Source organism: Triticum urartu, chromosome 3A (assembly GCF_056163025.1).
Source record: "Triticum urartu cultivar PI428250 chromosome 3A, HENAU_Tu73, whole genome shotgun sequence".
NCBI lineage: Eukaryota > Viridiplantae > Streptophyta > Magnoliopsida > Poales > Poaceae > Triticum > Triticum urartu.
The window spans coordinates 469,941,488-470,013,576 of record NC_141875.1 but is presented as its reverse complement, the minus strand read 5'-3'; the positions used below and the strand labels follow the sequence as shown (position 1 = coordinate 470,013,576).

At 46.7% G+C, this 72,089-nt stretch overlaps 1 protein-coding gene and 2 pseudogenes across 3 annotated transcripts; 1 reads left to right on the top strand and 2 right to left on the bottom strand.

The window, feature by feature from the left end:
• Positions 1 to 24,482: 24,482 nt before the first annotated feature.
• On the bottom strand, positions 24,483 to 27,660 carry LOC125546879 (uncharacterized; annotated as a pseudogene). Its single transcript, XR_015619108.1, has 2 exons — positions 26,253 to 27,660; positions 24,483 to 26,020 (listed from the first exon to the last, which is right to left on the bottom strand). The product of XR_015619108.1 is annotated as an uncharacterized LOC125546879 (transcript).
• A 1,697-nt stretch (positions 27,661 to 29,357) lies between these two features.
• LOC147980118 (DNA sliding clamp PCNA-like) lies at positions 29,358 to 31,084 on the bottom strand. Its single transcript, XM_087547383.1, has 4 exons — positions 30,763 to 31,084; positions 30,518 to 30,683; positions 30,322 to 30,424; positions 29,358 to 29,639 (listed from the first exon to the last, which is right to left on the bottom strand). Exons 1-4 carry the CDS (start codon positions 31,082 to 31,084, stop codon positions 29,358 to 29,360), a joined length of 873 nt encoding a protein of 290 aa, XP_087403509.1.
• Positions 31,085 to 39,727: 8,643 nt separating this feature from the next.
• On the top strand, positions 39,728 to 44,474 carry LOC125546878 (methionine S-methyltransferase-like; annotated as a pseudogene). Its single transcript, XR_015599314.1, has 8 exons — positions 39,728 to 39,781; positions 39,828 to 40,172; positions 40,264 to 40,326; positions 42,783 to 43,247; positions 43,345 to 43,479; positions 43,565 to 43,886; positions 43,991 to 44,169; positions 44,457 to 44,474. The product of XR_015599314.1 is annotated as a methionine S-methyltransferase-like (transcript).
• The last annotated feature ends 27,615 nt before the right edge of the window (positions 44,475 to 72,089 follow it).

Below are 72,089 nucleotides of genomic sequence, written 5' to 3'. Positions count from 1 at the left end.
ACGCCTCGCCCTATTACCACGTCGAGCCTCCGCTGTCCCAGTCGAGTCTCAAGGGTCGCGAAACCACACCACTCAACCCCCACTGCAGAGTACCACCGATCATCACCGACCGATGACGAGTTTCACGCTTTTATCAGACCACTGGACTCTAGTCCAAATTGCATGTCACTCGATTTTCCCTCTTGCTGAATAGGCTTCGATTCCCTGGATCCTTACACCGTAGCCCCTCAATCCAGCTCCACCTTCAACATGACTCCATGGTAGATGATCAGTCTACCCACGCGCCCCGTCGACTTCAAGCTCTCATGTGTACGCCATCTTGAATCAACCCCGCGCCATAGTCTTGTTGAAGCCACACAAGCCCTCAGGCATGCACCACATGTTTCCACGCCCGAGAAGTCGGTCACAATCAGCATCACGCTCCTATGTTGTCGTCGCCGATCCCACCACCGTCTTCTGTTCCAACCGACTTACGTCGATCCGTCAGACTTTCCAGTCCGACCCAGCCGAAATTATCCGACTGCAAAACACGCTCCAGGCTCGCAAATCATCTTCTGTGAATTTTCATCCATCGCATGATAATTCCATCTTAACGGGCATGACTTTCCGCAATGCATTAAAGCATCCATGTTGTGCCAACACATTGTTTCACCTTTTTTCTGCCATAACCCAAGGTTTTCAGTTCCGTCGAACTTCTCTACCTCAAACCTGATACCCGATGGCGCCCTAGTTCTTTGTACAACTGACTTTGTGAAAAATAATCCGAGATTTGCACGTGATGCCCCAAGTACACGAACAGAACCTCCAGTCCTCCGCGTACTAGCAATTCCATCCAAAAAATCGCTCTTGGCCTTCACGTGGTGTGGCTCCCATGGCTCAACTCCAATGCTAAGCTAATTGCTTTAGCCCAGCCCTTGCTTTCCCGATGGATGTATCGAACCAATGATGAATTTTCTCTGCTCAATCAATGTTTTTCCTTCTGCCAATTAGATATGCAGCCTTGCGTCGTCCACGAGGACTCGGTCCTCTTTTTCTTTTCAAAACAAATCCATGAGTCGATTGGACCTGCAGCGGAGCCCTGTCGTGTAGCACGCCTAGCCAACTTTCTGCATGTCCGCCACACAATGCACCAGCTAGCCCCGCTGGGCCATCCCGCACGTGCATCGTCGCCTCTGCTTCAGCCGCCTGGCTTCTGCGCTGCGTCCGAGCGTCGCTTTGTGCCACGCGCACCTCCGCACCGCAATGCCTTGCAATGCGATCGAGCCGCACATGCTAGCTGCGTCACGATCCGATCTCCACAACCCATCGAGATTGCGAACGTCTGGCGTATTCCCAATCGATCTCAACCGCGCGCACCAATTGCACTACAGCAACTTCCTGTGCAGACGATACCGACCATGTGACGGCCCCGATTCAATCGTACACTAATCATGCACGCAAATGTGTACGATCAAGATCAGGGACTCACGGGAAGGTATCACAACACAACTCTAAAACATAAATATGTCATACAAGCATCATAATACAAGCCAGGGGCCTCGAGGGCTCGAATACAAGTGCTCGATCATAGACGAGTCAGCGGAAGCAAAAATATCTGAGTACAGACATAAGTTAAACAAGTTTGCCTTAAGAAGGCTAGCACAAACTGGGATACAATCAAAAGAGGCGCATGGCTCCTGCCTGGGATCCTCCTAAACTACTCCTGGTCGTCGTCAGCGGCCTGCACGTAGTAGTAGGCACCTCTAGTGTAGTAGGAGTCGTCGACGACGGTGGCATCTGGCTCCTGGACTCCAGCATCTGGTTGCGACAACCAGAAAGAAAGGAAAGGGGGGAAAGGGGGGAGAAAGCAACCGTGAGTACTCATCCAAAGTACTCGCAAGCAAGGAGCTACACTACATATGTATGGATATATGTGTAAAGGGCCATATCAGTGGACTGAAATGCAGAATGCCAGAATAAGAGGGGGATAGCTAGTCATGTCGAATACTACGCTTCTGGCAGCCTCCGTCTTGCAACATGTAGAAGAGAGTAGATTGAAGTCCTCCAAGTAGCATCGCATAGCATAATCCTACTCGGCGATCCCCTCCTCGTCGCCCTGTTAGAGAGCGATCACCGGGTTGTATCTGGCACTTGGAAGGGTGTGTTTTATTAAGTATCCGGTTCTAGTTGTCATAAGGTTAAGGTATAACTTCGGGTCGTCCTGTTACCGAAGATCACGGCTATTCGAATAGATTAACTTCCCTGCAGGGGTGCACCACATAACCCAACACGCTTGATCCCATTTGGCTGGACACACTTTCCTGGGTCATGCCCGGCCTCGGAAGATCAACACGTCGCAGCCCCACCTAGGCACAACAGAGAGGTCAGCACGCCGGTCTAATCCTAAGCACACATGGGTCTGGGCCCATCGCCCATAGCACACCTGCACGTTGTGTACGCGGCCGGAGAGAAGACCTAGCAACCTCCATTTGAAAGAAAGTTGTGTTGCTATAGGATCGAAAGTATGTCTAGAGGGGGGGTGATTAGACTACTTGACCAAATAAAAATCTAGCCTTTTCCCAATTTTAGTTCTTGGCAGATTTTAGCTATCTTAACACAAGTCAAACAATCTCCACACAATTCAAGCAAGCATGCAAAAGAGTATATGAGCAGCGGAAAGTAAAGCATGCAACTTGCAAGAATGTAAAGGGAAGGGTTTGGAGGATTCAAACGCAATTGGAGACACGGATGTTTTTGTCGTCGTTCCGATAGGTGGTGCTATAGTACATCCATGTTGATGGAGACTTCAACCCACGGAGGGTAACGGTTGCGCGAGTCCACGGAGGGCTCCACCCACGAAGGGTCCACGAAGAAGCAACCTTGTCTATTCCATCATGGCCGTCGCCCATGAAGGACTTGCCTCACTAGCGGTAGATCTTCACGAAGTAGGCGATCTCCTTGCCCTTACAAACTCCTTGGTTCAACTCCACAATCTTATCGGAGGCTCCCAAGTGACACCTAGCCAATCTAGGAGACACCACTCTCCAAGAAGTAACAAATGGTGTGTTGATGATGAACTCCTTGCTCTTGTGCTTCAAATGATAGTCTCCCCAACACTCAACTCTCTCTCACAGGGTTTGGATTTGGTGGAAAGAATATTTGAGTGGAAAGCAACTTGGGGAAGGCTAGAGATCAAGATTCATATGGTTGGAATGGAATATCTTGAGCTCAACACAAGTGTAGGTGGTTCTCTCTCAGAAAATGTGTATTGGAAGTGTAGGAATGTTCTGATGGCTCTCTCCACGAATGAAGAGTGGGTGGAGGGGTATATATAGCCTCCACACAAAATCAAACCGTTACACACGATTAGCCAAACTCGGTGGGACCGAATGGTTAAACTCAGTCGGACCGATTCAGCAAACCTAGTGAGCGTTAGGATTTTCGGTGGGACTGAGATGCAACTCGGTAGGACCGATATGGTTAGGGTTAGGGCATAACGTAATCTCGGTGTGACCGATTACACAAACTCGGTGGGACCGATTTTGGTAATAAGCTAACCAGAGAGTTGGTTAGGTAAACTCGGTGGGACCGATTCGCTCATCTCGATGAGACCGAAATGTTACAAAAGGGAAACAGAGAGTTTACATTGCAATCTCGGTGGGACCGATTGCTCATCTCGGTAAGACTGAAACATTACGAAGGGAAACAGAGAGATTACAATCCCATCTCGGTGAGACCGAGATCCCTATCGGTGAGACCGATTTGCCTAGGGTTTGTGGCAGTGGCTATGACATTTGAAACTCGGTGGCGCCGGATAGAAAGAATCGGTGGGGCCGAGTTTGACTTTTGGTTTAGGTCATATGTGGATGTGGGAAGGTAGTTGAGGGTTTTGGAGCATATCACTAAGCACTTTGAGCAAGCAAGCCATTAAGCAACACATCATCCCTCCTTGATAGTATTGGCTTTTCCTATAGACTCAATGTGATCTTGGATCACTAAAATATAAAATGTAGAGTCTTTGAGCTTCAAGCTTGAGCCAAACTTTTTGTCCTTAGAATTTTGAGGGATCCACTTTCCTCATCCATGCCATGCCATTCATTGAGCTTTTCCTGAAATATTAATCTTGAAATAATGTTAGCTCAATGAGCTATATGTTGTTAGGAATTACCAAAACCACCCAGGGATACTTGCACTTTCAGTTGCGCGGTCCAACCCGGCGCGCGCCGCTCAGTCGCTGACGTCACGAAGGCTTCGGCTGATACCACGACGTCGAGTGCCCATATCTTTCCTGCGTAGTTGGTTAGTGCGTATAGACCAAATGGCCAGACTCGGATCAAATACCAAGAACTCGTTAAGCGTGTTAATTGATGTAACCACGGACGCCGACCAGGGCCAGGCCCACCTCTCACCTAGGTAGTCTCAACCTGCCCTGTCGCTCCGCCACAAAGATCCACACAGAGGGCCGTTGGGACAAAGGTCCTTTCAGCCCCCAATCCGTGAATCACTCGGGGGCACTCCTCGAGCCGACCCGACTTTAGTCACCACATGTATCATGTATAAGTATATAGTATATACCCGTGATCACCTCCCGAGTGATCACGGCCTGATAATATAGCATGGCAGACAGACAAGAATGTAGGGCCACTGATGGAATACTAGCATCCTATACTAAGCATGTAGGATTGCAGGTAAAGATAACAACGGTAGTAGCAAGGACAGGCTATGCATCAGGATAGGAATAGCGGAAAGCAGTAACATGCTACACTACTCTAATGCAAGCAATAGAGAGTAGAATAGGCGATATCTGGTGATCAAGGGGGGGCTTGACTGGAAGCTCAGTCGAGAAGGAGGGGTCGTCAACACCGTAGTCGTACTGGGTAGCAGCGGCGTTGGTCTCGTAGTCTACCGGAGAGAAGAGGGGGAAGAAACAATGAATACAATGCAAACAGATGCATAACAATGCATGACAAAGCAAACAGCGGTGTTAGGTGTGCCCTAACGCGGTAAGAGGTGATACCGGCGAAGGGGGGAAACATCCGGGAAAGTATCCCCGGGGTCCCGCATTTTCGGACAGATGAACCGGAGGTGAAATGTTGCAGGTTCACTATGCTAGGGATGCGTGGCGGACGAACGAGCTGCGTATTCGGATTCGTCTCGTTGTTCTGAGCAACTTTCATGTAGAAAGTATTTTCATCTAAGCTACGATTATTTTATATTAATTTCAAAAGATTTAAATCAATGTTAGGATTTATTTAATTATTTTAATTCAACATTATCCAGAACAGTGTTTGCTAACGTCGGTAGTCAACAGGGGTGTTGACTGGTCAAACTGACGTGTGGGTCCCGCATGTCATTGACTGTCTAATTAAGTAACCGTTGTAAATTAGGTTAATTAGTTGTTAGGTTAATTAATCTTATTTATTTAATTTAAATAGAATTAATTAAGTTATTTATTTATTTATTTAATTGATTATTAGTATTTATTTTTATTTATTTATTTTATTTATTATTATTATTATTTTCAAAATCGTTCTAGGGCGCTGGGGCCCCCTTGTCATTTGCCCTAGGGGCCAACCGGGGCGGGTGCGGCTTAACGGGCAGCGGGCGCGGGCGTAACGGGTAACGGGCGCCCGTAGCCTGCCCGGGGCGGGACGGGGCCGTGGCCATGGCGGGGGTTGCCGCAGCGGGGCACGAGGGCCACGGCGGGCGGAGGTGGGGCGAGCGGCGAGCGCCGTGCGGGGCCGCCGTGGAGCAGCAGCAACGCAGCAGCCGACCACAGCAGGGGCGCGAGCACGCGAGGTGACACGTCGGGCGGGGCGGGGTCGCGGTGACTGGGCGGAGCAGCGGCGAGGAGGGCAAGGCCAGGCGCGGCCAGTGGGGGAGGAAGGGGGACCGGCGCGTGGCCCGCGGCCGCGGCCGGAGCAGCGAGGCGACGGGGCGAGGGGAGCAGGGGCATGGGCGAAGCACGGTGGCAGCAGCGACGCTCGTCCCCGAGTGACGTGCAGGGAGCGAGCGGAGAGCCGAAGTGCGCGGGACGCGGGGTGAGCGTGCGCGGGGCGCCGGTGCGTGAGCGTGTGCACGTGAGGGAGAGAGGAGGAGAGGGGAAGCTCACGGGGGTCGTAGGGATTTTGGCAGCGGGGTGTGGGGAGGTAGACGGGGACGACGACGTCGAGGTGACAGTCCGGCGAGGTGGCCGTCGACGAGGCAGGCCGCGGTAGTGGCGTTCCGTGCTGCTGCGGCGATTCGATCCCCCCGATCCAATCGGGGGGCAGAGGAGGGGAGAGGGGGAGGCGCCCGGAGGGAGTCGAGGCGACGGCAGCAGGGCGGCACCGGTAACGGGCGCCGTCGTCGAGGTCGCGGGGCGGCGCGGGATCGGGGCGATCCCGATCCATATCGGGGAGGAGTGGGCGATGTGGGGGGCGAGTGGGTGCGTGGGTAGGTTAGGTCACGGGGGTAGTGGGGTTAGGGATACTAGAGGTGGGGGGCCAAACAGGCCAGGCGCGGGGTGGGCCGGCTGGCTGTCGGCCAGATGGGCCAAACGGCCCCAGGAGAGGGGGGGTTCCTTTTATTTTCTTTGGTTCTCTTTTATTATTTTTCTTTTCTATTTTAATTTTAATTCCACATTATTTTTACTTAGTAAAATATGACTATAGCTCCTAAAGTAACGTTTCAAAATAACCCTCAGCCATAAAAGGTTTTAACCCAAAATAAAATAGTTTAGTGTATTATAAAATACCAAAGGCATTGAAAAAATGTTTTTGCTACTGTTTAAATCTTTTTAGTGCATTTATTCATTATATAAAAATGTGGATTCTACATCATAATCATCTATGCATTAACTGGCACAACCCGAACATTTTGTTTTTAATATTTGAAAACTTTTGATGTTTGCCCTTATTTCGAATTTGATTTTGAATCGGTTTCGAACTAACGCGAGATTAGCAATAGTACTCGAGGTGACGTGGCATCATTAGCAGAGGTTTACTGTAGCTTGATTATCCGGGCGTCACAATTTTCCTCCACTACAAGAAATCTCGTCCCGAGATTTAAGAGGTAGTGAAAGGGGGGGTTTGGTAACGAATCTAGCGGGTCTTCTCATCCTGGCTTGCTCTTCTCGAAGAGGTTGACCCCTTACATTGATGTCTTCATTTCTTTGCTTCAGGTCATCATGATGAAGACGACAACCTTTCTTCGGAAATGTCATCGTACTTATGAAAGGACAAGGGGTAACTTCGGAAGAACGGACCTTACAAGGTTGACTATCTGGTAGATAACTCGGGAATGTGGTAGAAAGTAACTCTCGAATAGATACTTAATAAAATATCGAGAGTAAAGTAAGAAGGTACCATGAGAAGTTTCCAATGGGCAAGCAATCGTTCGATGGCCTAATCAGAAGGTGAAAGGGGTTCAGAGCAACGAGAACAAGTATTGCGTCTGATACCAGAATAGATCACTTGTCAGGTGGCCCGTGAATTACATATGAAGTCAAGCGCGAGGAATAACTTTGGCAACAGGGTGTACAAGAGAGTCAGGTTTCGATCCTGTGGAGCTGTGGGTTATGGGCCCACCATGTGGGTTAAAAGTAGGAAGGGCAGTGACGTCTTGCATGATCATGTAAGCAAGACATGCCAAAGGATAGCCTGTCAGTTATGTCGGCAACAACATCGGTACCAAGGGCGAGGGACGAAGAGAACAATTTCCTGCTCGTTGAACGAGGCGGACCAATAGGCAAAGTTCTCGTCCATTGGTGGTTATCGGAATGCCATCAATAAAAGCAACAGGGTCTTACTGACACGGTTGTACACCAAGATGTTTTCATAAGCAGAAGAATATTACTGCTTAGATCATATAGATCACCAGAAAGGTTAAACAAAACAATGGAAAGGAAAATGTGTTTTAACACATATTTCAGGGGTTTTTATCCTTCCCAAGGACAAGCAGAGCATGATATCCATGACAAGATATAACATAGAAAACCCTTTAGGAAAGGGGGGAAGAGATTTCATGACATTACCCATACAACAGTGTTTGGATAATTGATAAAGAGAATTTTGCATTGTGTTTCATATGTTGTTATTGAAAATCGGAGTACCACAAACATGCTTTGAGATAGCATTGGCAGGGTCTTCAAGCAAAGGTCGGACTTTGGATACACAAATGATTCATCAGGAGCAACTTATAAAATAAGTCTTACAATTTCCTCCAGGAAGAATGGTTATCCTTGCAAAAGGAATTATAATGATAGGTCCTCCATCCAGGGGTGCTAGGCATGACATCATATTACTGGGTCATCAAAGGAGCAACATCATAACTCCTAGAAAGTTATCCCTACCATCATATCCGACCAAGATTCAGATCCGATTGGTGTCATGATACCTCAGACTCAGGATGTCTGAGAAGAAAAGGTACAACACAAATCGATGAAATGACATTGCAATATTCTCAGAAAATGAACTATGGGAGCGGGTTCCTGAAACAATAGTTCATCATTAAACAAAGGAGGGGATGAGGAGGTGGCTGATGGGCTCAGCGACAATTCATCAAGAATTCCAAACGGATGGATTTACGCAATAATGTGAAAAATAAGATGACACTTGTCAATTCAAATGATATAATGTTGTATGCTCTATGAAAACATACACCATCAATCATTAGTTGAAAGGTGTGCCCGAAGTATGACCTTAGGCAGCAAGACCAATGTTAGAGTGACGATTCAATAACCAACAGTCTAAGAACGAGCCGTCGATCGTTAACTTCAAAGCAATAGGGTTGCTAGAAGTACAGAACTCAAACAACATCGTTAGCATATTGGTATCCTGGTTAAAACAACACGGGGACCAAGGAAGAATGGTGATGGTGAGAAGTGTCATCATATCGAGAATTTCTAAGAGGTGGAGCAATCCTCACAACATCCTTGACGCAAAAGATGGTAATACTCCAAGGTAGAACATAACATAAGTTGGATAGCAAGGAACTCAAGGTATAACACGAAACACGGACAAGTTTGTGTTGAACGGAAGGCAATAAAGTGGTCGATGATAACACAAATCATCGAGGGCAAGGATGGTACTTCTCATCATGAATGCAATTGATATCCTGGAAGAGCTTAGAATGTTGATGATGATCACGACAAATTTTGTCGAGAGGCTCCACGATGAAGCAATCGAACAACAATTGCATCAGGCAAAAGGACTGATGCAGGGATAGATAATTGGAACCACAGATACGACACCAACTCGGAATCAAGCTTGCTGTTTGAGGTGAAACGATAAGACAAGGAAGATCGACGTAAGCTTAGCTCATCGTCGAAAGTGGTGCTCTGGGAATAAGGACCAGGTAGCACAGTTAAAATCAGCTCGATACTGATATAGCCGATCAAGCTAGAAATGACGTGATCGAGTACAAACTCATAAGTAAAGAAGATTACTAATAGTTTGTTTAATCGCGATGAGGACTCGATTCAGTTATCGGTGTCCTTGAGTGTTTAATGACTCAGAGCCCGTGAAAAAAAATGGAATCAGTGAGAATGTAGTACTTGATGGAGAACTCATAAGATGTTATGCAGTTCCAAGATAATCTCGAGATACCATGGGGTAATACTCGATGACAGATCAAAGTAGAGGTTGGGGTAGGGTATTGCTCTGCAGAAGACAAGTGCTTAAACTTACATGAGAAATGGTATTTAAAGGAGAACATGGTCGGAACCACGATTGCAAAAAGGCCGGATCCCAGATATAAGAACTTATACCAAGGGAATAATTAATTTAAGAGAAGCTTTAATGATAAGATCTAATTCGTGTCCATGGGCATGAACACAAAGTTCAAGGTCGACTCCCACTTCTATAATGCATAACCTTTCATTCACTTCTCGTCTTTGAAGAAGTTGTAGTGCTAAAATTTTATCTGACGGTGTACCAGAAGAGTATGACTCGTGAAACTTTCGGGTTCACACGATTTTAGAAAAAGTATAGGTTCAACCCATCGGGGCATCTTAGAAACTATACCACAAGCTTCAAGAGTAAATATCACCAGCTCGAAAGTAGAGCATGGTTGACAAAAGTAGAAGATACAATTTACCAAAGGCATTATGTATCAGGTAAAGACTCACAAGAATTTTGATTGTGAAGGACACTGTCTGATAATAACCCGGCAATGGGTATGGCGGTCCACAACGGGGCTAATGTGAGTATCAGTACTCAATCAGAGGAAGAAACAATGCGAAGGCATTGGATTATAGAAGCAGCTGACTAATTCAAAGCTCACATGTAAAGGAATTGTAATTTCCAAGTCAAAGGGTCAGAAGCAAACGCTCTGATAAGGATGGATAAGTTGAGTAAGCTTAGGGGTAAAATCGACAACAATTTGATTGGTCGAGATCCAACTCATGTTTTAAAATGACGTATGAGCCGAAAGGACGAATACTAGGATATGACTGAGGATTTTGAGCATTCGCAACATATTGAATCAATGGACTCAAAATGATAGTGACAAAGGCTGCCGATAAGATTACGAGACTTATGGGATTAACCATAATGCAAGCAAGCAAGAATTTCAAGAGCAATAGGCTACTCAGGAGTTTCGGAAGACCGAATAGTATTTCAAAGACTTTTGTGAACCACATAAATAACTGGGAATAAGCAGATGCTCGATAAGTGCGAGGAATTATCCGTAGGGGTATTTCTGCGACAAGGAACTACAAGGCAGTAGCACAAGGTATTCTCGGGGTATCTTGTAATAACAAGATCGTCTGGGAATAAAAGAAAGAACGACAGGTGTAAGCAATTACCATAGGGGTATTTTGGTGGTAGGGAATTGCAAAAGCAACGGCACAAGGCCTTGACAGAATATCGGAGAGTATCTTCGAAATCTTTTGGTGTAGCCGGCGATCATCTGGACTGAAGGGGCTCTCCGGAAGAAAGTATTTTCGAGAACCTAAAGTTAGATTTTAGTAAATTCATTAAACCCAAATAGGAGAGAGTTCAGAGTCCCAGAGTATAGGTCGAGGAATAAAAGATCCTAATACCACCCAATAGCGACGTGGGCCCGTAAGCCACACAGCCATGTTAGTAAAAGTTTACCATTGACTAGACTCAACTTCAGCCAAGGAGTTGGAAAGGGGGATTCCTACAGGCAGTCGGCTCTGATACCAACTTGTGACGCCCCCGATTCAATTGTACACTAATCATGCATGCAAATGTGTACGATCAAGATCAGGGACTCACGGGAACATATCACAACACAACTCTAAAACATAAATAAGTCATACAAGCATCATAATACAAGACAGGGGCCTTGAGGGCTCGAATACAAGTGCTCGATCATAGACGAGTCATCAGAAGCAACAATATCTGAGTACAGACATAAGTTAAACAAGTTTGCCTTAAGAAGGCTAGCACAAACTGGGATACAATCAAAAGAGGCGCAAGCCTCCTACCTGGGATCCTCCTAAACTACTCCTGGTTGTCATCAGCGGCCTGCACGTAGTAGTAGGCACCTGATGTGTAGTAGGAGTCATCGTCGACGGTGGCGTCTGACTCCTGGACTCCAGCATCTGGTTGCGACAACCAGAAAGAAAGGAAAGGGGGGAAAGGGGGGGAGAAAGCAACCGTGAGTACTCATCCAAAGTACTCGCAAGCAAGGAGCTACACTACATATGCATGGATATATGTGTAAAGGGCCATATCAGTGGACTGAACTGCAGAATGCCGGAATAAGAGGGGGATAGCTAGTCATGTCGAAGACTATGCTTTTGGCAGCCTTCGTCTTGCAACATGTAGAAGAGAGTAGATTGAAGTCCTCCAAGTAGCATCGCATAGCATAATCCTACCCGGCGATCCCCTCCTCGTCGCCCTGTTAGAGAGCGATCACCGGGTTGTATCTGGCACTTGGAAGGGTGTGTTTTATTAAGTATCTGGTTCTAGTTGTCATAAGGTCAAGGTACAACTCTGGCTCGTCATGTTACCGAAGATCACGGCTATTCGAATAGATTAACTTCCCTGCAGGGGTGCACCACATAACCCAACATGCTTCATCCCATTTGGCCGGACACACTTTCCTGGTTCATGCCCGGCCTCGGAAGATCAACATGTCACAGCCCCACCTAGGCACAACAGAGAGTTCAGCACGCCGGTCTAATCCTAAGCGCACATGGGTTTGGGCCCATCGCCCATAGCACACATGCACGTTGCGTACGCGGCCGGAGAGCAGACCTAGCAACCTCCATTTCAAAGGAAGTTGCATTGCGCGGTCCAACCCGACGCGCGCCGCTCAGTTGCTGACATCACGAAGGCTTCGGCTGATACCACGACGTCGAGTGCCCATATCTTTCCTGCGTAGTTGGTTAGTGCGTATAGACCAAATGGCCAGACTCAGATCAAATACCAAGAACTCGTTAAGCGTGTTAATTGATGTAACCACGGACGCCGACCAGGGCCAGGCCCACCTCTCACCTAGGTAGTCTCAACCTGCCCTGTCGCTCCGCCACAAAGATCCACACAGAGGGCCGTTGGGACAAAGGTCCTTTCAGCCCCCAATTCGTGAATCACTCGCGGGCACTCCTCGAGCCGACCCGACTTTAGTCACCACATGTATCATGTATAAGTATATAGTATATACCCGTGATCACCTCCCGAGTGATCACGGCCCGATAGTATAGCATGGCAGACAGACAAGAATGTAGGGCCACTGATGGAATACTAGCATCCTATACTAAGCATGTAGGATTGCAGGTAAAGGTAACAACAGTAGGCGCAAGGACGGGCTATGCATCAGGATAGGAATAACGGAAAGCAGTAACATGCTACACTACTCTAATGCAAGCAGTAGAGAGTAGAATAGGCGATATCTGGTGATCAAGGGGGGGCTTGCCTGGAAGCTCAGCCGAGAAGGAGGGGTCGTCAACACCGTAGTCGTACTGGGTAGTAGCGGCGTCGGTCTCGTAGTCTACCGGAGACAAGAGGGGGAAGAAACAATGGATACAATGCAAACAGATGCATAACGATGCATGACAAAGCAAACAACGGTGTTAGGTGTGCCCTAACGCGGTAAGAGGTGATACCGGCGAAGGGGGGAAACATCCGGGAAAGTATCCCCGGGGTCCCGCATTTTCAGACAGATCAACCGGAGGTGAAATGTTGCAGGTTCACTATGCTAGGGACGCGTGGCGAACGAACAGGCTGCGTTTTCGGATTCGTCTCGTCATTCTGAGCAACTTTCATGTAGAAAGTATTTTCATCTGAGCTACGGTTTATTTTATATTAATTTTAAAAGATTTAAATCGATTTTAGGATTTATTTAATTATTTAAATTCAACATTATCCAGAACATTGTTTGCTGACGTCATCATGACGTCAGCATGGCGTCAGCAGGCAACAGGGGTGTTGACTGGTCAAACTGACGTGTGGGTCCCGCATGTCATTGATTGTCTAATTAAGTAAAAGTTGTTAATTAGGTTAATTAGTTGTTAGGTTAATTAATCTTAATTATTTAATTTAAACAGAATTAATTAAGCTAATTATTTAGTTAATTAATTGATTATTAAGTATTTAATTTTATTTATTTATTTTATTATTATTTAAAATCGTTCTGGGGTGCTGGGGCCCCCTTGTAATTTGCCCTAGGGGCCAACCGGGGCGGGTGCGGCTTAACGGGCAGCGGGCGCCCGTAGCCTGCCCGGGGCGGGGCATGGCCACGGTGGGGGTTGCCGCAGCGGGGCACGAGGGCCACGGCGGGCGGAGGCGGGGCGAGCGGCGAGCGCCGTGCGGGGCCGTCATGGAGCAGCAGCAACGCAGCAGCCGACCATAGCACGGGCGCGAGCGCGCGAGGTGACACACCGGTCGCGGCGGGGTCGCGATGACCGGGCGGAGCAGCAGCGAGGAGAGCAAGGCCAGGCGCGACCAGTGGGGGAGGAAGGGGGACCGGTGCGTGGCCCGCGGCCGCGGCCGGAGCAGCGACGCAACGGGGCGAGAGGAGCAGGGGCGTGGGCGAAGCACGGTGGCAGCGGCGGGGCTCGGCCCCGAGTGACATGCAGGGAGCGAGCGGAGAGACGGAGTGCGCGGGACGCGGGGTGAGCGCGTTCGGGGCACGGCCACGGTGGGCGTGCACGGGGCGCCGGTGCATGAGCGTGTGCATGCGAGGGAGAGAGGAGGAGAGGGGAAGCTCACGGGGGTCGTAGGGATTTTGGCAGCGGGGCGTGGGGAGGTAGACGGGGACGACAGCGTCGAGGAGGCAGTCCGGCGAGGTGGCTGTCGGTGTCAAAACCGGCGGATCTCGGGTAGGGGGTCCCGAACTGTGCGTCTAGGCCGGATGGTAACAGGAGGCAAGGGACACGAAGTTTTACCCAGGTTCGGGCCCTCTCGATGGAGGTAAAACCCTACGTCCTGCTTGATTAATATTGATGATATGGGTAGTACAAGAGTGTATCTATCACGAGATCAGAGAGGCTAAACCCTAGAAGCTAGCCTATGGTATGATTGTAGTTGTGTATGTTGTCCTACGGACTAAAACCCTCCGGTTTATATAGACACCGGATAGGGTTAGGGTTACATAGAGTCGGTTACAATGGTAGGAGATCTACATATCCGTATCGCCAAGCTTGCCTTCCACGCCAAGGAAAGTCCCTTCCGGACACGGGACGAAGTCTTCAATCTTGTATCTTCATAGTCCAGGAGTCCGGCTGAAGGTATAGTCCGGCCATCCGGACACCCCCTAATCCAGGACTCCCTCAGTAGCCCCTGAACCAGGCTTCAATGACGACGAGTCCGGCGCGCAGATTGTCTTCGGCATTGCAAGGCGGGTTCCTCCTCCAAGTACTTCATAGAAGATTTTGAACACAAAGATAGTGTCCGGCTCTGCAAAATAAGTTTCCACATATTGCCATAGAGAGAATAATATTTACACAAATCTAATCTGCTGACGTATTCCATAGTGTGACACACCACGGCCAAGCCTTTATCCGAGTCGTTTCATTATCCCACCTCAGCGCGTCATGCGAGGCGGTTTCCTTGGCACGTCTTGTTAAAGCAGAGATCGTGTCTTCTTATTCCGGGATTCTCATCAATACGGGCGTGGGTAACCCAACCGCACCATTGATTACGGCGCTTGGGAGATAAGCGAGTTTTACCAGGCTGGTGGGGACACGTAGTTGCGTCCACCCATATAAGGGGATAAGGATCCACCTTTTCACCTACGCATTCTTCCTCCCTTGCTTATCCATTCTCGCGCACTCGAGCTCCAGCGCCCAAGTCCGCACTCCCCATCTCAACCTTCTCCAGCTATGTCCGGAGCGGGAGGCAAGTGGATGGTCTCCTCCATCACGGAGGGGCACATCAAAAGACTAAGGAAGGCCGGATACTTGTCTAACGACATTGCGCACCGGCTTCCCGAAAAGGGGAAGCTCATCCCCACCCCTAGGCCCCATGAGCGGGTGGTGTTCCTCCCCCATTTCCTCCGCGGACTAGGTTTCCCTCTCCACCCATTTGTCCGGGGGATCATGTTCTACTGCGGCCTGGATTTCCATGATCTGGCCCCGAATTTTGTCCTCAACATCTCGGCGTTTATCGTCGTGTGCGAGGCTTTCCTCCGCATCCGCCCCCATTTCGGCCTATGGCTCAAGACTTTCAATGTCAAGCCGAAGGTGGTGCGCGGCAACCAGGCGGAGTGCGGAGGCGCCATGGTGGGCAAGATGCCCAACGTCTTATGGCTCGAGGGCTCCTTTGTGGAGACCCTGAAGGGGTGGCAATCGGGGTGGTTTTACATCACCAAGCCGCGCGACCCTAAGTGGGTCGCAGCCCCCGAGTTCCGGTCCGGACCCCCAACGCAGCTCACGTCCTGGAAAGAGACCGGCATATCGTGGGGCAGCAAAAGAGAGGTGACCAGATTGCAAACATGCATCCAATCCCTGGTGGACAAGCAGCTCAAGCTCGTCAACGTAGTCCAGGTTATGCTCATCCGTCTGAGCCTCCCGTGTCAACAACGGGCCTTTAATCTGTGGGAGTTCAACCCGGCGCAGCATCGAACTCTGGGCAGGCTCTTCGACACGACGTATGAAGATGCCTGGAAGGTGCTTTTCAAAGGCGCCGAGGCTCCCGCATCCGCTACCGAGGATCGCTAATTCAGCGCGCAGCGTCACGCTAGCGCAGTAAGTTTTTTGTACCTTTTACAGGGCACTAGTTTTTCATAGTTTAACTCTATGCGGGATCTAAGCTCCCTTACCTTTGACAGGATTGGCAGGCGAAGTCCGGACAGATCGACTGTCTGGCTCCCTTGCCCGAAGGCCCAGCGAACGCTCACTTGGCGAAGCTGCTGGCTCCGGCACCCTATGTGGTGCCGGAGAAGAAGGCCAAGAAGAAGGCCACGGGGACTCGAAAGAGTGCCCGACACCTGGAGGTGTCGGATTCACCATCCGACGAATCCAAGACGCACTCCTCCCATGAAGACGGGGAGGAGGAAGAAGAGACCCCTCCCCCTCCAGCGGGGGAAGGGAAGAAAAGGAAGGCCGCCCCAACTAGGGAGGCCGAAGGGTCCAAGAAGGGGAAAACCCTTCCTCTGGACTACTCCACCGATGCCGACGACGGCGGAGAGGAGTGGGCGCCCAGGGCCAAGCCCCTGGCCAAATCGTAAGTATCCGGATACCAGAGTAATTCATAGTATTCGTTTATTGCATAGCTTTCCCTTATGTCGAATATGTTTATGCATCCCACCCAAAGACTGGCTCGACGCGTCGTCGAGCGGCTCACTAGACTCGTCGGATGTGAACTCGCTTCCGACAGCTTCCTCCCCCCGCCCTACGGACGACACCGAAGTGTTGTCCCAACAGGTTCCAATCCGGGAGGAGGTGGTCCTGAAGGCGGCGCGAGGCGACCTCCCGGACTCCAGGAGTAAAGGGGATGAAACCCCCCAGGGCTTCAAGTCCGGCTCTAGGCCGGACACCGCTCCGGAACCTTCAAAGGTTCCAGAGTCCGGCGGGGTACCTCCTTCCAAGAGGAGCAAGCCCATCGTGTCGGTGACCCCCGTCCAACCGGGGGCGCCGGACAATCTGTTGGAGGCGCTCCAAGGCGCCTCCATCGACGAGGAGCACCGCACCATAATGAGTGTGGTGGTCCAGAAGGTTCAGTCCGCCAAGAGCGGACTGACTGAAGCTTGTACTAGCCTTTTGACAGGCTTTGAGGTAAGTAAAAAATGTGTAAATAATATTACCGCATAGACAGTAGCCCCTGATGCTCTGTTTGGCGTTCGGGAAGAAAAGTCAAATAGAGGATCAAATAAAATTCGCAGGAGTCTAACAAAAAGGAGTCAATATGCGTGTGCAGGCTTCCCTGCTGGCGTCCGCCGCACTGACTGCGGAAGTGGACACGCTAAAGCAGAACCTCGAGCGGTCCGAGCAAGAGCTCGGGCGTGCCAAGAAGCAGCTCGAGGACAATGAAGGTAAGAAATACCTTGTTTAAATATATATAAAAAGGTGCAATTGCAAAAAATGACAGGATTATCGTGGCTATTGTAGGGGCCACGTCTGAGGTGGCGACCCTTAAGCAAGCGCTGGTCGAGGCTGAGAAGAGGGCAGCCACGGAGCGCATCGAGCGGGAGAAGTATGAGGCCGAGGTTGGCAAGGTACGGCAAGAGCTCCAGGCTCTCATGGAAAAACATGAGAGTTTGGAGCTTGACTCAAAGACGCGAGCGTCCGAGCTCGCGGTGGCTATTGAAAATGCCAAGTCTGCCAAGGCCGAATCCCAGAAGACCCTCCAGGAGTTGGATGAGGTGAAGAAGATAGCGGCGGGTAAGGCATTCTTTATGCAAAGTAAGCACATAAACGTGAGTTACTTGTTACTTACCCGAATCCGGAGCTTTCCAGGAGCGTTCGCAGATCTTCCCCGGAGTGTGTCTGATGCCGCCGCATTCTATCGAGCCGAGGAGGGCAGCTCGACAGAGAAGGTGTTCTGGTCTCAGTATGCTGAGGCCGAACACCCCGTGCCCCTGAGCGACCAGCTGAAGCAACTAGTCGAGCTCCACAAGGCGGCCGAACAGGCCATGAGGGGCCTCATAGTTCGGTTGTGGCCTAGAGAGGCTCTGCCTGGGAGCTATTTCGGGCTGGTGCGGTGGCTGGTGGAGGCCTGTCCGAGGCTCGAAGTCATCAAGCGCTCCGTCTGCATTGAAGGTGCCCGTAGGGCCCTTGCCCGTGCTAAGGTGCACTGGGGCAAGCTGGATGCTGAGAAGCTTGTGAAGGACGGGCCACCGCCGGGGAAAGAGCATCGCAAGCCCGAGAATTATTATAAGGATGTTCTGAAGGGTGCCCGCCTTGTGGCGGATGAATGTTCTAGGGATGTAATTTTTGAGTAAAACTCGCTCGTTTTGTCCTGTGCGCTGAAAACTTGTTCATATGCGCTAAGCAATGTTGTTTGAATTTAAAATATTACCTTATGTGCGGCTGTTTATCAATTCTGAGAGATGGCGAGTCGTCGGCTTCTACCCCCGTGCCGCTAGTGCTGGGGTGTTCGGGGATAAACCCGAGCGCTCTTTTTCTCATGTTTGGGTCCTTCGAGGGAGGCGCTCAGCCCAACGAACAAGGCAATCGGACTATAATGCGTGAACACTCTCACTTAGCCATAGAATTCTATAATTTTAAATTTCGGCGAAGCCCCTGGTATTCGGAAGGCCGAGTTTGGGGCGCTATCCACGCCTTGGCCGGACGGAGCCGACTCCTCACCCTAAGCGGCATAAGTCTTTAAGGACTCGAAAAACCTCTCGAACAGCGACCAACTCTCGCTTCATCATGACAGTCAGTTTTAGCTTTCTCCACTGAGGTGCTAGACCCAGCTCAACGGGGGCACAATCGCAGTGGTTCTCCTAGTGCTACCTTAGCCGATATAGCGGAACGTAAGGCACCAAAACATAGGAGCCGGGCAAACCCAACTATTGACCCAAGACATGATTCGGAGCCGATGCATATAATGCTATAAGTTCGGGATGCCGCACTTGTTAAAGTGTTCGGACTTCTCACACCATGTTGAGGGGTACTGAAGCCCCTGGCGTATTTCGGCCGTACCAAAGTGTACGGGTGCAACATGTCGTCAAGGAACATATATTAAAAAAGAGTAATGCAAAAATAGACAAAAGCTCTGCATGGTTTATTAAAGAGGGTTGCAATCAAAGCAGAATGATACAAATAATGCGATAAGCAAAAGGTTGGACTTTGTAACATGTCCGTTCCAGGGGCAAGCTGCGAAATAGTATGCGAAACAGGTATACTGCTCGTGATAGAGACCACCTGGGAGTTCCGTAATGCGGCATGGCTTGTCTGCTTCCCTAGTTCTTGCATCGTTTGTGCGGCAATTGAACTGTCGAACAGGCCTTCCGAAGAGTGAAGTCTTGAAAGTAAGAGAAAATTAAAAAATCGGCAGCCCCTGGTGCGGTTTAAGCCGTGTTTCGGGCGTGCCGTGATGGTGCCCCTCCCCCTGTACCCATGGTATTTCTAGAGCGTAGTTATGTACGCGAAGTACTGGTATCGCATTTTTGCGAGGGCTGGGGCTGGGGCCACATTGCTATGCCTGCTCGGGTCGTGCCAGGCGGTCTTGTTGTAGGTTACTCCGGGCGCGCTTGACGGTGTCCGGTCGTTTAATGGCCAGACTGGAGAACTGCCTAGAGAGGCTGCTTTGTACTTCTGCTGCAAGGGCCGCCGTGTGCTCCTCCGTTCGGAGGGAGCGTTCGGTGTTTCCATTGACCGTAATTACTCCTCAAGGGCCTGGCATCTTGAGCTTAAGGTATGCGTAGTGCGGTACCGCATTGAACTTGGCGAATGCGGTTTGCCCGAGCAGTGCATGATAGCCACTGCGGAACGGGACTATGTCAAAGATTAACTCCTCGCTTCGGAAATTATCCGGAGATCTGAAGACCACTTCAAGTGTGACTGAGCCTGTACAGTTGGCCTCTACACCTGGTATTACGCCTTTAAAGGTCGTTTTGGTGGGCTTAATCCTCGAGGGATCTATGCCCATTTTCCGCACTGTATCCTGGTAAAGCAGGTCCAGGCTGCTGCCGCCGTCCATAAGGACTCTAGTGAGATGAAATCCGTCAATAATTGGGTCGAGAACCAATGCGGCGAATCCGCCATGTGCTAGTGGGATGGTCCCTTCGATCAAAGGTGATCGGGCAGGAGGACCATGGGTTGAACTTTGGGGCGACTGGCTCTACCGCGTATGCGTCCCTTAACGCGCGCTTCCGCTCCCTTTTGGGGACGTGGGTTGCGTATATCATGTTCAACGTCCGCACTTGTGGGGGAAAACCCTTCTGTCCACTGTTGTTCGGCGGCCGGGGCTCCTCGTCGTCATCGCTATGCAGCCCCTTGTCTTCATTTTCGGCATTTAACTTGCCTGCCTGCTTGAACACCCAACAATCCCTGTTGGTGTGATTGGCCGGCTTTTCGGGGGTGCCATGTATCTCGCATAAGCGGTCGAGTATTCGGTCCAAACTGGACGGGTTCCTAGGATTCCTTTTGAATGCCTTTTTCCGCTGACCGGATTTAGAGCCTCTGAATCCGGCATTAACTGTTGTATCCTCAGTATTGTCGTCGTTGATGCGGCGCTTCTGCTTGTTGCGATGCGACCTGCCACTACTGTCCCTGGTATCCGAATTACCAGGGTTCTTGGTCATATTGTTGCTACGAGCAAGCCAGCTGTCTTCTCCCGCGCAAAAGCGGGTCATGAGTGTCGTGAGTGCTGCCATAGACTTCGGCTTTTCCTGTCCAAGGTGCCGGGCAAACCACTCGTCACGGATATTGTGCTTGAAGGATGCTAGGGCCTCAGCGTCCGGACAGTCGACTATTTGATTTTTCTTTGTTAGGAACCGTGTCCAGAATTGCCTGGCCGATTCATCTGGCTGCTGAATTACGTGACTTAGGTCATCGGCATCTGGGGGTCGCACATAAGTGCCCTGGAAATTGTCGAGGAATGCGGCTTCCAGGTCCTCCCAACAACTGATTGATCCTGTTGGCAAGCTGTTAAGCCAATGCCGAGCTGGTCCTTTAAGCTTGAGTGGGGGGTATTTGATGGCGTGGAAATCATCGCCGCGGGCCATGTGGATATGAAGGAGATAATCCTCGATCCATACCGCAGGATCTGTTGTGCCATCATATGATTCGATGTTTACGGGTTTAAAACCCTCGGGGATTTGATGATCCATTACTTCGTCTGTGAATCATAGTGGGTGTGCGGCGCCTCTGTACTGGGCTATATCACGACGTAGCTCCAATGAGCTTTGTCTACTATGTTCGGCCCTGCCGAATTTGTGGCTGGCGTGACGGTTACCGTCTCGAGCCGTGGGTCGCCCACGCGATCCGTAGATCGATCTTGTTTGCCTTGCCTTGTCCTCCAACATATCTCGTAAGTCCGGCGCATATTCCCGTGCCTTGGTACGGGGTGCGGCTTGAGTGGAGGGCCGAGAGGCCTCTCTGTCGCGGCCACGAGGTGGCCGGTCGGCCGCATCAAGTGCTTCCTCCTCTAATTGGGGTAGCAACCTCGCTTTGGGTAGCTCTTGGAGGGGCGTTTGAGTTTATGCTCTTCGGCCGCAAGGACTTCAGTCCATCTGTCGACTAGCAAATCTTGATCAGCTTTAAGCTATTGCTGTTTTTTCTTGAGGCTTCTTGCCGTGGCCATAAGCCTGCGTTGAAAACGCTCTTGCTCGACGGGATCCTCTGGCACGACGAATTCGTCGTCGTCGAGGCTTGCCTCGTCTTCGGAGGGAGGCATATAATTATTGTCCTCGACCTCTCTGTCTGCCGCTCTCTCATGAGGGCTGGTTTCTCCATCCTCCTGTGCTAAATATTGCTGGAGGGGGTTTTCTTCGGCACTTTCCGGAGTATTATTATCTCTCGTGCTGAAATCGCCGTATTTGTCTACTGTGTTCGGCCCCGCCGAATTTGTGGCCGGCTTGACGGTTACCGTCTCGAGCCGTGGGGCGCCCACGCGATCCGTAGATCGATCTTGTTTGCCTTGCCTTGTCCTCCAACATGTCTCGTAAGTCCGGCGCATATTCCCGTGCCTTGGTACGGGGTGCGGCTTGAGTGGAGGGCCGAGAGGCCTCTCCGTCGCGGCCACGAGGTGGCCGGTCGGCCGCATCAAGTGCTTCCTCCTCTAATCGGGGTAGCAACCTGCGCTTTGGGTAGCTCTTGGAGGGGCGTTCGAGTTTATGCTCTTCGGCCGCAAGGACTTCAGTCCATCTGTCGACTAGCAAATCTTGATCAGCTCTAAGCTGTTGCTGTTTTTTCTTAAGGCTTCTTGCCGTGGCCATAAGCCTGCGTTGAAAACGCTTTTGCTCGACGGGATCCTCTGGCACGACAAATTCGTCGTCGTCGAGGCTTGCCTCGTCTTCGGAAGGAGGCATATAATTATCGTCCTCGACCTCTCTGTCTGCCGCTCTCTCATGAGGGCTGGTTTCTCCATCCTCCTGTGCTAAATCTTGCTGGAGGGGGTTTTCTTCAGCACTCTCCGGAGTATTATTATCTCCCGTGCTGGAATCGCCGTATTTGTTTTGGCGGGATTTTGATCGGCACCACTGACGCCGACGCTTAGGTTGTTTCTTGGAGGGGTCATCCTCCGCTGTTCCATCGCCATCTCCTTCTTTTGGGGTGTCCACCATGTATATGTCATATGACGAGGTGGCTTTCCAGGGCCTGATAGGCGCTGGTTCTTCACCGTCTCCTTCATCGGCGTTCATACCGTCGATGTCTTCGGAGTCGAAGTCGAGCATGTCGGTTAAGTCGTCGACAGTGGCTACAAAGTGGATGGTGGGTGGGCTTTGAATTTCTTCATCGTCCGCATCCCAACCTTGCTGGTCGTAGTCCGGCCAGGGCTCTCCTGATAAAGAGAGAGACTTCAATGTCTTCAGAATATCGCCGAAAGGCGAGTGCTGAAAGATGTCCGCTGCAGTAAACTCCATGATCGGCGCCCAATCGGATTCGATCGGCAGGGGCGCGAAGGGTTTGGAGTCCGGAGAGGAGTCCGGCTCCTTGGAGTCACGAGTCTCGCAGAGTGCGGGGTTGGTGTTCGGCTCGATCGCCGTTGGGATCGCAGCCCCCGAGGCGGCGTCCAACCACCCATCCTCAATCGGCGCAGTTGGCTCCGAATTAAGGGTCGAAGCCGATGCGGGTGCGGGCTCCAGGGCACTGTTCGGTGGCAGAGCTAGATCATGCTCGTCGTGACAGTGCGGCGCGCTCGGCAGTGGCTCGAATCCGTCGAAGATCAAGTCCCCGCGGATGTCAGCCGTGTAGTTTAAGCTTCCAAATCTGACCTGACGGACAGGGGCATAGCTTTCGATCTGCTCCAGATGGCCAAGTGAATTTGCCCGCAGTGCGAAGCCGCCGAAGACGAAGATCTGTCCGGGGAGGAAGGTCTCACCCTGGACTGCATCACCATTGATGATCGTAGGAGCCATCAAGCCTGATGGCGACGACACAGAGGAACTCTCAATGAAAGCACCAATGTCGGTGTCAAAACCGGCGGATCTCGGGTAGGGGGTCCCGAACTGTGCTTCTAGGCCGGATGGTAATAGGAGGCAAGGGACACGAAGTTTTACCCAGGTTCGGGCCCTCTCGATGGAGGTAAAACCCTACGTCCTGCTTGATTAATATTGATGATATGGGTAGTACAAGAGTGGATCTACCACGAGATCAGAGAGGCTAAACCCTAGAAGCTAGCCTATGGTATGATTGTTGTTGTGTATGTTGTCCTACGGACTAAAACCCTCCGGTTTATATAGACACCGGATAGGGTTAGGGTTACATAGAGTCGGTTACAATGGTAGGAGATCTACATATCCGTATCGCCAAGCTTGCCTTCCACGCCAAGGAAAGTCCCTTTCGGACACGGGACGAAGTCTTCAATCTTGTATCTTCATAGTCCAGGAGTCCGGCTGAAGGTATAGCCCGGCCATCCGGACACCCCCTAATCCAGGACTCCCTTAGTGGCCGTTGACGAGGCTGGCCGCGGCAGTGGCATTTCGTACGGCGGTGGTGGTTCGATCCCCCCGATCCAATCGGGGGGGCGCAGAGGAGGGGACAGGGGAGGCGCCCGGAGGGAGTCGAGGCGACGGCAGTAGGGCGGCGCCGGCGACGGGCGCCGTTGTCGAGGTCGCGGGGCGGCGCGGGATTGGGGTGATCCCGATCCAGATCGAGGAGGAGTGGGCAATGTGGGGGGGGAGTGGGTGCGTGGGTAGGTTAGGTCACGGGGGGGTAGTGGGGTTAGGGATACTGGAGGTGGGAGGGCCAAACAGGCCAGGCGTGGGGTGGGCCGGCTGGCTGTCGGCCAGATGGGCCAAATGGCCCCAGGGGAGGGGGGGTTCCTTTTGTTTTCTTTCGTTCTCTTTTATTATTTTTATTTTCTATTTTAATTTTAATTCCACATTATTTTTACTTAGTAAAATATGACTATAGCTCCTAAAATAACGTTTCAAAATAATCCTCAGCCACAAAAGGTTTTAACCCAAAATAAAATAGTTTAGTGTTTTATAAAATACCAAAGGCATTGAAAAAATGTTTTTGCTACTGTTTAAATCTTTTTAGTGCATTTATTCATTATATAAAAATGTGGATTCTATATTCATCTATGCATTAACTGGCACAACCCGAACATTTTGTTTTAAATATTTGAAAACTTTTGATGTTTGCCCTTATTTCGAATTTGATTTTGAATCGGTTTCGAACTAACGCGAGATTAGCAATAGTACTCGAGGTGACGTGGCATCATTAGCATAGGTTTACTGTAGCTTGATTATCCGGGCGTCACAGACCAACACATCAAACCTTTCTCTAGATCAACTCTCACAGCCTCTTCGAATCGAACCTTGCTCATGATACCACTTGTTAGAATAAATCCGAGGCATGCCGTCGATCATCCGAGGACCAAGCAATCACACGAGCACGACACCGAGATTTGTTAACGAGGTTCACCGATATGACTACGTCCCCGGGGCCTGACTATGGGCACTCCTCCCCATGACACCGCTACAATACCGCACTCGGTCGCCCTGGACGCCGGCACATGCCGCCGGCTTCCCCTGCGTTCCGGTGCTATTATGTTGGCATAGGTTACATCGTGTGTCTACCCCCGCTATATATGAGAGGCGTAGGATACAAGTGTCGTATTAGGACACGACTCCACATCCTATGTAAACACAATACAACTCAAAATCCAACTGTAACCTACCTTGTACACTATATTCGACACAACTCTAACAGTACATTTTGAAGAGGGTGAGCATTTCCCTACTTTTCTCATAGTAGTATTGAATAACAGGTGGGATTCATATCTGAAAAACATCAAACTGCCACCGAATGGTGTCCATGTGTCATCATCTAATCCCCGAAGACAACGAAATTGGGTGACATGCAGGTCCAGTGCCACCAGCGCATCGATGTTACCCACCACCCTGCAGTCTGCCGCCGAGAACGCCTTCACCGTGCTCCACACCTTTGATAGCAGCGCCGGCCCGTGGAGTCTGGTTGCGGAGGAGGCGCCGTTGTCGCCGAGGTGGAGGAGGTCGGCGAGGATTTCTTGCGTGAGGTGGAACTGGAGCTTCCGGTTCCACCGGTGCCAGAGCGGGCCTTGGCGTCGGTCGTCAGAGTCGTCCGTGGGGAGGTCCAGCTCCAGGAGGTGGAATGCGATCGGGTCCATCGGGGATGACATGGAGTGACCCTTGAACGGCCAGTTCAGCGGCGGCATTGCGCGCATGAACCCGTCGCGCTCTACCAACGTCTGCATGTAACCATATTCGGGGTCGTCCTTCAGCGACGACGACGATGACGACGTAGACGCGACGGTGGGGAGTAATCTGCGGCGGTGGTGCTGGTCGACCACGTGCGCGTGCGAGCTCACATCCGACGCGTGGCTGTGAGTGCGGAGGGAGACGATGGTGGTGCCGCCTTTCCAATCGTTGTCTCAGCTGGTGGCTTCTTGACCCGCGTCGCGAAGCGCTCGCACCCGTCCGGTAGTCTCTTGCACCGGACGGCCTACAGCGATAGCAGAGCTGCTCTAGTCGACGTGGTTGGAATTGGATCCTGAAGATATAGCTTCACTTAGCAGTCATAATGACTGTTCATGTCCGTAAGACACTTGTCAAACGTTAAGCATCTAACAAGAGCTAAAATAGTGTTCTACACGTAGAAATCACACTGTGAATTAATTTAACAAAATAGCAACCTTATAAATGGCAGTGCACCCACAAGATTGCTAGAAAATGATGCATATTCAAAAATATATAGAGGTAAAAGGCAAGGGAAGAAGTATCACCTTAGCTGTGCTAATACTATCATCCAGTTTTAATGATCTGCACTGAGATGTATCAGTTATCTCCACAAGCTTCCAAACCTTTGACTTATCCATTGACTCGTCAGCTATTCCAAGTTTTACATGAACCAAGCTTCTCTTGTCCCCATTCTGTCAATAAAAGTACAGAGTAAGATCAAGTTAGTTGGGATCGCAATATAAATTGTTTTAATATTGAACTGGTTTTAATATTGAACCAATACTCTAATACAATGGGTTGCTCTAATAATACGCAACCATGTATGCATATGATTAAAGCACATGAGAGAAACATACCTCCATTGTCTTCCGCTTAGAGACGGTTACACTAAAACAATATACTCTCTAATAGAAACCTTCTCGCTTTTGTAACGTATCTCATTCTTATATTACGTCAACAATATAATGGACATGTGAGAAAGGGAATCAATAGAAAATACACTAAAACAAGGAGGTTACTCATACAATCGAAACTGAAGTACATCTACTCGATGATGCTTGATTTGGGACAAAGCTTTTGCTCCCCCAAATACTTCCATTGAGCCTCAACTTCATCTAATCAATACCAAAGCCTGCTCCAGTCTTAATGTTATGGCCACCGCCGTGGAAAAATTGGTCAATCAAGTGTTAAGAAATAACAATCATTATTTATTAATATCACAATGATTTATACAAACTTGAATACAAGTGGAGCTACACAAACCCAGCACAAGGTGGACTAATTTTAGGTACTGCTACGCCTACGTTCCCTGGTAGCATTTTGGTCCTCCATACTCCATTCTCAGTGAAATGAAGAGGCATCGAAATGTGAAGAGACACATAAAAAATAAGAGCTACCAGCAATATGGTAATGTTGCATTGCAAGAGGACACAACCGAGCATTAAAAGAAAAGAGTGAACACAACCCTAAAATCGTTCTGCACTTGCATGAAAATTTGAGGTATCACCAAGAAGATCTTTCATGTTCAAAAACATGAATAAAGCCAAATATGAGGAAATGAAAATCACTAAAATGATAATAATGAATTCTTTTGCCTGAAATTCCCCTTAAAACTATTAAAAACTCACAAAGTGTATATACATGCAGTGAAGGAATTTACATCCTGGAAAACCAAGAACTAAATAATAGTACTGGGTAACCTTGTGATGCTTTTACATAGAAGACCATAAGAGGATTTAGAATGGTTACTTCTTTTTCATCATAGCTTCTAAAAAAAGTATAAGAAAGAGTTAAACCAGAGAAACGCACTGGATTTTTTTGGGTCAATTTTCAGAAATTGACCAGTACGTGGAAAAAAATATTAATGGCATGAATCAAGAGGCCATCAAAACTGTGAAGTATTCAATGCCACTATCATAAAAGAAATTACATTAAATAGTACTCCTTGTGTAAAAAAATATAAGACCTTTTAGATCAGTGATCTAAAAGGTCTTATATTTCTTTACACAAGGAGTACATTAGAAAAAAAAAGTAGTTGAAGCACTCCATTTTCCGGATGATCTTTCCTGCATTCTTGCAGTAATACATCATGAACAGTGACTGTAGATTTCAATAAAAAAGGAGAGAAAGAGTAAATGTGAATGATAATGTATAAGAACGTCATGTAGTACTTACATTTTCCGTAAACATGTTTTAAGATTGTACAGTCAACCATGCCAACGACATTGCAACATGATCTGATGTCTCCTCTCACCTACTAAATTCAGCAAGCATAAGTATCTGTATTGGTGCTGTTAGTATGCATGACATGGCATGTTTATTGCCCGTATGGACAAACAGCAGAGACCATGCTGGAAACTGATGTGGAGACATTCTACAAGAACCTGGTGACATTTTATTGTTCAAGATCAAATCCTCCTCAACCGATTTGTTAACGTGATTAAAAATGCCAGTCTGCACTATGCATCAACATTATGACATTACCGAACATGTGATGGATGCCTAGAAGGACAAGGATTGAGGAAAAACATGAGATGGAATATGGTATTTGCCTATTGCTTAAAACTATCCTAGCAATTTCAGAAAACAGATCGTGAGCATCTTGTACAATCTAAAATGATCAATTAAAATACAAGAAAAAATTACTGACCTTTTAGGTAGGCCAGCGGCTGCTCGCTGTTGTAGGCCAGCAGCTCCCGTCTAGGATTCCAATGGGAAGCAAGGAATTGGGAGAGGAAAGGAACACATGGATGGGAAGCCTCCTCCACCGGCGGTTGAGGTGGCCTCAGATCGCCCCCTGGACGAACTCCAGTGTTCACCGTCGGGCTCCCAGCCACTGCCTCGTCGACTTTCACGTCCCTCCCTTTGATCCCATTCACCAAGGAGGCAGCGCCGTCCTCCATCACAACGAACGAGTCCACACCGAGATCCCAACTGGATCGTGGTCGCGCCTCTCACCCCATCAACGACCAACATACAGGATGGGGGAGGGTCTATGTGTGACGCGGGCGCCGTCACCATGGACGGGGGAAGGAGGAGGCGGCAAATACACGGCCATCGGTACAGAGATAGGGGAGACACGCGGAAGGGCCAGATGGGAAACAGAACACTCTGGATCGCGAGCGTGGTCGCAAGGGGATCGGTGGAGGCGGGATCGGCGGCGGCGGCAGCGAACGGAGATAGGGATCTGAGGGATGCTTTGTACGGAGATAGCACGATGGCGGTGGGGAAGAATGTCCTCTAGCGGGGTTCTCGCTCGCCTTTGTTCTTTTTTGCCTCCTTTTTTCCCCACCAGAAGCATGGGACCACAAGAGGTCTGAGAAGATGTGCTAAACAAGGTTTCTATCGTCTTTCCTGTTGCGTTTTATTGTATTAAAAATAATAGAAAAAACCTTAGTTCGTTTCAATAGATCTTATCGGATGGCACCGAAGTCAGACGCACGCTCGGAAACGGTTCGCAAATGAGATTGCTCCATTCATAAGTTCATACATTGCACCTTAGTATAGACATCATCGTGCGTTCAAAATACGGAAGACACTTAAAAGTAGAGATGTTGTCACGAGCAGACTCTTACTACACATACTTCAATGCTAATTGAACACAAGAACTCGATTTTGCTTGCACACAATAGTAGGCAACGGATCCCTGCTTAATCATCAGCCCAGCATCTCATGTCCCGTTTCATCATTTTTTTTGCTTTCTTCCTTTGCCTCCCTTCCTCTCCCTTTGCCTCTATTGGTGCCACGAAATATCTGATGTAGCCCTTCTCTGCAATTTGGAACTCGACCATCAAAGGTCGCGTGGTGGAGAGACCGAACTTCACTTGATAAAACAGGGTAGACACCTTGGCGCAGGACTTCATGTAGCTCGGGTTCAAGATCATTGAAACTGGCCCTCGCATATGTGTAAGGGTAACACTATCTTTTTCTGGCTGCATTGATACAAACATGACCCATTAACTAGTGCAGATACGCATAGACGGATCTATTCTTCAGTAGTTTCTTAAAATACTAGTTGAATGGCACAAGATACTAAAGATGTTACTCCATATGATAGAACCAATTGAAATTTATAGAATAAACAGGTGTTAATTTGCACTGCAGAGTAGTTAACCACGTCACCAAGATTTTACAGTTAAAGGAGAAAATAATAAGCTAACTAAAAAACAAACATCTAATTCAACCCCATTTACCAATACCAATGTAATCAACCAAATGAAGAGCCATGTTCCGCTTTATGAAATATATGTAGCTTCTGCTCTAGACAAATTAACTTGCAAGTTATGCAGACTAAACATACTCCAAACACAGAAACCAACATTAACAAACAAAGTGAATTAGCAACTCAACACAGTATAGTACAAACAAAGTGAATTAGCAACTCAACACAGTATAGTGAGACAACGAAATTCTAAGGCACTATGTATGCATGTTCGGCTACTCTGGTGCCTATAACCTAGGTGAGGAACCAAGAATGCACACTTGCTAAGAATCTACAACACATCACTGATATGGTTGTTCACTGCATTTCATGTTACAGTCACATACAGATATTCAGAGGAGGAGGATATCCATTCCAATTTGAGGGGCTAAGAGGGTCAAACTATTAAGTACATTGTCAGTTTTGTTCGGCACATGGGAAATGTTCACGCACCCACTTTTTCCTTTAGTAAAGAAGCTGATGACCTCCTCATCCACCGTGATGACAACTACAGCAGGAGATGGAAATGGTTCAAGGTACATAACTAGAATCCTCCATGCGCAACAGTAACAGTTAGCCTTATAAATCACCAGGTAAATCTATGTACCATCGTCGTCGATGACGCTGAGGGTCTTGCAGTTCCGCATAAAATCCTTAGAGGGCATGCAGAAAATGGCCTGGTACTCCGACTCCATATCATGCCCATCCGAGCTTTTGAAGCGTTGGCTTCTGGCGTCCACAAGCTCCAAACACATATACGTAGTTCTAGTCTTGTCTGTTCATTTCCACAAACACAAAATCAGCACAGGGTCAGGGCGAAGAGCAGCTATCGCAAAAGACGTGCGGGCACTTACCGGGCGACTCGAATGTTATGGTAATGTCTTCGAAGTTTTCGTCGGTGACCTTGATGGTGATGATGTCACCATCGTTGGAGGCGCGGAGGAGATTGACCATGTCGGCGATTGCGATGCCCATGGAGCGGTCTTCGTCGCAGCGGTAGGACTTGAAGACCTCGGAGGGGAAGAAGAGCGAGAGGAAGACGACGTGTTCGGTGTCCAGGGCCTGGAGCGAGAAGCCCTTGCTGGAGCAGTCGACGTTGGCCACATTGACCAGGTCGAGGATCGCCTCCAGGACATCCTCAAAGATGCTTCCCTTCGCCATCCGCAGCTCCAACATGGTGGCTTGGACGGCCCGGCGGCGGCGTAGGAGAAGATGGGAGGGAGAAGATGGCGGCGTTGGGAAGAGGGGCGGGAGAGGACGGGAAACCCTAGATCTGGACGGGTGCGGGATGGAGAGCGGTTGGGAGGGGCCGGAGGAAGGGGAAACGAATATTAATAGGGAGCCATAGGCTCGCGGCGGCGGCGTTGGCAAAAAAATTTGGGCCTTCTTATCAAGGACGAAGAATTAAACATAGACTAATTACAAAACTAATTACATAAATGAAAGGGAAATCGCGAGACGAATCTATTAAGCCTAATTAATCCGTCATTAAAGATTGTTTACTGTAGCACAACGTTGTCTAATCATGACATAATTAGGCTCATAGTGGGTGTAACTTAGCTAATAACATAACACATCCCGAGACAAGTTTGCTTATGTGGCACCTAGTTAATGAGGAGAGAAGTGTTTGAAGTAACATATTATGTTACCATCACATAGCGCTTCCCAAGAAATGTTGAGTCTATAAGCTAATAAATGCAACCATATATGATACTATTTCTATGACACTTTGCACTATGAAAGTAGTAACATAGACTAGTGTCATATGTATGACACTAGTCTAAGTTACTCCTCACTATGACCAGCCTTAGATTCGTCTTGAAAAATTAGGTAGGGGTTATGTAATGGGTTTTGTTATTAATCCATATTTAATACTCCTAATCAGCGTCCGAAGATTGATGTGACAGGTAGTTGGAAAAAAATTTGGAAACTAAACAGAGCCTAAGGATCTGGACGGGTGCGGGAGGGAGAGCGGCGGAGCGGATTGGGGTTGGGGCGTGGGATCTGTTGATGATACCCACGTGTCATGGAGCGATAAGTAGGCGCGATGGTCTCTGGGGCGTGGGATCTGTTGATGACATTTGGAATGTGTTTGACACCGCACCTCGTGTTTACCCGCTCACCTGTACCCAGCCAATCCACCGCTCTCCCGATATCATGTCGCGCATTTCCCCTCCTCACGCACCACTTCCTCCTTCTGTGAGCCCCGGCAGCCGTCCGCGCACACCCGCGGTGATCTTCCCCAGCGAGGTGTGCCTGTCACGACCCGTCCCGTGACCGCCAGAGGTGCTGTGAGGAACCGACCAAGTTAATCCCATTTAATCGAGTCATCACCACTAATCAACCCAATTAAAAAGGAATAACCCCAATAGTCCTTGAGATGTGTCATGAGCTATGCCCAGGATTTAAACACACCTCACTAAGCACAATAATAAATAACCAATAACAAATCTAAACACCATTCATCACTTTACATAAATAGATTCAAGTTGATTTACAACAAATTCAGAGTATTTACAGCGAAAGGTTTTAGCATGGCACTCACGATCACCCAAACGGAAGGTTGACACTATATGAAGATAGTGTCTTCCTCCAGGCTTAGACCTTCACTCCCGTCCATGGAAAAGCTGCTGGTCACCTGCAAACAACTTAACGGCAGCACCGTGAGTACAAAAGGTACTCCGCAGGACTTATCCAACATATGGGTATACACTTGCCCGACTCTCAAGGAGTATGCATTTGGTTTAGTAGCAAGGAAGGGTAATAGGTAAACAAGTTGCATAAAAAGCACCTAGTAAAGTTTACGGTGATATAAACAAATAAAGACCTAGCAGTCTATGCTCTAAGCCAAACATCAAGCAAGTACATGAAGTAAGGTGATCAAGTATATGAGCTCAGTCTTCCATGAACTCCCAACGGTAACTCTACTTTGAGACTCTAAACTCAAGAGCGTGCTCCGTGACCTGGAGCGAGGCTATTGCAATAGATTATAACCGTACAGGGGTGTACAACTGTACCCACACGGAAGGCAAGACCAACAACCATATCCCTGTACACAAGATAAGTGTTAATTCATGCCCCCAACCTTTCACATACCCGCGCCCCACTATGAACGAACGGCCGGAAGTGCATAGGTGCACCGGACGCAGCCTGATCACACCTCATCACACCCCGCGTTCGAATTTCGGTTAAGGAACGGTACGACTTATGCTACTTGGCTTACCTACCCATAATCAGCATGTGGTTTGTACGAAAAAGTGCTCAAGAGCCCAGCTACAAAGATAGGTCCTCAATCAACTCAAGCAAGTCTAAATCAAGTGAGCTCCAATCTCAAATGACCCTAGCACACTTGCTCAAGTCTCGAATCATGATTATCATGGCTCAAATTTTAAACCAAACATAGCTATCCAAGTATTATTAGATCAAGCATAACTATAGATCGCGAGGGGTGGTGATCTTGCCACTTCTCGACTTCTACCGAAGCTAAGCATGGAGAAGCAATTATAAACATGACACCTAACAAGCATACTCACCTAAAGGAGGTTATTCTAGATCAAAGAAGGATAATGCATAAAGATAGGAGCTAAGCAAACATATACACTAATATTGACTTATGCACATACAAGACACATATACACATTTGATCCAAATCAAGGCTCAAAGAATGCTTAGGTGCCTGCCTTGGGTGCCAACCGAGGCATCATTGGCGATGGGGGGCTTGTTGGGACTCGCCGACCTCTTGCTCCAGCGCTTCGGTCTCTACACGAAATGCAATGATACAAAATAAATAAACATACCATGAATGAGTGCAATGACATGAGAAAAGATATACTCAAATATGATCTAACAAAAATTGGTTTCATGATTTTTGGACTAAAAGAGAATTAACTATGCAATTAACAATATTAAAACTCTTATAATTAATTCAGAAAATTAATTAATTATTTTGTGAGAAAACTCATTTTTAACAGGTTCTTTACATCATTAGAAAACCAACAAAATTTGTTTTCACATTTTTCTAAGCTATATGCAATTTGATATGAATTTTACAAAATGATACATGGGCTATGAATAGTAATTGCGGACCGTCCGTGGTCAACTGACGGACTGTCCGTGGTGAGCTGACGGACTGTCCGAACCTCATGTACGGACTGTCCGCGGGACCCCGAAAATCCAAAATCGCCTCTGGATGATTTGGTCTTGATTACGGACAGTCCGTCCGGGACTCTCGGACTGTCCGCGGATGAGGCGTGGCTCGCCGTCGAGCTCGGCGGCGGCGACTCCGACCATGTTTTTGGATGGAGTTTGTTTCTATGGGTTGCTAGAAGTGTATAGAGGTGATTCCAAGTGATAGATTTGAGAGAAAACAAGTTTTGGAAGCTCGAACCCATCAATGTGATTGGGAACCCTAGGTTTCCATAGATGGGGCTAGGGAGCTCGATTGATGGCAAAGGAAGAGAGGGAGCGGTGAGGAAAGCTCACCGACTATGAGTAGAGCACGATCTTGATGCCGCTTGTTGACGTAGGGCAGCGTACTCCCTCCGGTCCTTTTTACTCCGCACATTGGATTTGCCGAAAGTCAAACTTTGCTAAGTTTGACCAAATTTATGTTAGAAATTATTAGCATCTATAATATATAATAAATATAATATGAAAATACATTCCAAGATGAATCTAATGATATTGGTGTTGTTATGTGAATGTCTATAATTTTTTATATAAACTTGGTCAAAGTTGGATGAGATTGACTTCGGACAAACCTAATATGCAGAGTAAAAAGGACCGGAGGGAGTAGAAGTAGATCGGGCTGGGTTCATCCTTGAGAGCTTGAGGAAGAAGAAGAGGAAAAGCTTGGGCTTGACCTTTCCCATGGTTCCCAGCGAGGAGGTGGTGGTGGATAAGCTTGCCGGCGACGTCCTCCGGCGATCTCCGGTGAGGTTGGTAGTGGATTTGGTGGGGGGAGGAGTTTGCTCCCTCCATGGCTCCATGGGGAAGAGAGGAGGAGAAGGGAGGCAGTGAGGGAGAGAATGAGAGTGAGGGAAAGTGAGTGAGACGTACGGGTGAGCGGATAAGCTTCTGGGTGGCTTTTGATGCGGTCTGACGAGCTCGGGCGGACTGTCCGTGCCCTACGGACGGACTGTCCGTGGCTATGGATTTTTGGTTCGTGACAACTATCCCCCCTTAAGGAATCTCATCCCCGAGATTCAAGTAAGGGCGGAAAAGGAAAAAAATGAGGAGATGATAGGAATGGCGATGAAGCAACAAAGAGATAGGGTTTTCTCGATAAAGAACAAGATAGATTAGAGAAACTCATACTTAATAAGTGCAAGATAGATTTGGAAACTTTTTTACTTGATAGAGTTATAGCACCAACAACATATGGACATCTTGACAAGAAATTGGTTCTTATGAGCTTGTAGAGATCTTTTGGTAGGAAGAAGAAAGGAAGAAGAAAAGAAAGAATCATCATAGTCATAGAGTTTAGAATCCAAACATTGCCATAACCTTCATCCAAGAAATCAAGATAACACTTCAAGAAGATAAGGAAACAAGCTTTTGATCAAGATATAGATGCAGTTGGCTAGATTGGATGAAGGTAGCTTGGCTTAGCAATTCGACGGGGACGTCGAATTCCAAGGGTGGGTGAGTTGTAACAGACCAACCCCAGTGGGCCGGGCCAGAAGCTGGTTACTGTAGCGCGACTACTCTAGCTGCGCTGAAAACACTGTAGCGCGAGTGGGAGTGGGATTTAGTCCCACATCGCTAGCCCGAGGTGAGCCAGACCAAGCTAAATAGCTGGTCCTAGGAGGCCTGTTAACCTAGATCGATCTTTTTTTACGTGAAGCGAGGACGAAAGCGTAAGAGGTGAATTGGTAGGTGTGGTCCATTCAACGTGTAGACTGGGTCTTAGTCGTCATCCTGGGTCGAGTCGTTACAGGTGAAGACCGGGACGTGAGGTAGATGGCCGGATACTCCCGGTAGATGCTCTCGTGGCTGCCGGTGAGGATGCCGAGACGTGAGATGTTGCCACCGCCGCGGACGAGCGGGAAGGGGAACGCCCCAATCCGTTTCAATTGTTCGATATATTTGTGTTCTGATTAGCTGGCTTATATGCCTTCTCTCCCTCTAACCTTACAGGTGGGTCCTTCTGTCCATACATCGAGTCCACGGGTGTTACAGTGACGTGGCCCCGCCGTCATCCACCTGCGTTGCCGCCGCGGCCTTCTGTCCACCAATGCCACCCCTTTCTCTCTGATTGCGCGGGTGGCCAGATCCGAGCTTTGGCTGCTCCATGCCTCCACCGCGGCAGCAACAATGCCTCGGCTGCCCAATCCATTTCAATTGTTCGATGTCTTTGTGTTCTAGTTAGCTGGCTTATATGCCTTCTCAGCCCCTAACCTTACAGGTGGGCCCTTCTGTCTTGATGGCAGGAAAATGACGGGCGTGAAACACGCGTCAACGTCATTGATACAGAGTTAATAATTTAAATGCGTAGATGCATACAATAAAAATAGGATCAAGCATTGCAGGTACAATATTTCCAGAGCTCTTACATTTACATAAAAGATTTGTTAATTACATCTCCAAAGAGAAAAACCCCTGATTAAGAATTCCAACTATCCTATTACATAGAATTGCAACACATGACTACTACAAAATGATAAAGAAAAATCGCTCCGCCTCGCTGTCGTTGACGCCGGTGTGCTCGGGGGAGCATTCTTGATCTCCTTCAATTTATCATGTGTCTTGTTCATTTATATTTTACCCTTGTACTATTATGAGTAGTACGTAGAGTACGAGTGCAATGTGTGCTCTTTGCATCAGACACCTAATTTGTGTAGGCGACTTAACCAACATATGCTAGTACGACCATGCGGCTATCATTTTAACGAGTGATGAGTCGACTAGCAGAGTATCCACTTAATACATGCTTGTTACATCTTTTATTGATGCATATATGACCATGCATGAGATGATGGGGCATATGATTTAGTTCATGTTGGGTCTACGCATGAAAATTTAATATAAGGAGGGGTCATCATATCAGAACCATCCCATTTTAATTTTGATTGGTATGTTTGATGACAACATCTACTAAGCAAATTAGTCTGTTTTGGTCAGGACTAAAGCGAGCTAGATGCAATACCCTTTATTTTTTTATGGGTTACATGCATATACTCTAACCATCAGTGGACATTATATGCGTGTTGCATAGAGTCTGTACGCTCTAGATTTCATATTTTAGATATGTAGGATTATATTTTTAACTTAACCTACATGCATTCATTTTATTTTATGGGCATGTTATATTTTAGTGCAAAATAAGACAACTAACACTTTTATCATCTCATGTTTACCCGTTAGATTTCACTTAGCATATTCTATATGCATTAGAGCATGCTCATTTCATCATCTATATGACAGATGTATATGTCATTTGTACCTTCATGTTTGTATTACTACTGACGTGGCATAGCATGTATGTTCGTAGTGTAACCAACAAGAGGTCTCAAATATAATTTAGCAAGCATCCGATTTATACATTTTCATGCACTAGGTATGGAGGTACATGCACAATTTACATTGTTTTGTTTTGTGCAACTCAAACATGCCACAAATGAAGAGTGCATCTTTTTTGTGGGCACATATTTATTTTATGATTTTATGTAGATGGTCATTTAGGGTTTGTGTATGTTTCATATTTGTTTTCCCCTAGCTTTACCTTTGCGTCGCTCTCATTTATGATGGAAGGGAAAATATGACCTCCTTAGTTTGGGTCGCCATGATCAACCAAGAAGTGAAATTTATCATCTTTGACATAATCACACTTTGGCTCGTATCACGATGATCAACCAAGGCAAAAATGACAAGATGAAATTATATGTTGTATGCTCCTTACTTGTATCATGATCCATCAAGGAGTATTTTTGTTGCTCTTAAAACATATTCGCACTTTGGCTTGTATCATGATGATCAGCCAAGGCAAATGTCAAGACGGGGCTATATGGAGAATGCTCCTTGGTTTGTATCACAATGATCAACCAAGGACAAATTTTCTTCTCTTAAATATAAGTGCTCTTTGGCTCGTATCACGATGGTCAGCCAAGGCAAAATATCAAGATGAAGATATATGGAGAATACTCCTTGGCTTGTATCACAATGACCAACCAAGGGCAAATTTTCCTCTCCTAAACATATTCACACTTTGGCTTGTATCATGATGATCAGTCAAGGAAAAATGTCGAGATGAAAATATGTGAGATATGTTCCTTGGTTCGTATCGCGATGATCAACCAAGGATAAATTTTCCTTTCCTGAACATAATTGCACTTTGGCTCGTATCGCGATGATCAGCCAAGTCAAGATGTCAAGATGAGGACACATGGGCATGCTCCTTGGTTTGTATCACAATGACCAACCAAGGAGAAAGATGAACATGATGAGAGATATAGGGAGGAGCAAGAAGATTAGAGGAGGATCGTGATTCCCACCTTGTCTACCTTTCTCAGGCTCCTGACCGGACAACGGCCTTGCAGCAACAGCAGCATATATGTGGATGAGAGCAGCGGCGGCAGCACAACAGCACTAGCGGCAGCACAGCCGAGTGATTAGGAAATGAGATGAGCAGGCAGTGTGCATGTGTGATTGAGAGTAGCAGCAGCGTAGCAGCAGCAGCCTTGGAGGATCGAACCGGCCGCAGACTAGCCCCTCTGGGGGTATTTATAGAAGGGAGCAGTGCAGGGGTTCGCCTGGGGGCACGCCCACGTTTCTGGAGATCGTGGTGATCGTGGGAGCGGACTGCTCCTTTTCTTCAGTTTATTTTCTTAATCACTATTGACCCAAATCGTAAGAGCGCTCGTGGGATCGTGGAGCGGCTAGCTCCTTTCTTTTTTCCCTTTCTTTAGTTAACTCCCCTTTGACCATGCTTTGAACCGGCAAGCTAGTGCTGATGACCTTTGGATATTTGAATGGACGTGTGGGCCTTGGTGTCACTATTCATATGCATGCACTAACTGACTTGTGAGAACTACATGCACGCATATGTGGCCATATTTTTTAATGGGCTAAACTTGATTAACTACTAACGACGCATTAAGGCTTATAGTGAGGGTGTGCGCGTTTAATTATTTTCTCGGCAATTCGAAGTCTAATGTCATATAAGATATGAGATGAGCATGTTCACCGAATATTTTCTAACCAAATACATATGGGTCGATACCCCATTAGAAATGCCATTTATTTATTTATATACCGCGTGTATATTTTGTTAATGCGATATATATTTATGCATTGCAGTGATATTTTACATCATCGACGTGAAAAAACCGACATTTAGAATATGATCGATATTTTGGTAATATTAGTGCCATTGTGACCATTTTTTAAGTTTGCATCGGCCAACTGTCGCCACTGGTAACATGCATGCGTGCTAATTATAATTTCACGAGTAAATGAATTTTGCAGCTATAAGTGACACTTTGTTTATTTATTTATTTATTATGACCGCTATTTCATTCCGAGCTACCCAAAATTCATCATAATCATTTCCTCGGTCTATTCGGGAATTCGTCATTTTTTATATAATTTTCCTTTATCATATTTTAATAATAGATGTCATTCTGTATTTTCTTGGGCGAAATTCCGTGTCGACATGTCCATACACCGAGTCCACGGGTGTTACAGTGCCGCGGCCCCGCCGTCATCCACCTGCGTTGCCGCCGCGGCCTTCTGTCCACCAACGCCACCCCTTTCTCTCTGATTGCGCGGGTGGCCAGATCCGAGCTTTGGCTGCTCCATGCCTCCATCGCGGCAGCAGCAATGCCTCGCCCGGGGTGTGGCCGCGGGGACAAGAGCGGCGACGGAGGTGGGCAGGTGCGTGGCCACCGGCACCCGGCATGCGTGACTAGCGTGAGGTCAGGAAGCAGCGGCGGCAGGCCAGGGTTGGGACGAGCAGTTCAGGGGCGCGGGCCACGGCACCCGGCCTGCCTCCTATGCTGGTCTGCAGCGCGCGGCGCACTGGGGCGCGAGGGCCATCGCGGCGTCCTCGACATCCTCGCGGCTGAGTGCTGACGTGGTCCGACGCGTGCCGTGGTGTGGACGGCCGCGCCCCTCGAGGCCCGACGCGACGCGCGACTACGGCGGCTGTCCGGCACGGGCCGGGGTTGCGACGGCCGCCGCGCACGCTCTTCAGCTTCAAGGACAAAACTCCCCATATGTCGAGCCCGTCTCCGCGGCCGCTCATCTACTGATTCCGCGTCCCCACGTACTGGTGAACGCTCCCTATTTTCCACTTTGCAATGTCGTAACATGTCATGTGTTGGATGATTCTATCAACGCTTGCATGCTTCGCGTAGTTACTGGTATCTGATGCAAGACATCCCGTCACTGCTACAGTATTTGAAGTACAGCAAGGTCAAGTATAATGGGCTAATGGCATCATATACCATTCCATTAATTGAGTAAATTATTGAATTAAGTGAGAATAATAAAATTGAGATGGCAGCTTCTCTCTTGCTTGATAAATTGTTTCTCTTCAGGAATTTGCAAACAATCTTTTCAATAGAATGGGTGGCTAAATAGAATGACGGCATAGACTGAAATTATTGAGTGAAAGCTGTCAAATGTGTGTTCTCTTTCATTTTATTTATGAAATCTGTCATACTATCTGCATCTAATCTGTCATACTACCTTCATAGACTGAATTACATTACTTTGTCAGATGAGAGCTGATGGGGTGGCTCCTATTTCATACCAGGAAAGTAGCAGCACCCTTCAGATCAGCTTACTATCTCCTCAAGACCATGTCATGACTTAGGGATTTGTGCTGCAATAATTATTACCTTGTGCAAGGAGGAAGTTGACATTGATTCAGTTACCGCATCCTATAGACGGTCAGTTTCTATTCTTCTGAGTTCTGCCGCTCCTATTTATATTTATGAACCATCCAGTTATTAATTGAAATAAATTATCTTCGTGGGAATACCCTTTTGCTACATCCCTTATCCTTCTATGATCCTCCCTATTTTGCTGCCATATGGGCTTTTAGAGATTTGATCATAGATTTCATTCTCCATGTGGCATGTATCCTTATTGAAGTTGCACATTTAAAGATACGCAGCACCAACATTTTTAGACACGACTGTTGAAAAACCAACTTGTCAAAAAATTCTTTAGCAGATTGAATATCAAGACTAAGGTCATCAGCACTCTCATAATTTCAGTTTGAACATATTGGAAAGTTTGCATGTTTCCAGAACAATACAAGCATCTAAGAAACACTGCTGTTATTTAGTAGGTATAAGCTACAGTCTGTACATTGTTCCTAATTTTATTGCAATATGTAATGCTTTTTTATTCTTTTGTCAGAATATTTTGAATCATTAGGCAATGAGGGAATCTGAGCTCCCAACCCATGCTCGTGTTGCCAAGGTATGTGGACACAAATCAATCCCGACTGGTTACTTTGTTCCTTGTTATCTGATGTGTCACTTTCTTGCAATTTCAAGCGTGTTCATATTGTTTTCTTATAGAACAAATGCTCCTTGTTGAGTTGCAGTGGAAGCCATCTAGAAAAGAATGCTCTTACTAATGAAGGTCAATTTTGAGTGCTTCACTTCTAGGTCTTGGATTGTTCTTGATAGCATATGTTGTATCAAATTTTTTTGTAGCTATATATGATCCCTCACCGATTAGTATTTCACATTCATTTTCAACATTACTTGCACATCGGTGCATCCTAATGAGGAGGGAGATGTATTTTCATCATTTTTTCCTCCTCCTCATATATTCATAAGAAAGGGACCACCTACCTAACAATAGCAAGTGAGGATCGGTGATGGCGGCTTGACTCAGTTAGATATTGCTTTATTCATTTTATGGTTTGTTCTCTATATGAATTAGTATTTTTCATGGGTTTGCAGCAATGCTTATCCTCTTAACATGGTGGACATTAATTGTTTTTTATAACACAGGTAATTTTTTATCCACTGAACATATGGAATTAACTAAAAGTTCAGATGAAACTTGTACTCTACAGGTGAAAGAGTGACAACATTTGTACATTTCTGGAACTGAAAGGATACATACGACCTGTTGTTTTCCGGTAGGTATGTACAATGGACACCTTGCAAATTTAGAATGCTTAAAGAATGGACACCTACAGGAAAACATTTGTAAACATTGGGATGTTCTGTATTATATAATTTTGGATTCTCTATAAATGTTTTTCTGGAAAGGGCTGGTTTGAAGATTATTCTGACTAACGACACTAGCCGCACCTGGAAAAACATTGCTTGATAGAGTTGAATTCTATGAATCCGATCTTCTTTCTTACTGTAGAGACAACAAGATAGAGCTTGATCGCATTGTTGGATGCATACCACAGGTGCAGGCAATTGTCCCCCTTTGGTGAAATAAAATGAAAGAAAAAAATGCTACTCAATTACATGTCTTTGTTTCAGATTCTTAACCCTAATCCAGAGGCAATGTCAAAGATTGTAACTGAAAATTCAAATGAGAAATTTTTGTACTCATTGAGTAACTACTGTGCACTTTAGGTTAGTTTAAGGGTGTCTTACATATATTCTTCACTCAATCAAAATGCAGTCGCATTCATGAAACTTAAAATCAAGCCCCATTTAATTAAATTGTTTTTTCTTCAAATTTTTCTTGATCTGGAGTTAAGGATCTGTACTAAATCTATTTATGCATTGTATTTCATGTAGCTTTGTGTGCTCGTTTAAACAATTGTTGTTGAAACACCAATTAAATAAGTGAATGTACTTATAAAACTTTTGTTTTATTGAATCTTCTATCAGGGTTGCAGTTAGCATTATTTTTTCAGCATCATTACCAATCAATTGCCTTGTTGCAGGCTGCTGACACAGATATTTCAGCCTTAGTTGAAATTGAGAAAAATAGCAGACATCGCTTTGAGTTCTTCATGGATCTTGTTGGGGATCAGCCTATCTGTGCTTGCACTGCCTGGGCATGTATGAAATCAGGTGGCCGCATTTCACATGCTTTGTCTGTGTATAGTTGTCAACTTCGCCATCCCAACCAGGTTCGTTTCTGTTCTGTATTGATTTCTAAAAGTTGTAATATGACAACAGAAATATTTGAGTTTCTTAAAGATGGATTTCATGAAGTCAGCAATACCCTCGATTTATCCTTTGATGATGACTCTGTTGCTGTCGAACAAGTTCCCTTCCTAGCAACCTAGCTAGTTTTTTGAAAGAGAATAAGTCCAATTCCTGTGAGCCACCAGCTAGATGTCTAAACTTTTAAACTTCTTGCTGGATTTATGAAGAGCTACCACCACATTCCTCTAACTCCTGATGTAAGACTTGTCAATATTATCTTCGAACTCTACTGATTATATGCCTATGCTTCTGACCTATAATTCACATGATGCTATTTTTTCTCCTGGTTCCTAGAATGTTGTTGTGTTCGCTTCTCGTGATGTGGCAATAGAAAATGCTCTTCAATTGTTCTCACCGGCGCTCGCAATTGTTGATGAACATTTGACCAGACACTTGCCCAAGCAATGGTTAACATCTTTAGCAATTGAGGTAACTTGCTTTTGTTCTATATCTTTGTTTATGATCAAGGATCTGGTTGTTCGCCAACACTCACTTTTTTTTTTGGAAACTTCAGGCTAGAACAGATTGTAACCATGCTGAAGGTACAGTTACTGTGATTGAGGCACCACGCCAGTCAGATTTACTGATTGAGTTGATCTGGAAGCTAAAGCCTCAAGTTGTTGTTACTGGGATGGCTCAATTTGAGGCTATCACAAGTGCTGCTTTTGAGAACTTACTAAATGCAACAAAAGATGTTGGCTCCCCGGTTATTCCTGGATATTTCAGAGCATCTAGAGTTGTCTAGTCTGCCAAGCTCTAATGGTGTATTTAAATATCTTGCTGGAAAGACCCTACCTTCCCATGCAGCTATACTGTGTGGTTTAGTAAAGAACCAGGTGCCTACAACTTAAACACAGCATTTAATTCCATTGGTGCATTGTACTGCTATGAATTAAAATTATAAGTTTTGCTCGTAATTGCTTTCTGATTTTGGTTGTAGGTTTACTCTGATCTGAAGTTGCTTTTGCCATATCTGAAGATGCAGCTGTATATAAAGCATTGTCACAAACTATTGAGCTATTAGAAGGCCACATGTCTTTGATCAGCCAGCACTATTGTGGTTGCCTTTTCCATGAGCTTCTGGCATTTCAAATTGCTGACCGGCATCCACAGCAGGAGGTAAACATGCTTAGGTCCAAATCTGCCTCATCCATAACCCATCCATACTAATTCTTTGTAATGGTTAGTGAACATTCCTCTTACTCCCTTAGTGTAAATCAGGTAGTTCTTAAATCTTCTACTAGTTGGGTAGTACCTACTATTGTGTGGTAGGATGCTTTATTGTGTTTTTCAATGATTTTGTATAATTGTGAGCAAGGTAATAACGCATCCAGAGCACAAGGATATTTGGTGGCCTTATTAGTTTCCTTAACTTGTTATCTTATTTATCCCTTGCTCTTTTTCAGAGGCACCGGCAGAAGTGATACCTCAGCAGATGATAGGGTTTTCTGATCCAGCTATGTCTACCGTAAAGGCAGCTGAAACTTTCATTCATGATTCAAATGAATCAGTGTCACTCATATGGATTTAGATCGCAGCTTTCTGCCAGTACCTTCTGCAGTGAATGCCTGTGCCTTTGAAAGTTTTGTCAGGTGAAACATCACTGATTCTGAGACCGATGTTCATTCCAGCATCCAGCAGCTGGTGAAAGATAGCTATGGTTTATCGGTAGATGGTTGTTCTGAAATTATCTATTATCGGACTGATGAACTATGTAATAATTACGTATTATTCATGTTTTACTTGACATGAGTTTGATATATGGGTTTTTTACATCTGTGCCCATGGTTCCTTAGATCTACTCATTCATCCCCACGCTCTTAACTTTTGCTCAGTTTTTCCCACTCCCTTGCCCGAAACCCTCAGAACAGGTCACAACAGACGTTGTCGTCGGGTCAGTGCTTTGACCGTTAACTCTGACGAGTGGGGCCGCGTTGGGTGGTGTCGTTGTTCGACCGTTGGTCCGTGGTTTCATTTGGCCGCCCCTTGCATTAAACGCCTGCGCGCGCCGCCACGACAGAATCCTGCTATGCATGCACCCAACAAGCCTGCCTGCATGCGTCGATGCGCGTCGCCACGATGCGGCGACCGAGCTTGCATGCGCCAATGCATGCCGCCATGATGCACTGACTGAGCCGCTTTCGTGCACGCCAGCCGCCACGGATGCAGCGACGGTCGCTGCCGCTGGTCCTCTCTTCTCGCACACTTGTCTCCTTGATTTAGAGCATCATTTTTTACGATCAGTTGCAGCCTTTTCGATCCACTCGCATCTTAACCCGTTTTGCTACGACAAATAAATTGAACAAATATGTTTTATATTTTTGTGGCTGCATGCACTAGTTAGGTGGCTACATATTTGTGGTTTGTGTAAAAAAAGAAGGGTTCGTTGTGGCTGCATGCACTAGGTGGTTACTAACAAAGTGAGCCCTCTAAGAAAACAATCAACAAATATGTAGATAGGGCCAACAAGCCCATAGCACGATCACATAGTTGAAACTAGGAAGAACTTCATAATAGAATAGATAGAAAACTTAATAATATAACTTAATAAAAGGGCCAACAAGCCCATAACATCTCCAACATAGTTCAATTACAACTTAACATAACATAGACTAAAAGAAAAAGAAAAATAGATAGAGGGTTTGTCCTCTGGGCGCCCTTCACTACTCCTCTGGGGCGTTATCAATGGGGTGCGGAAGAGTGTGCATGCGCGACGCGGTGGGGAAGATGTTGTACTCCGTGAACATGTTGTGGGTGCTGAAAGCGATGAACTCGCAGCCACACCAAAACACCCGGCCGAGGAGGTAGAAGGCATTGAATGTGTTGGTGAAGTGGGCAAGGAGAGCAATCACCACCCCGTTTTGGATGACCTCCTCGACACGGAACATCTTTGGAGATCCCCACGGGAGCTGGTGGGAGCCGGACACGAGGAAGAACTCGGTGAAGTTCCTTGCGGTCCTCCACCTTGATATCGCCCACACACGTATTGTGCGCTCAACGTACACGCCAGGAAGGTAGAGCCTCTCCGGCACGGTGGGTGGGAAGTGGTAGGTTGGTCCGGTGTACTGCATGGCTGAGGATGTGCTAGAAGAAGAAGAAGTGGTCAAAGAGCAAGAAGGGCAGATGGCAGAGAGGATGGGAGATGGATGAGGGATGGCAGAGGCAGAGGATGGCTTAAATAGCCGTAGTGCTACGTGTTATTTGGCCGTGGCAATAATGGGGTTAAATGTGAAGTAGCCTGTTTTCAAATCCATTGTAGCATCGGGAGTGTACACGCGTGGGAAACAGTGGTTTAAAAAGAAGAAGAAAAAGAAGCTAATTGCACACGTGGGAATCCGTGGTCATATATATTATATGAACAAAAAGAGACAATTTTTGAATAGTTTGTGGCCATTTTACATGATAAAAATAAATTTGGCCCTTAAAAATTTGGTCATTTTGCATTTGTATAGAACAAAAAGAACTAAATTTTGCTACGCAATGTGAGTTGATTTCAAACGATGCAAACAAACAGAGCCAGCACGTTCATAAAAAACAAAGCAAACGCTGTAAAAAAAGACGCAATTCGATGGCCCAACCAGAGCTTGGTTTCCTTTTAGATCCAACAACAACATTTTTTTCGCGTAGTCAGTGGTGGGCGAGCAGCCGAGCACAACCAATAGGATAGTCTCTCGCGGATCGCCCCACGATCCAACAATGCGGAGCCGTCCTTGTGATCCAACGGCGCGGAGCCTGCACGCAGCCTGCCCACCTAATTCCTTTTAGAAGACCAGATCTGAGGGTTGTCGCTTGGCATCAGGGTATGATTGGACGGCTGACGTTGGGAGCTAGGGTTAGGCGAAACCCCGCGGGGTTTAGAGGGGTTTTGAGCTGGTCAACGGGGTTTCGAAGGCTTTAACTGAGCATGACTAATTTAAAAAATAAAAAAAATGTGAAACCTTCGTCGTTCGTCGTTTTATAAGACACACTAACGAGAAAAAAATACTAAACTTGGTCTATGGTCATTTTCATGAAAAAAAACCCTAGTTAGCATGATCGAGGTCAAATGAGCACCATTAATTTAAAAGAAATAAGAAAAATATAAAACATGCGCACAATGTTGTCTTATGTGACATGTTACCAACCAAAAATCATAAACTTGGTCTATGGTCATTTTTATGTGAAAACCTTCACACATATGAGCTATCACGTACATGATTTCATAGAGTTCAAGAAGATGAGGTAGGGTTATCTTCTATTTTTAATTTTTTTAAAAAAAATCAAAAAAATCACCAAATCTTTATTTCAAAGTGAATAAGAAGGATCTGAACTTAATTTTCCATTTTCATATTTTAAACGTGTTTTTATTGTTTTTATATTAAAGCATATGTTTTCAAAAGAAAATGTAAAAATATGAAGATTAATTCAAAAAATAGGGAGACTTTGAATCTACACTATGGAAAGTAAATATGTGTTAATAAAAAAACATTTGGCTCATTTAGAGTAGGTCCAAAAAACTTGATTACAAATGGGTTGTTTACCCTAGCCTGGGAGCTCATTTCTCAAATTCAAATTTATTTGACCTCCTCTAAATCACTTCAAATTTTGCACACATAATCTCCTACACAAACATAGATAGTTTGCCAAGGTTTTATTTGTTTTTGCATTTTCTTGAATTTATAATGTCCAGTTGCATGTCAGTTGAAAATATCGGATAATGAAACATGCTGGTGGGAAAAAGCATGCATTTGATTTGATTAATAAACATGAGACAAATAATTAGGATAATACTCCTTTATGATCTGTGAAAAAACAACATGTGTGATCACTGAAGCAACACTGGAATAACATGTGTGATCAGTGAAGCAACACTGAAACAACATGTGTGATCATTGCAACACCTAAAATCATAGTTCACAACATCTAAACATAACTAACCATACACCACAGGCAAATTTAAGGACAGACAAATATAGATAGCATAATACATTACTAGCATCACCATAGATTCAGTTCAACAAACCATAAACAGCCAGATTCAATTCAACAAACCAAAAGTAACCCAACAGATAAAGATAAAGATTCAGTTCATCACAGCATCACATCATCACATCACGCCGGAGTCATGGCCTTCACGAGGGCGGCATGCTGCCCCCTGATCATGTAGTCCTCCCCGTGAATCGCTACATCCTCTACATGAGACAGAAGGTGGTCGAAGCGGCCATCCCTTGGCTTTGGCTTGGTGGTGCAGTAGGGGCAGTGCCACTTCTTGGTCTTGCGGTTGTAGAAGGAAGCAACTCCCTTGGCCTTGATCTTCACCATCTCCTTGGTTGTGAAGGACGCGACGTTGCCCTTGTACACTTCTTCTCCAGAATCATACTTCACACATGAATGAGTTACATTAATACATTATAGATTCATGGATACACCATGTCAAAGGAACTAAATGAACAATCTAAATTTCAAGTAGGCTTACCTCATATTCTTAGTCATCACTTTCGTCTGGATCATACGTGTTGTACTGGGCCAACTTCCTCTTTCTACCCCCCTGTTGGGGAACGTAGTAATTTCAAAAATTTCCTACGCACACACAGGATCATGGTGATGCATAGCAACGAGAGGGGAGAGTGTTGTCTACGTACCCTCGTAGACCGTTTGCGGAAGCGTTATATCAACGCGGTTGATGTAGTCGTACGTCTTCACGATCCGACCGATCCAAGTACCGAAAGTACGGCACCTCCGAGTTCTGCACACGTTTGGCTCGGTGAAGTCCTCGCCTTCTCGATCCAGCAAGAGGGGCGAAGTAATAAATGAGTTCCGGCAGCACGACGGCGTGGTGACGGTGTTGGTGAAGAACAATCTCCGCAGGGCTTCACCTAAGCACTACGAAAACTATGACGGAGGATAAACTAGAGGGGACGGGGTTGCCGGCACACCACTTGGTGTTTCTTGATGTGTCTTGGGTGCAAGCCCTGCCCCTCTATTTATATGTTGAGCCTTGGTGTCGAAACTTGGAGTAAAAGCCTCCACAAAGTCGGTTTCACCTGAAAGGCAAGAGTCCTTCTCGGACTCTAGGGCCAGATGCTAGGGTTCCCAGCGTCTGGACCCAGACGCCAGAGACCCTGGCGTCTGGCCCCTGGACTGCGCAAAACTTCCTTTTGCGCTTTCCAAAAACCTCGTGGGCTTTCCCCTTTGGCCCAGATAAAGTGTTCTCGTGCCCAAACATTTCGCGAAACATCCGGAACCCCTTCCGGTGAATTCCGGAACCCTGCCCCTCTATTTATATGTTGAGTCTTGGGGTCGAAACTTGGAGTAAAATCCTCCACAAAGTCGGTTTCACCCGAAAGGCAAGATTCCTTCTTAGACTCCAGGGCCAGACGCCATGGTTCCCGGCGTCTGGACCCAGACGCCAGGGACTCTGGCGTCTGGCCCCTGGACTCCGCAAAACTTCCTTTTGCGCTTTCCAAAAACCTCGTGGGCTTTCCCCTTTGGCCCAGATAAAGTGTTCTCGTGCCCAAACATTTCGGGAAACATCTGGAACCCCTTCCGGTGAATTCCGGAACCCTTCTGGAGATCAAATACTACTATCCACATATAAATCTTTACTTCCGGACCATTCCGGAGTTCCTCGTCATATCCGTGATCTCATCCGAAACTCCAAACAACATTCGGTCACCAACATACATAACTCATAGTACTATATCGTCAACGAACGTTAAGCGTGCGGACCCTACGGGTTCGAGAACTATGTAGACATGACCGAGACACCTCTATGGTCAATAACCAATAGCGGGACCTGGATGCCCATATTGGCTCCTACATATTCTACGAAGATCTTTATCGGTCAGACCGCATAACAACATACGTTGTTCCCTTTGTCATCGGTGTTGGGGAACGTAGCAGAAATTCAAAATTTTCCTACGTGTCACCAAGATCTATCTATGGAGAAACCAGCAACGAGGGGAAGGAGAGTGCATCTACATACCCTTGTAGATCGCTAAGCGGAAGCGTTCAAGTGAACGGGGTTGATGGAGTCGTACTCGTCGTGATCCAAATCACCGGAGATCCTAGTGCCGAACGGACGACACCTCCGCGTTCAACACACGTACAACCCGACGACGTCTCCCATGCCTTGATCCAGCAAGGAGAGAGGGAGAGGTTGAGGAAGACTCCATCCAGCAGCAGCACAACGGCGTGGTGGTGATGGAGGAGCGTGGCAATCCTGCAGGGCTTCGCCAAGCACCGCAGAAGAGGAGGAAGAGGTGTTGGAGAGAGAGAAGGAGGCAACCAAAGGCATGGATGAAAAGCCCTCCTTCCCCCACTATATATAGGAGGGCCAAGGGGGGGCGCCGGCCCTAGGAGATCCAATCTCCTAGGGGGGGGGGGCAGCCAGGGAGGTTTCCCTCCCCCCCAAGGCACCTAGGAGGTGCCTTCCACTATTGGGACTCTTCCCTTTTGTGAAACCCTAGGCGCATGGGCCCCTTGGGGCTGGTGCCCTTGGCCCATGTAGGCCAAGGCGCACCCCCTATAGCCCATGTGGCCCCCCCGGGGCAGGTGGCCCCACCCGGTGGGCCCCCGGGACCCTTCCGGTGGTCCCGATACAATACCGATAACCCCGAAACTTGTCCCGATGGCCGAAATGGCACTTCCTATATATAATTCTTTACCTCCGGACCATTCCGGAACTCCTCGTGACGTCCGGGATCTCATCCGGGACTCCGAACAACATTCGGTAACCACATACAAACTTCCTTTATAACCCTAGCGTCATCGAACCTTAAGTGTGTAGACCCTACGGGTTCGGGAGACATGCAGACATGACCGAGACGTTCTGCGGTCAATAACCAACAGCGGGATCTGGATACCCATGTTGGCTCCCACATGTTCCACGATGATCTCATCGGATGAACCACGATGTCAAGGACTTAATCAATCCCGTATACAATTTCCTTTGTCTAGCGGTACGATACTTGCCCGAGATTCGATCGTCGGTATATCGATACCTTGTTCAATCTCGTTACCGGCAAGTCTCTTTACTCATTCCGTAACACATCATCCCGTGATCAACTCCTTGATCACATTGTGCACATTATGATGATGTCCTACCGAGTGGGTCCAGAGATACCTCTCCGTCACACGGAGTGACAAATCCCAGTCTCGATTCGTGCCAACCCAACAGACACTTTCGGAGATACCCGTAGTGTACCTTTATAGCCACCCAGTTACGTTGTGACGTTTGGCACACCCAAAGCACTTCTACGGCATCCGGGAGTTGCACAATCTCATGGTCTAAAGGAAATGATACTTCACATTAGAAAAGCTTTAGCATACGAACTACACGATCTTTGTGCTAGGCTTAGGATTGGGTCTTGTCCATCACATCATTCTCCTAATGATGTGATCCCGTTATCAATGACATCCAATGTCCATGGTCAGGAAACCGTAACCATCTATTGATCAACGAGCTAGTCAACTAGAGGCTTACTAGGGACATGGTGTTGTCTATGTATCCACACATGTATCTGAGTTTCCTATCAATACAATTATAGCATGGATAATAAACGATTATCATGAACAAGGAAATATAATAATAATCAATTTATTATTGCCTCTAGGGCATATTTCCAACAGTCTCCCACTTGCACTAGAGTCAATAATCCAGTTCACATCGCTATGTGATTAACACTCAAGGTCACATCCCCATGTGACTAACACCCAAAGAGTTTACTAGAGTCAATAATCTAGTTCACATTACCATGTGATTAACACTCGATGAGTTCTGGGTTTGAACATGTTATGCTTGTGAGAGATGTTATAGTCAACGGGTCTGAACCTTTCAGATCCGTATGTACTTTGCAAATCTCTATGTCATCTTGTAGATGCAGCTACTACGCTATATTTGGAGCCATTTCAAATAACTGTTCTACTATACGAATCCAGTTTACTACTCAGAATAATCTGGATTAGTGTCAAAGTTTGCATCGGCGTAACCCTTTACGACGAACTCTTTTACCACCTCCATAATCGAGAAAATTCCTTAGTCCACTAGTTACTAAGGATAACTTTGACCGCTGTCCTGTGATCCATTCTTAGATCACTCTTGTACCCCTTGACTGACTCATGGCAAGGCACATTTCAGGTGCGGTACACAGCATAGCATACTGTAGAGCCTATGTCTTAAGCATAGGGGACAACCTTCGTCCTTTCTCTTTATTCTGCCGTGGTCGAGCTTTAAGTCTTAACTTCATACCTTACAACTCAGGCAAGAACTCCTTCTTTGACTGATCCATCTTGAACACCTTCAAGATCATGTCAAGGTATGTGCTCATTTGAAAGTACCATTAAGCGTTTTGATCTATTCTTATAGATCTTGATGCTCAATGTTCAAGTAGCTTAATCCAGGCTTTCCATTGAAAAACACTTTCCAAATAACCCTATATGCTTTACAGAAATTCTACATCATTTCTGATTAACAACATGTCAACAACATATATTCATCAGAAATTCTATAGTGCTCCCACTCACTTCTTTGGAAATACAAGTTTCTCATAAACTTTGTATAAACCCAAAATCTTTGATCATCATCAAAGCATACATTCCAACTCCGAGATGCTTACTCCAGTCCTCAGAAGGATTGCTGGAGCTTTGCATACTTATTAGCATCTTTCAGGATTGACAAAACCTTCCGGTTTGTGTCACATACAACCTTTCATCAAGAAAATCACGAGGAAACAATGTTTTGACATCCTATCCGCAAGATTTCATAAATAATGCAGTAATCGCTAATATAATTCCAACAGACTCTTAGCATCGCTACGAGTGAGAAAGTCTCATCATAGTCAACTCCTTGAACTTGTCGGAAAAAATCTTAATGACAAGTTGAGCTTTCTTAATGGTGATACTTACCATAATTGTCCGTCTTCCTTTTAAAATCCATATGTACCTAACAGCCTTACGACCATCAAGTAGTTCTTCCAAAGTCTACACTTTGTTTTCATACATGGATCCTCTCTCGGATTTTATGGCCTCGAGCCATTTATCGGAATCCGGGCCCACCATCGCTTCTCCATAGCTCGTAGGTTCATTGTTGTCTAGCAACATGACTTCCAAGACAGGATTACGTACCACTCTGAAGTAGTACGCATCCTTGCCATCCCACGAGGTTTGGTAGTGACTTGATCTGAAGTTTCATGATCACTATCATAAGCTTCCACTTCAATTGGTGTAGGTGCCACAGGAACAACTTCCTGTGCCCTGCCACACACTAGTTGAAGAGACGGTTTAATAACCTCATCAAGTCTCCACCATCCTCTGTTGGGGAACGTTGCAGAAAACAAAATTTTCCTACTCGTTTCACCAAGATCCATCTAGGAGTTCATCTAGCAACGAGACATCGGATGCATCTACATACCTTTGTAGATCGCGTGCGGAAGCGTTCAAAGAATGGTGATGATGTAGTCGAACACGACGTGATCCAAATCACCGATGACCAAGCGCCGAACGGACGGCACCTCCGCGTTCAACACACGTACGGGACGGGAGACGTCTCCTCCTTCTTGATCCAGCAAGGGAAAAGGAGAGGTTGATGAAGATCCAGCAGCACGACGGCGTGGTGGTGGATGCAGGGCGTCGCAGTAGCAGGGCTTCGCCTATACTACGAGAGAGAGACGTAACGGGGAGAGAGGGAGGCGCCAGGGGCTGGTGTATGAAGTCCCTCCTCTCCCCCACTATATATAGGGGTGATAGGGGGGGCGCCGGCCCTAGGAGATGGAATCTCCTAGGGGGGCGGCGGCCAAGGGTGGGGGGCTTGCCCCCCAAGCAAGGGGGCGCCCCCTTTAGGGTTTCCCCTCAAGCCTAGCCGCATGGGCCCTAGGGGAGTGGCGCCCCAGCCCACTTTGGGCTGGGTTCCCTCCCACTTCAGCCCATGGGGCCCCCCGGGATAGGTGGCCCCACCCGGTGGACCCCCGGGACCCTTCCGGTGGTCCCGGTACAATACCGGTGACCCCGAAACTTGTCCCGATGGCCGAAACAGCACTTCCTATATATAATTCTTTACCTCCGGACCATTCCGGAACTCCTCGTGACATCCGGTATCTCATCCGGGACTCCGAACAACATTCGGGTTACTGCATATACATATCTTCACAACCCTAGCGTCACCGAACCTTAAGTGTGTAGACCCTACGGGTTCGGGAGACAAGCAGACATGACCGAGACGACTCTCCGGTCAATAACCAACAGCGGGATCTGGATACCCATGTTGGCTCCCACATGCTCCACGATGATCTCATCGGATGAACCATGATGTCGAGGATTCAATCAACCCCGTATGCAATTCCCTTTGTCAATCGATATGTTACTTGCCCGAGATTCGATCGTCGGTATCCCAATACCTCGTTCAATCTCGTTACCGGCAAGTCACTTTACTCGTACCGTAATGCATGATCCCGTGACCAGACACTTGGTCACTTTGAGCTCATTATGATGATGCATTACCGAGTGGGCCCAGTGATACCTCTCCGTCATACGGAGTGACAAATCCCAGTCTTGATCCATGTCAACCCAACAGACACTTTCGGAGATACCCGTAGTCTACCTTTATAGTCACCCAGTTACGTTGTGACGTTTGGTACACCCAAAGCACTCCTACGGTATCCGGGAGTTACACGATCTCATGGTCTAAGGAAAAGATACTTGACATTGGAAAAACTCTAGCAAACGAACTATACGATCTTGTGCTATGTTTAGGATTGGGTCTTGTCCATCACATCATTCTCCTAATGATGTGATCTCGTTATCAATGACATCCAATGTCCATAGTCAGGAAACCATGACTATCTGTTGATCAACGAGCTAGTCAACTAGAGGCTTACTAGGGACATGTTGGTGTCTATTATTCACACATGTATTACGATTTCGGGATAACACAATTATAGCATGAATAAAGACAATTATCATGAATAAGGAAATATAATAATAATGCTTTTATTATTGCCTCTAGGGCATATTTCCAACATCCTCCCACTTGCACTAGAGTCAATAATCTAGTTACATTGTGATGAATCGAACACCCATGGAATTCTGGTGTTGATCATGTTTTGCTCTAGGGAGAGGTTTAGTCAACGGATCTGCTACATTCAGGTCCGTATGTACTTTACAAATATCTATGTCTCCATCTTGAACATTTTCACGAATGGAGTTGAAGCGACGCTTGATGTGCCTTGTCTTCTTGTGAAACCTGGGCTCCTTGGCAAGTGCAATAGCTCCAGTGTTGTCACAGAAAAGTTTGATTGGCCCCGACGCATTGGGTATGACTCCTAGGTCGGTGATGAACTCCTTCACCCATATTGCTTCATGTGCTGCCTCCGAGGCTGCCATGTACTCCGCTTCACATGTAGATCCCGCCACGACGCTTTGCTTGCAACTGCACCAGCTTACTGCCCCACCATTCAAAATATACACATATCCGGTTTGTGACTTAGAGTCATCCAGATCTGTGTCGAAGCTAGCGTCGACGTAACCCTTTACGACGAGCTCTTCGTCACCTCCATAAACGAGAAACATTTCCTTAGTCCTTTTCAGGTACTTCAGGATATTCTTGACCGCTGTCCAGTGTTCCTTGCCGGGATTACTTTGGTACCTTCCTACCAAACTTACGGCAAGGTTTACATCAGGTCTGGTACACAGCATGGCATACATAATAGAACCTATGGCTGATGCATAGGGGATGACGCTCATCTCTTCTATATCTTCTGCTGTGGTCAGACATTGAGCTGAGCTCAATTTCATACCTTGTAACACAGGCAAGAACCCCTTCTTAGATTGATCCATATTGAACTTCTTCAATATCTTATCAAGGTATGTGCTTTGTGAAAGACCTATGAGGCGTCTCGATCTATCTCTATAGATTTTGATGCCTAATATATAAGCAGCTTCTCCAAGGTTCTTCATTGAAAAACTCTTATTCAAGTAGGCCTTGATGCTGTCCAAGAGTTCTATATCATTTCCCATCAATAGTATGTCATCCACATATAATATGAGAAATGCTACAGAGCTCCCACTCACTTTCTTGTAAACGCAGGCTTCTCCATAAGTCTGCGTAAACCCAAACGCTTTGATCATCTCATCAAAGCGAATGTTCCAACTCCGAGATGCTTGCACCAGCCCATAAATCGAGCGTTGGAGCTTGCACACCTTGTCAGCATTCTTAGGATCGACAAAACCTTCCGGCTGCATCATATACAATTCTTCCTTAAGGAAACCATTAAGGAATGCCGTTTTGACGTCCATTTGCCATATCTCATAATCGTAGAATGCGGCAATTGCCAACATGATTCGGACGGACTTTAGCTTCGCTACCGGTGAGAAAGTCTCATCGTAGTCAACCCCTTGAACTTGTCGATAACCCTTAGCGACAAGTCGAGCTTTATAGATGGTCACATTACCATCCGCGTCTGTCTTCTTCTTAAAGATCCATTTATTTTCTATGGCTCGCCGTTCAACGGGAAAGTCAGTCAAAGTCCATACTTCATTTTCATACATGGATCCTATCTCGGATTTCATGGCTTCTAGCCATTTGTCGGAATCCAGGCCCGCCATCGCTTCTTCATAGTTCGAAGGTTCACCGTTGTCTAACAACACGATTTCCAAGACAGGGTTGCCGTACCACTCTGGTGCGGAACGTGTCCTTGTGGACCTTCGAATTTCAGTAGGAGCTTGATCAGAAGTATCTTGATCATTATCATTAACTTCCTCTCTAGTCGTTGCAGGCACCTCAGGAACATTTTCTTGAGTTGCGCCATTTTCCGGTTCAAGAGGTAATACTTCATCAAGCTCTACTTTCCTCCCACTTACTTCTTTCAAGAGAAACTCTTTCTCTAGAAAGGACCCATTCTTGGCAACAAAGATCTTGCCTTCGGATCTGAGGTAGAAGGTGTACCCAATAGTTTCTTTTGGGTATCCTATGAAGACGCATTTTTCCGACTTGGGTTCGAGCTTTTCAGGTTGAAGTTTCTTGACATAAGCATCGCATCCCCAAACTTTTAGAAACGATAGCTTAGGTTTCTTCCCAAACCATAATTCATACGGTGTCGTCTCAACGGATTTCGACGGAGCCCTATTTAAAGTGAAGGCGGCAGTCTCTAAAGCATAGCCCCAAAAAGATAGCGGTAAATCGGTAAGAGACATCATAGATCGCACCATATCTAATAGAGTGTGATTACGACGTTCGGACACACCGTTACGCTGAGGTGTTCCAGGTGGCGTGAGTTGTGAAACTATTCCACATTTTCTTAAGTGTGTGCCAAATTCGTGACTCAAGTATTCTCCTCCACGATCTGATCGTAGAAACTTGATTTTCCTGTCACGTTGATTTTCAACCTCACTCTGAAATTCCTTGAACTTTTCAAAGGTTTCAGACTTGTGTTTCATTAAGTAGATATACCCATATCTACTTAAATCATCAGTGAGCGTGAGAACATAACGATAGCCACCGCGAGCCTCAACACTCATTGGACCGCACACATCAGTATGTATGATTTCCAATAAGTTGGTTGCTCGCTCCATTGTTCCTGAGAACGGAGTCTTGGTCATCTTACCCATGAGGCATGGTTCGCACGTGTCAAATGATTCATAATCAAGAGACTCTAAAAGTCCATCTGCATGGAGCTTCTTCATGCATTTGACACCTATGTGACCAAGGCGGCAGTGCCACAAGTATGTGGGACTATCATTATCAACCTTACATCTTTTGGTACTCACATTATGAACATGTGTAGTATTATGTTCGAGATTCATAAAGAATAAACCATTCACCATAGGAGCATGACCATAAAACATATCTCTCATATAAATAGAACAACCATTATTCTCGGATTTAAATGAGTAGCCATCTCGAATTAAACGAGATCCCGATACAATGTTCATGCTCAAAGCTGGCACTAAATAACAATTATTAAGGTTTAAAACTAATCCCGAAGGTAGATATAGAGGTAGCGTGCCGACGGCGATCACATTGACCTTGGAACCATTCCCGACGCGCATCGTCACCTCGTCCTTTGCCAGTTTCCGCTTATTCCGCAGCCCCTGCTTTGAGTTACAAATGTGAGCAACTGCACCGGTATCAAATACCCAGGAGCTACTACGGACACTAGTAAGGTACACATCAATTACATGTATATCACATATACCTTTTGTTTTGCCGGCCTTCTTGTCTGCTAAGTATTTAGGGCAGTTCCGCTTCCAGTGACCGCTTCCCTTGCAATAAGAGCACTCAGTCTCGGGCTTGGGTCCATTCTTTGGCTTCTTCTCGGCAGCTTGCTTGCCGGGCGCGGCAACCTCCTTGCCGTCCTTCTTGAAGTTCTTTTTACCCTTGCCTTTCTTGAACTTAGTGGCTTTATTGACCATCAACACTTGATGTTCCTTCTTGACTTCTACTTCCGCTGATTTAAGCATTGAGAACAACCCAGGAATGGTCTTTTGCATCCCCTGCATGTTGAAGTTCATCACAAAGCTCTTGTAGCTTGGTGGAAGCGACTGGAGGATTCTGTCAATGACCGCATCATCCGGGAGATTAACTCCCAGCTGAGACAAGCGGTTATGTAACCCAGACATAGTGAGTATGTGCTCACTGACAGAACTATTTTCCTCCATCTTACAGCTAAAGAACTTATCGGAGACTTCATATCTCTCGATCCGGGCATGAGCTTGAAAAACCATTTTCAGCTCTTCGAACATCTCATATGCTCCATGTCTCTCAAAACGCTTTTGGAGCCCCGGCTCTAAGCTGTAAAGCATGCCGCACTGAACGAGGGAGTAGTCGTCAACACGTGTCTGCCAAGCGTTCATAATGTCTTGGTTCTGTGGGACGGGAGCTTCACCTAGCGGTGCTTGTAGGACATAATCTTTCTTGGCAGCTATGAGGATTATCCTCAGGTTCCGGACCCAGTCCGTATAGTTGCTGCCATCGTCTTTCAGCTTGGTTTTCTCTAGGAACGCGTTGAAGTTGAGGACTACGTGGGCCATTTGATCTACAAGACATATTGTAAAATATTTTAGACTAAGTTCATGATAATTAAGTTCATCTAATCAAATTATTAATGAACTCCCACTTAGATTAGACATCCCTCTAGTCATCTAAGTATTACATGATCCGAGTTAACTAGGCCGTGTCCGATCATCACGTGAGACGGACTAGTTAACATCGGTGAACATCTTCATGTTGATCGTATCTTCTATACGACTCATGCTCGACCTTTCGGTCTTCTGTGTTCCGAGGCCATGTCTGTACATGCTAGGCTCGTCAAGTCAACCTAAGTGTTTGCATGTGTAAATCTGTCTTACACCCGTTGTATGTGAACGTCTGAATAAAACACCCGATCATCACGTGGTGTTTTGAAACAGCGAACTATCGCAACGGTGCACAGTTAGGGGGAACACTTCTTGAAATTATTACGAGGGATCATCCTATTTACTACCGTCGTTCTAAGTAAACAAGATGCAAAACATGATAAACATCACATGCAATCAAATAATAAACATGACATGATATGGCCAATATCACATAGCTCCTTTGATCTCCATCTTGGGGCTCCATGATCATCTTGTCACCGGCTTGACACCATGATCTCCATCATCATGATCTCCATCATCGTGTCTCCATGAAGTTGCTCGCCAACTATTACTTCTACTACTATGGCTAACGCCTTTAGCACTAAAGTAAAGTAATTTACATGGCGTTTCTTAATGACACGCAGGTCATATAAAAGAATAAAGACAACTCCTATGGCTCCTGCCGGTTGTCATACTCATCGACATGCAAGTCGTGATTTCTATTACAATAGCATGAACATCTCATACATCACATATAGATCATTCATCATTCATCACAACTTTGGCCATATCATATCACAAACCACTTGCTGCAAAAAACAAGTTAGACGTCCTCTAATTGATGTTGCAAGTTTTACGTGGCTGAATTTAGGGTTCTAGCAAGAACGACTTCTTACCTACGTTAAAGCCACAACGTGATTTGTCAACTTCTATTTACCCTTCATAAGGACCCTGTTCATCGAATCCGCTCCAACTAAAGTGGGAGAGACAGACACCCGCCAGCCACCTTATGCAACTAGTGCATGTTAGTCGGTGGAACCGGTCTCACGTAAGCGTACGTGTAAGGTTGGTCCGGGCCGCTTCATCCCACAATGCCGCTGAAGCAAGAAAAGACTAGTAGCGGCAAGAAAGTTGACAAATCTACGCCCACAACAAATTGTGTTCTACTCACGCAAGAAGAACTACGCATAGACCTAGCTCATGATGCCACTGTTGGGGAACGTTGCAGAAAACAAAATTTTCCTACTCGTTTCACCAAGATCCATCTAGGAGTTCATCTAGCAACGAGACATCGGATGCATCTACATACCTTTGTAGATCGCGTGCGGAAGCGTTCAAAGAACGGTGATGATGTAGTCGAACACGACGTGATCCAAATCACCGATGACCAAGCGCCGAACGGACGGCACCTCCGCGTTCAACACACGTACGGGACGGGAGAAGTCTCCTCCTTCTTGATCCAGCAAGGGGAAAGGAGAGGTTGATGAAGATCCAGCAGCACGACGGCGTGGTGGTGGATGCAGGGCGTCACAGTAGCAGGGCTTCGCCTATACTACGAGAGAGAGAGAGACGTAACGGGGAGAGAGGGAGGCGCCAGGGGCTGGTGTATGAAGTCCCTCCTCTCCCCCACTATATATAGGGGTGCTAGGGGGGGGCGCCGGCCCTAGGAGATGGAATCTCCTAGGGGGGCGGCGGCCAAGGGTGGGGGGCTTGCCCCCCAAGCAAGGGGGCGCCCCCTTTAGGGTTTCCCCTCAACCCTAGCCGCATGGGCCCTAGGAGAGTGGCGCCCCAGCCCACTTTGGGCTGGGTTCCCTCCCACTTCAGCCCATGGGGCCCCCCGGGATAGGTGGCCCCACCCGGTGGACCCCCGGGACCCTTCCGGTGGTCCCGGTACAATACCGGTGACCCCGAAACTTGTCCCGATGGCCGAAACAGCACTTCCTATATATAATTCTTTACCTCCGGACCATTCCGGAACTCCTCGTGACGTCCGGGATCTCATCCGGGACTCCGAACAACATTCGGGTTACTGCATATACATATCTTCACAACCCTAGCGTCACCGAACCTTAAGTGTGTAGACCCTACGGGTTCGGGAGACAAGCAGACATGACCGAGACGACTCTCCGGTCAATAACCAACAGCGGGATCTGGATACCCATGTTGGCTCCCACATGCTCCACGATGATCTCATCGGATGAACCATGATGTCGAGGATTCAATCAACCCCGTATGCAATTCCCTTTGTCAATCGATATGTTACTTGCCCGAGATTCGATCGTCGGTATCCCAATACCTCGTTCAATCTCGTTACCGGCAAGTCACTTTACTCGTACCGTAATGCATGATCCCGTGACCAGACACTTGGTCACTTTGAGCTCATTATGATGATGCATTACCGAGTGGGCCCAGTGATACCTCTCCGTCATACGGAGTGACAAATCCCAGTCTTGATCCATGTCAACCCAACAGACACTTTCGGAGATACCCGTAGTCTACCTTTATAGTCACCCAGTTACGTTGTGACGTTTGGTACACCCAAAGCACTCCTACGGTATCCGGGAGTTACACGATCTCATGGTCTAAGGAAAAGATACTTGACATTGGAAAAACTCTAGCAAACGAACTATACGATCTTGTGCTATGTTTAGGATTGGGTCTTGTCCATCACATCATTCTCCTAATGATGTGATCTCGTTATCAATGACATCCAATGTCCATAGTCAGGAAACCATGACTATCTGTTGATCAACGAGCTAGTCAACTAGAGGCTTACTAGGGACATGTTGGTGTCTATTATTCACACATGTATTACGATTTCGGGATAACACAATTATAGCATGAATAAAGACAATTATCATGAATAAGGAAATATAATAATAATGCTTTTATTATTGCCTCTAGGGCATATTTCCAACATCCTCCCACTTGCACTAGAGTCAATAATCTAGTTACATTGTGATGAATCGAACACCCATGGAATTCTGGTGTTGATCATGTTTTGCTCTAGGGAGAGGTTTAGTCAACGGATCTGCTACATTCAGGTCCGTATGTACTTTACAAATATCTATGTCTCCATCTTGAACATTTTCACGAATGGAGTTGAAGCGACGCTTGATGTGCCTTGTCTTCTTGTGAAACCTGGGCTCCTTGGCAAGTGCAATAGCTCCAGTGTTGTCACAGAAAAGTTTGATTGGCCCCGACGCATTGGGTATGACTCCTAGGTCGGTGATGAACTCCTTCACCCATATTGCTTCATGTGCTGCCTCCGAGGCTGCCATGTACTCCGCTTCACATGTAGATCCCGCCACGACGCTTTGCTTGCAACTGCACCAGCTTACTGCCCCACCATTCAAAATATACACATATCCGGTTTGTGACTTAGAGTCATCCAGATCTGTGTCGAAGCTAGCGTCGACGTAACCCTTTACGACGAGCTCTTCGTCACCTCCATAAACGAGAAACATTTCCTTAGTCCTTTTCAGGTACTTCAGGATATTCTTGACCGCTGTCCAGTGTTCCTTGCCGGGATTACTTTGGTACCTTCCTACCAAACTTACGGCAAGGTTTACATCAGGTCTGGTACACAGCATGGCATACATAATAGAACCTATGGCTGATGCATAGGGGATGACGCTCATCTCTTCTATATCTTCTGCTGTGGTCAGACATTGAGCTGAGCTCAATTTCATACCTTGTAACACAGGCAAGAACCCCTTCTTAGATTGATCCATATTGAACTTCTTCAATATCTTATCAAGGTATGTGCTTTGTGAAAGACCTATGAGGCGTCTCGATCTATCTCTATAGATCTAGCAACATGACTTCCAAGACAGGATTACGTACCACTCTGAAGTAGTACTCATCCTTGTCATCCCACAAGGTTTGTTAGTGACTTGATCTGAAGTTTCATGATCACTATCATAAGCTTCCACTTCAATTGGTGTAGGTGCCACAGGAACAACTCCCTGTGCTCTGCCACACACTAGTTGAAGAGACGGTTCAATAACCTCATCAAGTCTCCACCATCCTCCCACTCAATTCTTTTGAGAGAAACTTTTCCTCGAGAAAGGACCCGATTCTAGAAACAATCCCTTATTGCTTTCTGAGACAGGAGGTATACCCAACTGTTTTGGGTGTCCTATGAAGATGCATTTATCCGCTTTGGGTTCGAGCTTATCAGCCTGAAACTTTTTCACATAAGCAACCCCAAACTTTTAAGAAATGACAGCTTAGGTTTCTCTAAACCATAGTTCATACGGTGTCATCTCATCGGAATTACGTGGTGCCCTATTTAAAGTGAATGTGGTTGTCTTTAATGCCTAACCCATAAACCATCATGGTAATTCGATAAGAGACATCATGGTATGCATCATATCCAATAGGGTGCAGTTATGATGTTCGTACACACCATCACACTATGGTGTTCCAGACTGTATTAGTTGTGAAACAATTTCCACAATGTCTTAATTCTGTGCCAAACTCGTAATTTAGGTATTCATCTCTATGATCATATCATAGATATTTTATCCTCTTGTCACGACGATCTTTCAACTTCACCCTGAAATTACTTGAACCTTTCAATAATTCAAACTCGTGATTCATCAAGTAAATATACTCAACATCTACTCAAATTATCTATGAAGTAAGAGCATAACGATATCCACTACACGCCTCAGCACTCATTGGATTGCACACATCAAAATGTATTACTTCCAACAAGTTGCTTTCTAGTTCCATTTTACTGAAAACGAGGCTTTCAGTCATCTTGCCCATGTGGTATGATTTGCATGTCTCAAGTGATTCAAAATCAAGTGAGTCCAAACGGTCCATTTGCATGGAGTTTTTTCATGCATATACACCAATAGACATGGTTCGCATGTCTCAAACTTTTCAAAACGAGTGAGCCCTAAGATCCATCAACATGGAGCTTCTTCATGCGTTTTATATCGATATGACTTACGTGGCAGTGCCACAAGTAGGTGGTACTATCATTACTATCTTATATCTTTTGGCATGAACATGTGTATCACTACGATCGTGATTCAATAAACCATTTATTTAAGGTGCAAGACCATTGAAGGTATTATTCAAATAAACAGAGTAACCATTATTCTCCTTAAATGAATAACCGTATTGCGATAGACATAATCCAATCATGTCTATGCTCAACGCAAACACCAATCTCGATGGTAGAGGGAGCGTGCGATGCTTGATCATATCAACATTGGAAACACTTCCAGCACATATCGTCAGCTCTCCTTTAGCTAGTTTCCGTTTATTCCGTAGCTTTTATTTCGAGTTACTAACACTTAGCAACCGAACCGGTATCTAATACCCTGGTGCTACTAGGAGTACTAGTAAAGTACACATTAACACAATGTATATATAATATACTTCTATCAACCTTGCCAGCCTTCTCATCTACCAAGTATCTAGGGTAATTCTGCTCCAGTGGTTGTTCCCTTTATTACAGAAGCACTTAGTCTCGGGTTTGGGTTCAACCTTGGGTTTCTTCACTAGAGCAGCAGCTGAATTGCCGTTTCATGAAGTATCCCTTTGTTCCCTTTCCCTTCTTGAAACTAGTGGTTTCACCAACCATCAACAATTGATGCTCCTTCTTGATTTCTACTTTCGCGGTGTCAAACATCGCGAATATCTCAAGGATCATCATATATGTCCCTGATATATCATAGTTCATCACGAAGCTCTAGCAGCTTGGTGGCAATCACTTTGGAAAAACATCACTATCTCATCTGGAAGATTAACTCCCACTCGATTCAAATGATTGTTGTACTCAGACAATCTGAGCACAAGCTCAACAATTGAGCTTTTCTCCTTAGTTTGTAGGCTAAGAAAATCGTCGGAGGTCTCATACCTCTTGACGTGGGCACGATCCTGAAATCCCAATTTCAGCCCTCGAAACATCTCATATGTTTCGCGACGTTTTAAAACGTCTTCGGTGCCTCAACTCTAAACCGTTTAACTGAACTATCACGTAGTTATCAAAATGTGTATGTCAGATGTTCGCAACATCCACAGACAACGTTCGAGGTTCAACACACTAAGCGGTGCATTAAGGACATAAGCCTTCTATGAAGCAATGAGGACAATCCTCAGTTTACGGACCTAGTCCGCATAATTGCTACTATCAACTTTCAACTAAATTTTCTCTAGGAACATAACTAAACAGTAGAACTGAAGTGCGAGCTACGACATAATTTGCGAAGACCTTTTGACTATGTTCAGGATAATTAAGTTCATCTTATGAACTCCCACTCAGATAGACATCCCTCTAGTCATCTAAGTGATTACATGATCCGAGTCAACTAGGCCGTGTCCGATCATCACGTGAGACGGACTAGTCAACGTCGGTGAACATCTTCATGTTGATCGTATCTACCATACGACTCATGCTCGACCTTTCGGTCTTCTGTGTTCCGAGGCCATGTCTATGCACATGCTAGGCTCGTCAAGTTAACCCTAAGTGTTTTGCATGTGTAAAACTGTCTTACACCCGTTGTATGTGAACGTAAGGATCTATCACACCCGATCATCATGTGGTGCTTCGAAACGACGAACTGTAGCAACGGTGCACAGTTAGGGGAGAACACATTCTTGAAATTGTAATGAGGGATCATCTTATTTACTACCGTCGTTCTAAGAAAATAAGATGTATAAACATGATAAACATCACATTCAATCAAATAATAGTGACATGATATGGCCAATATCATATAGCTCCTTTGATCTCCATCTTGGGGCTCCATGATCATCTTGTCACGTCATCGACATGCAAGTCGTGATTCCTATTACAAGAACATGATCAATCTCATACATCACATATATCATTCATCACATCCTTTTGTCCATATCACATCACATAGCATACCCTGCAAAAACAAGTTAGACGTCCTCTAATTGTTGTTTGCATGTTTTACGTGGCTGCTATGGGTTTCTAGCAAGAATGTTTCTTACCTATGCAAAACCACAACGTGATATGCCAATTGCTATTTACCCTTCATAAGGACCCTTTTCATCGAATCCGATCCGACTAAAGTGGGAGAGACTGGCACCCGCTAGCCACCTCATGCAAATAGTGCATGTCAGTCGGTGGAACCCGTCTCACGTAAGAGTACGTGTAAGGTCGGTCCGGACCGCTTCATCCCACGATGCCGCCGAATCAAGATAAGACTAGTAATGACAAGCATATTGAACAAAATCAACGCCCACAACTACTTTGTGTTCTACTCGTGCATAGAAACTACGCAATAGACCTAGCTCATGATGCCACTGTTGGGGAACGTAGCAGAAATTCAAAATTTTCCTACGTGTCACCAAGATCTATCTATGGAGAAACCAGCAACGAGGGGAAGGAGAGTGCATCTACATACCCTTGTAGATCGCTAAGCGGAAGCGTTCAAGTGAACGGGGTTGATGGAGTCGTACTCGTCGTGATCCAAATCACCGGAGATCCTAGTGCCGAACGGACGGCACCTCCGCGTTCAATACACGTACAGCCCGACGACGTCTCCCATGCCTTGATCCAGCAAGGAGAGAGGGAGAGGTTGAGGAAGACTCCATCCAGTAGCAGCACAACGGCGTGGTGGTGATGGAGGAGCGTGGCAATCCTGCAGGGCTTCGCCAAGCACCGCAGAAGAGGAGGAAGAGGTGTTAGAGAGAGAGAAGGAGGTAACCAAAGGCATGGATGAAAAGCCCTCCTTCCCCCACTATATATAGGAGGGCCAAGGGGGGCGCCGGCCCTAGGAGATCCAATCTCCTAGGGGGGCGGCGGCCAGGGAGGTTTCCCTCCCCCCCAAGGCACCTAGGAGGTGCCTTCCATTATTGGGACTCTTCCCTTTTGTGAAACCCTAGGCGCATGGGCCCCTTGGGGCTGGTGCCCTTGGCCCATGTAGGCCAAGGCGCACCCCCTATAGCCCATGTGCCCCCTCGGGGCAGGTGGCCCCACCCGGTGGGCCCCCGGGACCCTTCCGGTGGTCCCGGTACAATACCGATAACCCCAAAACTTGTCCCGATGGCCGAAATGGCACTTCCTATATATAATTATTTACCTCCGGACCATTCCGGAACTCCTCGTGACGTCCGGGATCTCATCCGGGACTCCGAACAACATTCGGTAACCACATACAAACTTCCTTTATAACCCTAGCGTCATCGAACCTTAAGTGTGTAGACCCTACGGGTTCGGGAGACATGCAGACATGACCGAGACGTTCTGCGGTCAATAACCAACAGCGGGATCTGGATACCCATGTTGGCTCCCACATGTTCCACGATGATCTCATCGGATGAACCACAATGTCAAGGACTTAATCAATCCCGTATACAATTCCCTTTGTCTAGCGGTACGATACTTGCCCGAGATTCGATCATCGGTATCTCGATACCTTGTTCAATCTCGTTACCGGCAAGTCTCTTTACTCGTTCCGTAACACATCATCCCGTGATCAACTCCTTGATCACATTGTGCACATTATGATGATGTCCTACCAAGTGGGCCCAGAGATACCTCTCCGTCACACGGAGTGACAAATCCCAGTCTCGATTCGTGCCAACCCAACAGACACTTTCGGAGATACCCGTAGTGTACCTTTATAGCCACCCAGTTACGTTGTGACATTTGGCACACCCAAAGCACTCCTACGGCATCCGGGAGTTGCACAATCTCATGGTCTAAGGAAATGATACTTGACATTAGAAAAGCTTTAGCATACGAACTACACGATCTTTGTGCTAGGCTTAGGATTGGGTCTTGTCCATCACATCATTCTCCTAATGATGTGATCCCGTTATCAATGACATCCAATGTCCATGGTCAGGAAACCGTAACCATCTATTGATCAACGAGCTAGTCAACTAGAGGCTTACTAGGGACATGATGTTGTCTATGTATCCACACATGTATCTGAGTTTCCTATCAATACAATTATAGCATGGATAATAAACGATTATCATGAACAAGGAAATATAATAATAATCAATTTATTATTGCCTCTAGGGCATATTTCCAACAATCGGTATGTTACTTGACCGAGATTCAATCATCGGTATCTCAATACCTAGTTCAATCTTGTTACCGGTAAGTCTCTTTACTCGTTCCGTAATACATCATCCCGCAACTAACTCATTAGTTGCAATGCTTGCAAGGCTTATAGTGATGTGCATTATAGAGTGGGCCCAGAGATACCTCTCTGACAATCGGAGTGACAAATCCTAATCTCGAAATACGCCAACCCAACAAGTACCTTCGGAGACACCTGTAGAGCACCTTTATAATCACCCAGTTACGTTGTGACGTTTTGTGGCACACAAAGTGTTCCTCCGGTAAACGGGAGTTGCATAATCTCATAGTCATAGGAACATGTATAAGTCATGAAGAAAGCAATAGCAACAAACTAAATGATCAAGTGCTAAGCTAACGGAATGGGTCATGTCAATCACATCATTCTCCTAATGATGTGATCCCGTTAATCAAATGACAACTCATGTAAATGGCTAGGAAAGATAACCATCTTTGATCAACGAGCTAGTCAAGTAGAGGCATACTAGTGACACTCTGTTTGTCTATGTATTCACACAAGTATTATGTTTCCGGTTTACAATTCTAGCATGAATAATAAACATTTATCATGATATAAGGAAATAAATAATAACTTTATTATTGCCTCTAGGGCATATTTCCTTCAGTCTCCCACTTGCACTAGAGTCAATAATCTAGATTACACAGTAATGATTCTAACACCCATGGAATCTTAGTGCTGATCATGTTTTGCTCGTGGAAGAGGCTTAGTTAACGGGTCTGCAACATTCAGATCCGTATGTATCTTGCAAATTTCTATGTCTCCCACCTGGACTAGATCCCGGATGGAATTGAAGCGTCTCTTGATGTGCTTAGTTCTCTTGTGAAATCTGGATTCCTTCGCCAAGGCAATTGCACCAGTATTGTCACAAAAGATTTTCATTGGACCCGATGCACTAGGTATGACACCTAGATCGGATATGAACTCCTTCATCCAGACTCCTTCATTTGCTGCTTCCAAAGCAGCTATGTACTCCGCTTCACACGTAGATCCCACCACGACGCTTTGTTTAGAACTGCACCAACTGACAGCTCCACCATTCAATATAAATACGTATCCGGTTTGCGATTTAGAATCGTCCGGATCAGTGTCAAAGCTTGCATTGACGTAACCATTTACGACTAGCTCTTTGTCACCTCCATAAATGAGAAACATATCCTTAGTCCTTTTCAGGTATTTCAGGATGTTCTTGAGCGCTGTTGAAAGGATCGATATGGTTGACTAGAGGGGGGGGGGTGAATAGGCAACTACCAATTTTTACTTTACTTTACCAAATTAAACTTTGCATCAAAGTAGGTTGTCTAGATGTGCAACTAGGTGAGCAACCTTTATGATGCAATGACAACAAGCATACAAGCAAGCAAGAGAAGTAACACTAAAGAGCTTGCACAAGTAAAGGTAAGAGATAACCAAGAGTGGATCCGGTGAAGAAGAGGATGTGTTACCGAAGTTCCTTCCTTTTGAGGGGAAATACGTCTCCGTTAGAGCGGTGTGGAGGCACAATGCTCCCCAAGAAGCCACTAGGGCCACCGTATTCTCCTCACACCCTCACACAATGCGAGATGCCGTCATTCCACTATTGGTGCCCTTGAAGGCGGCGACCGAACCTTTACAAACAAGGTTGGAGTAATCTCCACAACTTAATCGGAGGCTCCCAACGAAACCACGAAGCTTCACCACAATGGACTATGGCTCCGTGGTGACCTCAACCGTCTAGGGTGCTCAAACACCCAAGAGTAACAAGATCCGCTAGGGATGAGTGGGGGAATCGAAAATCCCTTGGTGGAAGTGTAGATCGGGGCCTTCTCAACCACTCCCGAGAAAATCAACAAGATTGATTGGCTAGAGAGATAGATCGGGCAAAAATGGAGCTTGGAGCATTTAATGGAGCTTGAGTAATAAATGGAGCTTGGGGAGGAAGAGGTAGGTCAAAGAGAAGAAGGGGACTCCCTTTTATAGTGGGGGCAACAATCCAACCGTTGCCCCCCACCAACCAGCCCCGCACAGGGCGGTACTACCGCTGAGAGGGGGCGGTACTACCGCCAGGACAGCGGTACTGCCGCGCCAGCTAGCGGCACTGCCGTGCAGAGGAGACTAGTAGGGAATAGGACCCCAAACGCGGTACTACCACAGTGGTAGGGGCGGTACTAACGCTCCTGGAATGGTACTACCGCCTCTACAAACGCAACTAGTGCCGCAAAACCCGACATGAGAAAAAGACCCCTCTAGTCGAGGCGGTAGGAGCCACACAGCCCAGCGGTACTATGGCAGCGGGGTCAAGGGCGGTACTACCGCCGTGGAACGGTACTGCCGCTTGTGACCCTTCGGCCGTACTACCGCTGGCAGGGCGGTACTACCGCTGGGGCACATAAGAGAGAGAGAGAGAATCTCTCCAAAGAGGCTGAGGACGAGGCGGAGGTGCCAGGCACCCCAGCGGTACTACTGCTATGGAGCCACGAGCGGTATTGCCGCTTGGCTCCTCAGCGGTACTACCGCTGGGTTGCGCGGTACTGCCGCTTGGACCCAGACAGGACAAGGAAGAGAGAAGAGATCTCTACAATGGAATGGAGAAGCTCAGAGGGTGAGAAGCTAATGTGTACGTGATGATTCCACCCATGCAATACCCAGCGGACCCCCTCTTGATAGTATGGTGCCCTCTACACAACTAGTCCACCGAGAAAGAAACGAAAGAGCTACACCGTCTTGAAATACACTCCGAGGGGAAGAAAACGTCTCGTGCCAGGGAAGAATCTGTGAATAATTCAAAGCACAAGATTAGTCCGCAAACATGTTGTCATCAATCACCAAAACCACCTTGAGAGAGATATGCCGTAACAATCTCCCCCTTTTTGGTGGATTGATGACAACTAGGGATTTGCGCAAGGAAAAGAAATAAACGAAGAAAACTAAGAACTACAAAATATAGACGGGCTCCCCCAGAATGTGTGCACCTAGATAGTGGAGCATTCAGAAAGCAAAACACACACATTCGGATCAACACTCCCCCTATATTTTATAGTCCAACAATACTAAGCACAAGATATATGAGAGAAGAGAATAAACAGGACAAGCATGCATCTCATAATAAACTACAGTACTGAATAGACATAAGTAATAAGGTAGCGATAGGGAGCATATGTCTCACACCATATGTCTAGAACTTAGGTCTCACAGGCACCAAACCAAACCAAATAAAGACACCGAGAGAACACACAAGAAACCACAATACGACTCAAAGCGCGGCAACAACACAAATCCCTACACTCTCTCCCCCTTTGGCAGCGAGACGCCAAAAAGGGCAAAGAGTGACGCTACGACTCCAGGTGATGGGAAGATGAAGATCTCGAACATCACATCTCTGCATCTTCATCGTGGGTCGAAAACTGCTCGGCATCAGAGTCGGTCCAAGGGAAATGCTGATGAATCCATTCCTCCTCTTCAGTGATCTGACCCTCAGACCCACTGGTAACTGTTGCTCCCATCTGACGCATGAGCTCCTTGTGGCGCGTCCTGGCATGCTTCTCCGCCACATGAGTCATGTACTGACCATGAGACTCCATGCAGAAAAGCTTCTTCATCTTGCGTTTAAGCTTCTGTGCCCACGACGGTTCTGTACTAGAGGGCCCAAAGTCCTCCTCATGATAATCAGTAGCAGCCCCACCCTCGGTCCCCATGGCAGCAGCAGCAGACGGATCCCCCATGGTAGCAGCAGCAGACGGACCCCCTGTGTGAGGCGCTGGGGTGGTCCAATTGTCCTTCTTCCTCAGACGCTTGATCTCATGAGAAACCAAGTCTCCAGTCTCTAGCAACACTCTGGGATAGGTCTGTGCCCAGGCCCTCTCAATGAGC

Excerpts from the sequence above, each read along its gene's own strand:
- LOC147980118 (XM_087547383.1), bottom strand. The coding sequence starts at position 31,084 with ATGTTGGAGCTGCGGATGGCGAAGGGAAGCATCTTTGAGGATGTCCTG. Across the intron at positions 30,684-30,762 it reads CATAACATTCGAGTCGCCCG|ACAAGACTAGAACTACGTAT; the intron begins GTAAGTGCCCGC and ends GGAAATGAACAG. Across the intron at positions 30,425-30,517 it reads CTCAGCGTCATCGACGACGA|TGCTGTAGTTGTCATCACGG; the intron begins TGGTACATAGAT and ends ATTTCCATCTCC.